General features: G+C 37.0%; 1 protein-coding gene across 1 annotated transcript; it reads left to right on the plus strand.

Annotated features, from left to right (window-relative positions):
- The first annotated feature begins 15635 nt into the window (after nucleotides 1-15635).
- LOC123747853 (short transient receptor potential channel 4-associated protein) lies at nucleotides 15636-60203 on the plus strand. Its single transcript, XM_045730056.2, has 16 exons — nucleotides 15636-15832; nucleotides 19960-20079; nucleotides 20355-20456; nucleotides 26190-26321; nucleotides 28422-28575; nucleotides 30166-30276; nucleotides 31162-31290; nucleotides 33766-33903; nucleotides 37053-37260; nucleotides 38323-38443; nucleotides 42326-42687; nucleotides 44282-44372; nucleotides 45862-46008; nucleotides 48738-48953; nucleotides 54936-55130; nucleotides 59154-60203. Exons 1-16 carry the CDS (start codon nucleotides 15731-15733, stop codon nucleotides 59280-59282), a joined length of 2457 nt encoding a protein of 818 aa, XP_045586012.1. The 5' UTR covers nucleotides 15636-15730; the 3' UTR covers nucleotides 59283-60203.
- The last annotated feature ends 11886 nt before the right edge of the window (nucleotides 60204-72089 follow it).

Raw genomic sequence — 72089 nt, forward strand, 5'->3', positions numbered from 1 at the left:
ATATATATATATATATATATATATATATGAGTCTGTGTGTGGAGTGAGAGTCTGGACATCCTTCCCTCCTACAGCATTCCCCTTATACGATGTGTCACGCTGGACACATTACTGTATGTGTATTTGGCTGATCTGGGCTTCCAGTTCCCTCCTATGTATCCCCCTCATCCTAATCCTTCCTATGTATCGAGCATTAGCTCCCTAACCCCGCCTTTCCACATGGGACTCTCATCTCCTCGTTCCTCTCTCTGGATTTGTGTTTTTCAATGTTAATGTATGTATGTAAAGTGAAAATAACAAAGCTTAGTAATGTATACATCACCGCCGGTGTCACAGAATAACCAAGAGCTCCCAGATATGGTTCAGGCGTAACAGCGTAAGTGTTTTACACTGTTCCAGGTTGTAATTGTGAGTTGTGAATAAATTCTCTAGTCTTCCCTCAACCTGCCCCGTTTTCTATCCATTCACACCCTTCTTCCCTCCTCCTCCGTTACTCTTTACTTTGTTTTAATTCTCGCTTACGAAGGTTGCAGAGAGGGTGGAATAGAAGGCCGCGTTACACAGGCAGCCAATACGACAGCAGAATCACACAAGCTACTCAGTGGGGGACAATATCTGAGAGCAACGCGCATTCAACGCCGAAAGAATTTTTGATCCTTCGTTTAGCTCACGCTGATGGCGTTGATTCAACGCCGAAGCAACGTCTGGTCCTGGGTACTGCGCCCACTGGGCATGAGTTAGTTGTAAGTCTGCGATTTGTTGAGTCGCCGTGAGTTAGTTGTGTGTGGTCAATATTGTCACGCAGTCGTCAGAGAGGTCACCACTCCCCGCCCCAGTGGCAACGGGCGAGACAACACATCACATTTCAGTAATACGTAATTTGTCATTCATAATAACCAGCCATCTTCTCTCTCTCATCAACCAAAAGGTTGATGATTGCGTTATGAGCGACAGGGGTAGGAATCCGCTTCTGGGAGATGGTCCAGGCACGAACGGACTCTTTGCCGACCTCGAAGTTCCATACGAGGTCCTCGAAGTCCAATACGAGGTCCTCGAAGTCCAATACGAGGTCCTCGAAGTCCAATACGAGGTCCTCGAAGTCCAATACGAGGTCTTCGAAGTCCAATACGAGGTCCTCGAACTCCAATACGAGGTCCTCGAACTCCAATACGAGGTCCTCGAACTCCAATACGAAGTCCTCGAACTCCAATAATCCCATCTGCTGAAGAGGAGATCAAGCAAATGCTGGATGTCGTTCCCTACAGCCCGAGAACTCTCCAGGTCCATGCGGGCACTGAGAGTCGACTAGAAGAACAAACGACAGTTGGTACAGGAAGAGTATCCGCCTCAGAGTATACAACAACACATACAGCACCACAGGAGTGACACCTCATCAATACATTATGGCACGAATGGCAAGACAGCGATAGCGCATCAACTGCAGTGAAAATGGTCAAGGAAAAGACATTTGATGATAGAGGGAAGAAGAGGTGGAATAAGGATCACCCCACAAGGACGGGTTATCAAAAAGATAACCCTTTCCATCACCGCCCACGGGATGGGTATGGGGTGCATAATAAAGATATATATTGAATTGTACTCTCCACAGGAGTAAGACAGGTATACAAGCAGACAATTCTCACAGTAAAAAGACTTCAAAGGAGAGCGAGGAGGGCTTGCAGTACACAGGGACACAGCACCGTTCCTGTCCCAGGTAAGTCCACTAGGGGCTCACCATAGCCCGTGCTACTTGGAACTTGTTCCGAGTAGCTGGATAACAACAGCTTTCAGTAGAGGCAGCGGTGAAGGTGAGGTACTAGCGTGAACGAGGACCTTGTAGCGTGGACGGAGAGTATCGAAGCCAGTACCATACACGGTGGTCTTGTTGTGATGAAACACCAGCTTCTACAAATAAGCTCTGGGCTGGGGAAGAACGAGAGGCCCGCGAGCTGAGGCGCAAGTCATGCAAAGTGTCAAGACGGTGAACATGTCCGACACCCACAGTGCTGCTGCAGGGGCCAGATTCATGAAGCACTTACGCAAGCACTTACGAACCTGTACATCTTTCCTCAATCTTTGGCGGCTTTGTTTCCAATTATTAAACAGTTAATGAGCTCCGAAGCACCAGGAGGCTGTTTATAACAATAACAACAGTTGATTGGGAAGTTTTCATGCTTGTAAACTGTTTAATAAATGTAACCAAAGCCGTCAAAGATTGAGGAAAGATGTACACGTTCGTAAGTGCTTGCGTAAGTGCTTTCGTGAATCTGGCCCCTGGCACACTGGAGCACTTCTCTATCCGCACCGTGGGAGTCATGCGTCATGACTCTGGGTCAGGTAAGGGCCTTGGATAATTCAGGTTAAAAGGGCTGGACATGTGATGAAGAAGACAGGCAGGTATCAATCATCAACCCCAAAAGTTGTTGTTGTTAAAGATTTAGCTACTCAGAACGGAATGTCCATGTAGCACGGGCTATGGTGAGCCCGTAAACCCCAAGAGTCTCGCATGATCCTTATATAGAACTGACCTACACAGAGGGTCAGGGACACTCGTGGATGCAACCCATCCTCCTGTTTAGATAGTAGTTTTTGTAACTGTGTGCACCATAGTACAAACATTGACGTACTAAGCCATTAGATAGTAGAGCTTGGTACTATTCACTTTGTAGACGCCGAAAAAAAATGATGCCTAAAACAAACTTAAATATTCCTAGTCCTCAGATAGCGTGTATTAGGCCCAGGAAGGTCAGGTTAGGCAAGTTTAGGTGGTTTTTGCAACATAAAACCTTTTCCGGTTTGTCTAAATTCAATAGTACAGATTTCTACTTTCCAACTGCGTTGTACGTCGGTATATATACTATGATCCTCATCGTTACTATAAGTACTACCAAAACAGGAGGATGGTCTGGTGGATGATATATTCCCTAACAAAAGTCAAAGCCCAAGTTTCGTAGCAGAGAAGTTAAAGCTGGTAACCGAGGACAAGACTCTGGACCACCAGATGGAACCGGAGATGAAGAGGACAAAATGATCACTACAACAGCTGTAGGTGAATCGTCAACATAGAGCACCCAGACCCCCAGCCACGAGGGAGTATTAGGGAAGGAAGTATTACGAAGTATTAGGGAGTATTAGGGACCCAGTTACCAGCACCCACGAGGGAGTAATGGTTAAGTAACTTCCTCAACTTTTCCTTCCGCAAAAAATTAAAATGAACAATAAAAAGGTTCCATAAAATAAACATGACTGAAATAAATCCAGAGCCCATAAGCCTCGACAACCGCTCAGCCCGACATATGAATGTAGGCAGAATCCTGAGGCTCTAGATTAGCAAAACAGAAATTAAAATTCATATCGATGACAGAGTAAACAAAGCAAACAAACAAAAAAGCCTTAAAACTTAGAAGATTCCGCAACCTTGGCACGGTCATATGATTGCACTTATTTACCTGAATTTACCTGAGGTAAAGTCTAGTGGCCTAGGGGGGGGGGGGGACAGAAAGCCGGCTGATGGATAAAGGTCCCACCCTTTACTCCTAAGGAATTTGTCACACCTGAATGCTGAATAATTCAGGAGGGAATTAAGTAAAAAATCAAATATAAACTAACGGAGGGAAAACTAAAATTAAATATAAACTGAAAAGCCTAATTTTTAGGCTAATTAATAAATTAAATTTAATGCTAAACAAATAAAATATTATTGTCTTGGCATTTACAGCTTCGCTTCACTATTCCCAGGACTTAGTTAATCACTTGTCGCAGCTCCTACTTGTTAATCAACTTTCAATGACTGGTGAATCATAGCTCCCATGTCATTTTCTTTATCAAAGTGCTCTATGGTAGTTTTGTTGATATTGTAGTTATGATATGTAGCGTTATTCCCTTCATACAAGGTCTTGCTTTTTTCAGTATTGAAAAAGCATTTGTCAGTCTTCTGACCTTTTTTAACGTCTTATAGATTGTACAAATTTCGAGTACCCTCCAGTATGACTACAAAAACCCTATAGCCAGTACTAAATATGGCGCTAATAACCGCTTCAAAACACCCCTACCATATGACCAAACATTCCAGGAGTGCCATGAATCACTGAACATACACATATTTAACTTCAAACTACAACGGCAAGCCACCGGTGTGGAATACTGTTAAAATATTAGAAGACCAAATGCAAGAACGATTGCGCCAGGAAGAGAAGCCTCGTCCCCACAGCAGGTGCCTCAAGAGCCTGGTAATTCGCGAGAACAACCAAGTCCCACACTACATAATTCCAAGATAAAACACAGACCAGGAGAAAACGGCTTGAAAAAAATGCTACTTAAAAATATGACCCTGCAAAGATGAGCAACAAAATGTGTACATAAACATTAGAGTGCATGTATAAATGCACAACCACATTCTTTTTTAAATACTGTACATGTGAAGGGCCTTTCAAGCACTCTCCAGTTCCCTGTAGGAAAGAGAGCAAGCTTAGCTTAGCCACTAAACACACACACACACACATTGTCTCAGCAAGGCGTACAGTCCGCCCGGTATCAAAACTCACTATATTCAACATTTCCACAATTTTTTCTTCATCAGTACCTCTCCATCGTCTTTTTCCCTTACATCTCCTCCCCCTTATATATATATATATATATATATATATATATATATATATATATATATATATATATACATATATAATGTGGTGAGGAAAGAGAAGAGACAAATGGAGAGAGGAGAATGAGCCTCTTTTTAAAGTTAATTATGGCATAGAAGTTTTGCGGAGAGGCTTAGCTTCTCCCCAAACATTCCTGCACCACAAGGTGCCAGCCTTGTGTTCTTGTTCTCTCTCTCTCTCTCAGGTATACTGAACATTTCCACCTTTTCAATTTTATTTTATTTTTATTTTTTATTGTTATTCATTTACATACAAGAAGGTACACTGGGTTTGTGAGAATATGTAGCATAGTATTTACAATCTTGTAAAGCCACTAGTACGTGCAGCGTTTCGGGCAGGTCCTTAATCTAACAGATAATTTTAAGTAGGTAAATTCTAGCAGAATTAATAAAACGATAACAGATACATTGCAAGAAAAAAAAATTCTTGAGGATCTTATGTGTCGTAATCATGTCTCATAGAATAAGTCTCTCTTCAAGTGTGATTAGTTTCAGCTCCCTTAGCTTTTATAATAATAATAATTGTTATTATTATTCCTTACAGTCTAATTATCACAGTTCTTGTATGAGCCTTATTGAAAAGCTAGCTTAATTTCTTGGGTTCCCGTCGCGGCACCAATCAGCTCATACACTAAGGGGTAGGAGGTCTGGTAGCTGAGTGAATTCGCGCGGGACTCGTAATCCTGTGGCCCAGGTTCGATTCCCGGACTAGGCAGAAACAAGTGGGCAGAATTTCTTTCACCCTGATACCTCTGTTACCTAGCAGTAAATAGGTACCTGGGAGTTAGACAGCTGTTACGGGCTGTTTCCTGTGTATGTGTGTAGAAAAAAAAATAGTTAGTAGTTAATAACAGATGATTGATTGACAGTTGAGAGGCGGGCCGAAAGAGCAGAGCTCAACCCCCGCAAGCACAACTAGGTGAATACACTGTTGATTCTGGGTTCCCTTTCTGAGCCGGACTAGATGTTTACAAAGATTTCCTTACATTTATTTATTTATATGTATTCAATAAATAGATAGGCCTACCTGAGAGTTAGTTATCTTACTATCACACTGAAGTGCATTCTTACTAGTGGTTATCTGAGTTATTAGTATCCTTCCGAGCCCTCTAGTACCGCCCCTGTAGGTGTGGGTGTGTGCATGTCAAAACTATTTCAGTGACTCATTAAGTTAAAAATTCTGTTATTTATGGAAGCTTCTTTGACTGAGAACGGCGTTTGTGTCACAGAAAACTGCGCGCTTTTTAAGGCTGACTAAAATATAATTCTCAACCATCTCTAACCCATAACAGACAAGCTTAGGTAAACAAGATTTTTATTAACAGGCTTAGATATACACAACAATGTATGGCTACTCTATGTTATATGAAGTTTTACAGCTTATAGATCAAGAGCTAACGACGAGTTCATCTAATATCCCCATGATATAGTATAGATAGTCATACAATGCAATCAGGAGTAAGCGGGTGATACAAGTCTAGTCTACTAGCCTGCACTAGCAAACTCTGTTGTTTAAGATTCAGCTACTCGGAACAAAAAGTTCCAAGTAGCACGGGCTATGGTGAGCCCGTTGTGAACTTACCCGGCACAGAAGCGGGACTGTAATTTAGCAAACTCTGGATAGAGCATAATTACATATTTCAACATTCGTCAGTGTGTGGAACTCAAAGCCAGTTGGTATAAAATCAATAAGTAATGGTAATGCTATTTCCCCAGTTTGCTAACTGTAGGTAGTAGATGTGGGTGACTCTATATCTGTGATTGGCCTGTTTTAAGTGACTTCAGACCTAATGGTATGAGGTACTTTGAACTCTGTAATTACTTCATACACTCAGGAATATTGGAAGATATTCTTGTGCTGTATCCAGATTTTGATAGTGGGGTCTAGTAGATTAGCCTTACCGTTTATGTCCTCGCCTGATTTTTTAGTCATAGTTAATTTGTTTTTGTTTTGAGGCTGGTATTTTCTCCCCTGATTCCATGTATGACTAACCATCCCGTGAGGTGGGAATATTGGGTGAACTTATAGCCAGCTGATTAGCCAGAGCTGGTTTGTGTTTTTGTATTAAGGCAGGTATTATCTCCCCTAATTCCATGTATGACTAACTATCCTATGAGATGGGAATAATAGTTGAACCTATAGCTAGTTCTTGATCTACACTGTGTAATATCTCATATAGAATAGGGAAGCAGCACATTGCTGTGTATACCTAATTTTGCTATTTAAAAAAACTGTAACCTATTTCAAGTTCAAGTATGTTTATTGAGACAAGAAAAAAATACATCTCAAAGGGATAGAGTAGCTTAGGCTATTCCTAACCCCCCCCCTATATGTAACCTAGTCACCGCTGCCCACTGGATGGTGGGGGGGGGCGGTGTGCAGGATAAACATATCAATTAGGACACAATCTCACCACATATCAGTTGCTTCGCTTGGAAACTGTACTAGTGGTCGATCTCGAACCCAATGTTGGTGTAACAATATACATTAAATCCTGTAACCAGCTTATCAAGACTGTAACTTGCTTAGCTAAATGAATTTTTGGGCTCAGTCCCTGAGCCTGTTATGTGCCTCTGTAACCATTGCCCTATACCGCCATGCCCATAGGATGGATATGGGTGTATAATAAATTCAAATTCAAGTATGTTTATTGAGATAAGAAAGAAATACATCTCAAAGGGATAGAGTAGCTTAGGCTATTTCAACCCCCCTCTACTTCAAGTCCCTCAAGGGGCGCACAAATTCACCGAGTACAAATAGACAAATAACATTACAAGAATCCCATTTAACATTGCAGGTTAATATAGTAAGCACAGCATATAATTGTTACACTCTTGGGGCAAAATTCTTGTAGCTCCTAAGTATACTGTCTATCATACCATTATCACACATCCAAACAATTTGATGAGGTACACTACTTATTTCCTTATTTCTATAGTTATCAATAAGTTGACACTCTAATACATAATGTTCTAAGGTGTGGGCGTGCGGCATACTACATAATTTACACTCCTTATCTTTTTCACTGACATCAACACCGTATTGCCAGATATATTTGTATCCTAATCTTAATCTCATGTAAATTGAATCCTTCCAAATAGACTTTCCTTTACCATAGGTGAAGGACGAATTTGTATTTATTATTGAATAATTCTTAAGTGTGTTACTACTGTCCACCATTGCCATTTTCTTTATCATTTCTTCACCCTCTTGGATCATCTTGATTCTTTTTTTTTTTTTTTTTTTTTTTTTTTTTTTTTTTTTTTTGAGATATATACAAGAGTTGTTACATTCTTGTACAGCCACTAGTACGCGTAGCGTTTCGGGCAAGTCCTTAATCCTATGGTCCCTGGAATACGATCCCCTGCCGCGAAGAATCGTTTTTTCATCCAAGTACACATTTTACTGTTGCGTTAAACAGAGGCTACAGTTAAGGAATTGCGCCCAGTAAATCCTCCCCGGTCAGGATACGAACCCATGACATAGCGCTCGCGGAACGCCAGGCGAGTGTCTTACCACTACACCACGGAGACTGTCAAGACTGTCAAGGAGACGGAGATTTGTTTCAAGGTTAACTGATATACAACATCAACAAGAGTTTTTTCCGTGGCTATCTTCGCTATGTCATCAACTACCTCATTCAACAGTATTCCCAAATGTGAAGGGATCCACATGAATCTTACTTTATACCCAGTTTTTTCTAATTTCTTAACATTCTCTCTACACTCTATCACAATATTCTGGTATACTGGGCGTCTGCTATTTAAAGACTCTAACGCTCCTCTGCTGTCAATAAAGAAGCAGGCATTTTTACCACATTTGACTACTTCCTGTAATCCTGCTAATACACCTTTGAGTTCAGCCTGCGTTGAAGAGACATTATCAGTTAAGCGGCGTCCAACAACAGTATCTACAGTGCCGATGTCAGTGTACTCCCTGATCAAGCAAGACTCCACATCCTGCCTTCCCATCCCTAGCTACTGACCCATCACAATATACATGTAGAGTGTTTTCTGTAGGCAGTTTTCTAATTATACAATCATATGTTGCCCTCAGCTCTCCTATTTCATACATCTTTTTTTTCTTTTGCAAGGGAGTGATTACTACATCTACATTACAATCCTCCCATGGTGGTGTGAATTTTCTCTAGAGCACAGCAATACACTCTGTAATAACATCATACTTTATAACATTAGAACATAAGCTATTCATATATACTCTCTTCTTCATCATACACTGTTCATTACTTCCCACCTTTTGAACCGAGAGGATTAATTCATTAGCTCCCCCACCTCTCATTAATCTAATGGTAGAGGCTACATTTATCTCTACAATTCTATCCCCAATACTCTGCAGATTCAACTCCATCCTCATTATCTCAATCATAGCATTTCTTGGGCATCCTAAGATAATTCTCATGGCTTCATTTTGTACTTTCTCCAACTTGCCCATCCTACCTTTACCAAAACAAGAAATGACATGTGTAGCATAATCAATAAGAGATCTTACAGTACTCAAGTATATCATTCATAGCACAGGGACTCCCACTCCCCTTTCCACAGCATGCCAAGGCCTTCAGAGGTTGTAATCTCTTCCGACATTGACCCAACAGTCTGTTCATCTCAGCTTCCAAACTCTCATGGGTATATCCAACATATATGCCTAAATATTTATATATATTACTTCTCTCTATATTTTTACCGTTTATTTTCAATATAATGGGCCTCCGACTTCTACATTCAAACTTAGTTTTGTTTTTATTAACCACCAGTCCCATATGGTGACACAGGTTTCCGAAATTGTCCAACACTGTTTGAACCTTTGAAATAGCTTTGCCCTGAAACAAAATATTATCTGCATATATGATCGGAGTTACCCCATTTGAGTATCTCTCAGATGCTATCTTATTCATTAGTACATTAAACAGGGTGGGACTCAACACTCCTCCCTGAGGTGTGCCGAGTTCAAAAGACCTCACACCTGACATACAACCTTGATACCACATCTGAGCCTTCCTTTCGTAAAGATAATCCCCTATCCAGCGCAATAATCTCCCTTTAACACCCAGACCAGCTAATTCATATAAAATAACCTCTTTGTTGGCTTTATCAAAAGTTCCTTGTAAATCAATAAAAAACCTATAATAATCATTTTCATTAGCTAGACATTTAATAATACAATCAGAGGTGCTTTTTCCTTTGAGGAACCCGAACAAATTACTAGACAGCTGATCACCTATTATATATAAAAGTCTATTTAAAATGATCCTCTCCATCATTTTACAAAAACACGAAGTTAAAGACACAGGTCTGTATTCTCCATTGACTTTAGGGATAGGGATGATCATAGCTTTTTTCCATTTACTGGGAATACTGCCCTCTTTATAACTAATATTAAAGAGGTCTAACAGTGGACTTTTCGTCATAATGGCAAGTTCATTAAGTATTTCATAAGTTACTCCATCCTTCCCAGGGGCGGTAGATTTCCCAACTTTAATCACCGTTATTAGTTCTTCTCTGGTAATACCTGTGCAAGTGACATCACCACTGTTACCTGCTGTAAGTATAAAATCCTTCCTTAGATCTTTCCAAGAATCTAATGACTCTCGTTACAGCGGGTAATGAACTAAGTTTAGCAGCTTCCGCCCATTTATTTACAAAAGCATTTGCAATTCCTTGCGGGTCAGGATGTGCAACAAAATTATGCTTTTTACCCCTTATTTTATTTACGTCTTGCCAGATTTCCTTCAAGTTTCTGTTACTCCCAACTTTCTCTGCAAACTCCTGCCAATACTTGCTCCTAATTTCCTTTCTCTTCTCCCCACACAGCCTAGCAACTGCCAGTAAAGCATTCTTCCCTTCCTCAGTTCTACCGCTCCTATTCCAATTCCTGTGAGCTCTCCTCATTGTTAATGTCCACCCCTTAAACATCCTATCATGTGTATAATTTTCTTTTCTGGGGGATGCTTTTTTATACTAGATGTTTTCCGGTTCAATGTTGCATTAAATACATCTACCTCCATAATTAAATCTTCATAAAATGCTTCTGCATAATAAATGAACTCAACTAAAAAATATAAACCACCGCAAATGTTACGGTGGTTACGATTGCGTAATAAATGTAGTGCATTAAGTGAGATGTCGGTCGGTCGTATTTTATTATCTAAATAAACTTACTAAACTTGAACTTAAGTGTCTCTCAGTTTCTAGAAGTTTCCATGTAACTTAAACATGTCTGAAGGTTTAGAGAGAGCTTATAGCCTCCTCTGTCTCTTCATGAAGCGAACACACATTCCAGCACTAATGTCAAGTACTCTGTCATACTACAAGTACTACAGAAATAAACGGTAAAAATATAGAGAGGTAATATATATAAATATTTAGGCACATATGTTGGATATACCCATGAGAGTTTGGAAGCTGAGATGAACAGACTGTTGGGTAAATGTCGGAAGAGATTACAACCTCTGAAGGCCTTGGCATGCTGTGGGAAAGGGAGCGGGAGTTCTTGTGCTACGAATGATATACTTGAGTACTGTAAGATCTCTTATTGATTATGCTGCACCTGTCATTTCTTGTTTTGGTATAGGTAGGCTGGGCAAGTTGGAGAAGGTACAAAATGAAGTCATGAGAATAATCTTAGGATGCCCAAGAAATGTTATGATTGAGATAATGAGGATGGAATTGAACATTAAGAGTATTGGGGATAGAATTTCAGAGATAAATGTAGCCTCTGCCATTAAACTTGGCCGAAACGCTGTGCGTATTAGTGGCTGTAGGTATTTGTATGTACTAGCTCTATCTATAAACCCAACATTATGTTTATAACTCTTCTTCTATGTATTTACTTTTACTTGAATAAACATTTTGATTTTGATTTTGATTAGATTAGTGAGAGATGGGGGAGCTAATGAATTAATCCTCTCAGTTCAAAAGGTGGGAAGTAATGATCAATGTATGATAAAGTATAATAAGAGAGCATATATGCTTATATATATATATAATAATAAGATAACCTTATGTTCTAATGCTATAAAGTATGATGTTATTCCAAAATGTATTGCTGTGCCTAAGAGACAAGTCACACTACCATGGGAGGACTGTAACGCAGATGTAGTAATTATTACCTTGCAAAAGAAAAGCAGTATGTATGAGATAGGAGAGCTGAGGGCAACATATGATTGTATAATTAGAAAATTACCTACAGAAAACACTCTACATGTATATTGTGATGGGTCAGTAGCTAAGGATGGGAAGGCAGGATGTGGAGTCTTGATCAGGGAGTACACTAACATCGGCACTATAGATACTGTTATTTGGACGCCGCTTAACTGACAATGTCTCTTCAACGCAGGCTGAACTCTAAGGTGTATTAGTAGGATTACAGGAAGTAGTCAAATGTGGTAAAAATGCCTGCTTCTTTATTGACAGTAGAAGAGTGTTGGAGTTTTTAAATAGCAGACGACCAATTTACCAGAATATTGTGAACGAGTGTAGAGAAAATGTTAAGACATTAGAAAAAGTGAGTATAAAGTAAGATTCATGTGGATCATTTCACATGTGAGAATATTGTTGAATGAGGCAGTTGATGAGATAGCGAAGAGAGCCACGGAAAAAACTTTCGTTGATGTTGTATGTCAGAAAACTTTGAAACAAATAAAAACAAGAATCAAGATGATTAAGAGGATGAAGAAAAGGTTAAGAGAATGGCAATGGTGGACAGTAGTAACACACTTAAGAATTATTCAACAATATATTCAAATTCGTCCTTCACCTATGGTAAAGGAAAGTCTACTTGGAAGGATTCAATTTACATGAGATTAAGATTAGGATACAAATATATCTGGCAATACGGTGTTGATGTCAGTGAACAAGATAAAGAGTGTAAATTATGTAATATGCCGCACGCCCACACCTTAGAACATTATGTATTAGAGTGCCAACTTATTGATAACTATAGAAATAAGGAATTAAATAGTGTACTACATCAAATTGTTTGGATGTGTGATAATGGTATGACATATAGAATACTTAGGAGCTACAGGCACTTTGCCCCAAGAGTGTAACACTTATATGCTGTGCTTACTTTATTAACCTGCAATGTTAAATGTGATTCTTGTACTGTATTAAGTGGATTTGTACTCACTGGATTTGTGCGCCCCTTGAGGGACTTGAAGTAGAGGAGGGTAGAAATAGCCTAAGCTACTCCAGCCCTTTGAGATGTATTTTACTGTCTCAATAAACGTACTTGAACTTGAACTCTGTCATACTCAATTTGCAATTTTAATTCCATTTTCGTTACTTCAATCATTGTATTTCGTCGACACCCCAAGAGTAGTACTCATAGCCCGCCAAACACGACGAAACTACGACGTTTCTACAACGTTCGAACAACTTTGGAAACACCTTCTAACAAGTAGTAACAAGTATATAGCAAGTTGTAACAACTGTCTAACACGTCATAAAAACTTTATAACAAGATGAAACAGCTTTGTTTCAGCTTTGTTTGTTTTGTTAATTTGGGTAAGTCCTTGGTCCAAGGGTGGGGATGCGAATCTGGGGTTCCTCGGGATCCCGGTTCGATCCCCGTTCTGCTCCAAGGATTTGCCCACCATATTTCATGCCCGAAACGCTTTGCGTAATAGTGGCTTTAGGCATTGTATGTACTAGCTCTATCTATAAGTCCACCAATCTTTGTAAAAATTTCTTGTATGTATGTACCTTACCTAAATAAACATTTATTTATTTATTTATATTATTTACTTTGTAACAAGTTGTAATAAGGTAACAATAGGAACCGTTACGTTGTGTGTTTACAGGGAGTTTCCTTCTGTTTCTTACCTCTCATTTCCAGTTTTTATACCACTTCCCGCTCTGTACAACAAAATGGCCGCTGCATAGTTCATCAGGGAGCCGACATTGTTTATTTTTTTTTTTAATTCGTTTTGTGAGGGACAAGAAACCTGCGTATATTTACCTGAGGGGCCATTAACCCTAATGGCCTTGACGAGGACAGGAAGCAGGCGGCTTGTCGAAGGTCCCCCCCTCCACATTTGCCTTGATTCTTCTTTACACTTTATAGTATATAATATAGTATATATTATTATTATTATCATATTATCTAGTTTATATATATATATATATATATATATATATATATATATATATATATATATATATATATATATATATATATATATATATATATATATAAACTTCAAGAATAATCAAGAAAATACGTGATTCAGCTAAAATGAAATGATACGAGTGCTTTCATGATTCAATATATTTTGAAGCAAAACGTGTTGAATCACGAGAGCGCTCGGATTAATATTTTTTTTCTATGTGAATAGTTTTGCATACTTTAGGGTTATATCGAGTACTACTAACCCTCCCCAGGATGCAGCCCCACAACAGCTGCCTAACTCCCGGGAATCTGTTTACTGCTAGGTGAACAGCAGCAGTAGGTTAAAAAAAACGTGGCCAACCATTGCTGTCCCGCTCGAGAATCGAACCCAAGATCCTCGATTGTGAATCGAGAACGAAGCCAACTACGCAACATACTACTAGATAATATGTATGTATAACAGCCGCAAGATAGAGACCTCCACACCTGCACCAGAAAATGTCATCATCTTTAGGGAGGATGCTGTCGAGCTTCACATAAGGTGCTTATATGATGTATTTCAGCGTTTTTACGCTCACATGTGTATCAAACACACACATGCCCTCCCCCCCCCCCCACTCCTCCAGGCACTTGTAGGGAAGTGGACACAGGCTCACTTCCCTACCATTTACAGTGTTATTTTACTTTTCGTCTCCTGCATTTATATATAACTTTATCTTCACTTATAATAATAATAATAATAATAATAATAATAATAATAATAATAATAATAATAATAATAATAATAATAATAATAATAATAATAATAAAGTTTATTCCAAAGAACGTGTATACAAAGAACATAGGAGGAATGCACAATAGTAGGGACCGGACCGGAGTTACACACACTAATGAAGGAACTATTATGCAAAGCATTTCAGGCAAAACTTAAAATAATATAGAAAAAAAATAACTTAAGATGTGAGGGATTAAGAATATTAAAAGAAAACTAAGCTAACAAATTGAATTAAAATGAGAACGCTCAAGGAAAATAACAGTAGTTTAATTACAATAATAACAGAATGGAATTACAAGGTGTAATTTAGAAAAGCAACTGGACCCTTGCTAATGCCATTTTCTTCAAACATGACAAAACATAGAGTAATATAGTATAATTAAGTTTAACTTGGCTAACATTAAAGGACACGAGTAAACACTTTATCAAAGAAATGTATACAATTCTTAGTAAATAAAATTTCAAAAGTAAACCTTTTGATTTTTTTTTAACTAAACCTTGTGACATCTTACTGCAAGAATGTTTAGGGCGGTTTGAATTTTGTTAGCCTAGATTCTTGAATAAAAATGTCATCTGCATACACGATCATCGCGAGCCCTTAATATTATTTTGAGGCAGGTGGGCAAAATATATGTTGATAAAACCGTCCTGTGATGCTTGTACAAGATTGTGTATTGTGAGATAATGGATGATTTCCTTTCTTGACTTTTGACATGAGTTTTAAAATGTGAATGTATAATAATAATAATAATAATAATAATAATAATAATAATAATAATAATAATAATAATAATAATAATAATAATAATAATAATAATAATAATAATAATAATAATAATAATTTGGCGAAAACTGAAGATCATCATTTATTTACTTCATTTTATAAAGCCACTATGTGCTAACTTGAAAGACAATTCCATAAACTATAAATAATATTTAAATATATCTCGAAAGAACTGTACAAGACCGAGCTACACACATCGAAGTAATTAACCCCCCAAAAAACCTGAAATTCGACTAGTTTAATTTTCCCGGGAAAGAGTGTGGGGGCAGGTGCGCGGCGCGGCTCACTTGTCACCTCGCCATCAGCTGTTTGTTTGGGCAGAGCTGGAGGAAGAAGGTCGCTCGGGGACACCCTCTCTCTCTCTCTCCTGCCTCATCTCTCACCATGTCCTCACGCTACCTGGTCAAGAAGAGATACAAGAACCTGTCGAGATATCGCCTCTACAAGAATGAGATCAGCGGCCATGACACGAACACTGTGTTTCTGGTGAGTGTGGGGGAGGTGATCTACCCTGGCCAACACTCACCTGGGGTATCTTGTGATATCTGGCTATCTTTGGTATCGGAGACCCAGGCTATCGTAGAAAAGCAAGCCAGATGGGTTTGTATATGATCGCTATTCCGGTTTGGTCGTTATCTGTAAACATATGTCTCTAAGGCCTATCCTATAGGCCAGTGAATTGCTTGGAGGCTTCGTCCTGCATAAGGACCTGCAATATAGATTGTATTTATTATGAATTAAGCAGACATGAATGTGTTTGAGTTATACCAAGTGAGTGTTTTTTATGCAGTGCTTTTGGGAAGGCTTTCATATCAACCATATTATATTGGGACTGCCCGTTACAGCAGTATGGTGAAGATTTCAGTATACGCTAATAGGTTTTTATAGATGTTGCTGCAGACAAGCTGGCGATATCACTGTGATTTTACACACCCCGCACACAGTTTATATGAAACACAAAAATGTATTTTGTTTTTGTTAGGGTAGAGAGATTAAAAAGAGTAGCGATGAAACATTTAATGTAATGTAACAATGTAACATTTTGCTTTTTTTTGAGCCCAACTTCAGTTAGATAACTGCAAGCTGTTGCATACTTAAAAGTTTGCCAATGGATTTTTTGTTGTATTGAAACCTCCTTAATCTAACTTGTCTAAACTAAGGCCACTGGAGAGGGTAGCCCACAGGGTATGTATCCAGTTTTAGCAATTAAACAAGCTATGTCAAATTCAAATTCAACATTTTTATTAAAGTAAAATTACATAGATGAGAAGTTACAAACATAATGTTGAATTTATAGATAGAGCTAGTACATACAATACCTAAAGCCACTAATACGAACAGCGTTTCCGGCAAACGCTACCTCACCAAACGCTATCTGCCTTCGGGCAAATGTATTCAACACTAATTTATAATTTGTATCATAGTTGTACTGCCTGTATTAAATATTTTAAGGAATATGTTAAGTCATTTACAATATGCAAACCAGAAACACCTTTACCTAATCTCTCTTGTTGGTACAGGACTATTGGGCACCATTATTTGAACACTAGAGAATGTGAAGTACAGTAACATAATGTATAATGCACTCAGCATGAAGATGGTGTAAACACTTGTTGGTAGGGAGTTTGATGTCGCTGATAACATTTAGTTTATTATATTACTGCATATAGGTTTGGTTTTCAACTCTATTGCCTTCTGGCACACTGACCAAGGATTAAAAATAGAAAATTGATTGAACATAGTTATTTTTTGGTATTTTGTAATTAAACGTAATTAACAGTAAAACTAAATTATGTATGGTAAGAAAAATGGGTTTGTGTACCATATTAATATAAGTGGTGAATTCGTTATGGTTGTCATATTGTGTATTTCATGCATAAGACCCATAATGCAACTATGGCAGCACCAGCTGTGGCAGACAATGTTTTGGTGCTATTTTTGGGTGATTGTGCAGCAAGAGGTTTGGTTAGAGCATATGAAGAGAAATTAGCAAAGTTTAACTTTTATCCAAGAGTTGACAGTAAATATGATCAGATATAAACAGTGTATTAATTTGTCCTCTTATGTTTTAGCTTCAGTTTCTGGGATAATTTACAGCACTGAGTCATTTTTTAATAGTTTTTAATTTAATTTCAGCCTAGTAATCACTGAATCACACACTATTTTGTTATGTAATCACTTGATCATTTATATTATCTTTTTTTTTAAGCTCTATATGTATTTAAAGATCTTGTTTAGTGAATGTGGTCACCCAGCAGATTTTCAACTGAGAGTGGGCAACGGGACATGATTCAAGTAACAAGGACTCAGAAAATGGACCCTTATCTTGTTTTGGTTCAACAACTGGTCCAACATAATGAGCTATGTCAAGTTTCAAAGATCTATTGGCAGTGGAAGGGATATATGAAAAACATGGTTAAATAATTGACTTGTCGATGAGTGTAACAAATTGCCAAGGAACAATTGAAGCAAATGCAGTATCTTGGTGAATTTGTTAGCCAAATCTTTAAGAGAAAGTTGTTTGCTATAAAATTGAACATTTCTCACATAGACCAGTAGGCCTTAATGCATTGTTCCTTCATATGTTCTTATTTACTTTTGCTGCTGCCCACTGTACAGTGTTTTGTTGTGCTTATTAGAGAGTAGGATAGGATTAATTACGTAACATTTTAAATACAATCTTTGGTGGTGCAGTGGTAACACCTGCCCCCACGCTTTGCGAGTGATTTAGCCTATGTTCGTATCTTGGTTAGGAAGGATTGACTAGGAGCCAATCCTTAATTGTTTGCCTCTATTCACCTAGAAGTGATTGGGTACCTGGTTATTAAATGTTTGGTGGGTCGTATTCCAGGGAAACTAGTGGGTAAGGCTTGCTATGGGATGGGAAAGCTCAGAGCTTGCTAACAGGAGTCTGTCCTATACTCACTTGTGAAGAGAAAAATACTTACCAGGTGGGTTTTGAATGAGTATTGATAGTACTATATTAACACTTTCGCTCACCCCGCGCGCCACCCCTCGACAGGGCGATATGGGCCCCAGCGTGTCACTGAAGCGCGCGTTAATTCCGAAAAGTGTATACTCTCTTCAACTTTGTCACCTCAATTCTCCTTCTACGAGAATAAATTTGGTATCATTGTGTTCGCAATAAAATTCTCTACAGCACTAAATGCATATAAACTCCAAAAGCCCGGCTAATTACCCGCAGCAAACAGAGAAAGTGCGAACGAGTTACCCGGGAGCGCGCAAACGGGATAAAATGTTTTCACTATTTTCACTCTGGTCACCTCAATTTTTGTCCTAGGTCTTTCATTTTGGTTTCAATGGGTTCGTAATAAAATTCTCTAGAGGAACATTAGCATATAAAAAAAAACACCTGGTCACGCTCCAACCGCCGACGAGTTGAAGACGGGCCACGCGTTAGCCGTGAGTGAGCGCTCAGAGGCCTTCCTACTACACTCCCAATTCCCACCCTTTTCAAGCCTTTCTTTCGCAATTTTCTTCCTGGAAGGGCCTTGTTCATGATTACTATCCATCGTGGAGTAAGCGTAGATAGTTTCTAAAGCCGCAGTAAGAAATATAGCCACGGAAAATAGCCGAAATGTTCACACGTTTGAGATGCGAGGGGAGACGACATTGGTCACAACAGTGGAGCAAAGACAATGGGCCCACGGCGTGTGCCAAGCCGCCTGAGGGCCACGAGGCTCAACAAAGGAAATGGGAAGACATCGGCGCACATTTTAAAACCAGTCCCCAAAAAATCGGATACAAACCTGATTTTTGGCGAATTTTTAAAGTGGATGACGCAATGCTGCGTCATCCCCGGCATTACCGCCAGTAAACGGATGACGCAATGCTGCGTCATCCCCGAGCGAAAGTGTTAAATTATGAATTTAAATAATGGTCATGGTTGAAAGATTAGACACTATTCCTTCACTGTTTTTCTTTGAATCCTGCAGTAATTAGGAGCCAGGATAAAACAATTGGCAGTTCTTGTTCAGGAAAAAACATGCAAAGTAAAGCTTTCATACTACGGTTGGCTTCGTTCTTGACCCCTAGTTGGGAATCCTGGGTTCTATTCCCAGGTGAGACCGAAGTGGTTGGGCACATTTCCTTTCACCTAAGGCCTCTGGTCACCTAGCAGTAAATAGGTATTGTACATTGAGGTTAGGCAGCTGTTGTTGGGGTTGCATTCTGGGAATGTCAGTACAGTAGTTTGACTTAGGTGTGGGAACCTGATACAAATCTAAAGTATATTGTGCACAGGCTTGCTGTCCCCCAACAAAGATAATTCAAATTATGATGAACTGTGTTATGGATAACTCTTTAGCCTGCAAACAAAATATCAGAAGACTTAAGCTATCTCTGAATTAAAAAAAAAAAAAGGGGATTTTAGAAGATGGACAATTTGAAGTTCAGTATTTTGAGACTTCATTGAATGCTCTAATCCCACACTAATCCTAATCTAATGACCTCTTCACACAATGAGGTCATAGATACTGTGGTGTGCTTGGAAGTAAAGGTAACAGCTAGCCTGTATTATGTTTTACAAACAGTATACACTCAACCTTTATGATAGTTAGAAATGTGTGAGAAGAGTACTTTTTCTTCGCCAGGTTCCTGAGGACGGGTTGGATCACATGCCACATAGTGAGATCATGAGGGCCCTAAGAATTCTCGAGGCAGCGCTGCAGCAATTTGACGTCACAAAATTTTCTCTCATGGCCCAACTCAAGGTATTGAACTACACTAAAACTTTGTAACTAATCCTCTTACTTAGGAATTTCCTATTGACTTAATTATATAATTTATTCATATTCTTCAGTGACTTGATCTTAATTATAAAATTTAGATGTTGAATCATAACATATTCTAAATGTCTGTGCTCAGTATGTATGGTATACAATATTCCAAAATATTACACTTGCATTTTGTCCTTTATGAAAAATTTATTTTACAGTACATTATGCTAAATAGCTAAACATTATTCAAATGATTCATCCACTTACAGGTTTTACTTAACAACCTTAATTCTGGCCAAGAGGAGAATCTTGGAGACAGTGCTGTGATGGGTGATATAATTTCCCTCATTAGCAAGCACAATGGTGTAAAGGTGAGTGCTTAATAGATGCTCTCAGCATTTGTTGTACAGTTGATAGGCAATTACTATCTTGGGATAGGGCAGGAGATATGTATATACCTTATTCTCTTGAGATTATAAGCTTCTATCAATTTTCTTTATTTTTCGGTTGCTTATTATTTTCCTCTCACTTAACTCATATCTGCTTTACAAGGGTATTAGTTGACTGTTCTCCCCGTCATGTTGATACAGTATCATTTTCAGCACCCTCTCATAAAATTAAAGAGGGAGTGTTTGGTGTCCTTGCTAAGTGTTCATATTTCAGAAAATTTTCTTTTTTCTTTTTCTTTTTTCTCTTTAAAATTTTCTTTTCAGTGATAACTGTTATTAGTTAGGATATTGTCCTATTTATTGATTCAATTTGTTTTTGCCCCCTGTAATTAAAGAGAAATTTGTTTACCATTTTTGTTTATGAGGGTTCTTCTTAGTAGAGTTGCATCAATTAAAAAGGTTAAACTTTGAGACAGGATACAAACAAACTTCACTGAACTCTGTATACATCTTGTATTTAATAATATGACAGGTAGTCTTTCTTAAATATTAAGACCCAAATTTTCATAACCAGTATTAAACATAGATTTTGATTTCAAGTCAATATCTCAGATTGGCATTGAGTAAATATGAAAACATTTATTTTGAGGAGTACACGTGGTTGCTTCCTAAGGCGAGCAGTGCCCAAGCTATCTACTGAATGGCATACTAGGTCAGTAATCCCACTATTACTTGGTGGCAGCTCTAGACACAACAGAACCCTCCACCAAATTTCTGTACATTCTGCCTTAACCCCAAGGCTAAGCAGAGGGGAGATAGAAAGGAAGGTAGTGAATGGAAGCAGCTGTGTGTGTGCTGCTCAGTAAAATGCTCTCCATGTATACTTGAAGCCTGATTTCTGAGCTATTCCATTCCAAAGAGTCTACATATGGGACATTGTGTAGTGTTGCCCTTAGTTGTGCTACATATTCTCCGAGGTCTCGCAGGGGACAAGATGGTTAAAGAATGACACGATAAAACCTGACAGTTCTAAGTCACCTAAGTTAAAATTTGAAACAAAAACAAAATTATTATTTATCCAAGAAGCCTAAAGCATGAATGGAAAGATGATAGTACATTGATTGGAAATATCATAATCTAGTCTGTAGATGCAAAATGTTCTGGAATATGTAAGTGGATAATCTTCTGGCCCTTACTAACTTCTCTATTATACCAACCATCCTCTAAGTACTAATTAGGCAACACTCATAATAATGTGGCCAAGTACAGTCATGGACATCAGCTTAACACCAGCATGGTGTCACTATTCTTTTTCACTATTGTGCAAATGTCTTGGTGATTATATACAATTCTTGTTTTTATGATCGTTGATGTACAGTATTGGGAATATTTAGTCTCAAACACTTTGGCTCCCTGATAATGAGTTATGTGGCATAAAACCAAAACACTCAGTGGGGTGATGACGCAAACAGTGTCATTAATTTAAAAAAAAATTAAATATTCAATTTATTGTCTGAATAATATGGGACTAGTTTCAAAATGTGCACCAATGTCTTTCCATTCCAAATTTGATACCAAATTGAGCAACGTAGCATGAAAATTGAGGTGAGAAAGCTGAAAAGTAGTATAAACATTGGAATGTGGTGGTGAGCTCACAGGCAACGCTCGGCCTACCTTGTGGTGCGCGATGGGCCAGTGAAAGTGTTAAGTTATATGGACATATTTTATCTATTAGAAAATGTACAAAAAAAGTTTTTATTTTGTATTGTTTTATTTATTTTTTGTACTATAAAGCAAAGCATTTAGAATTTATTTTCATGGTATACTGTATGAGCTTGCTTATCCAAATTATATGAGAAAAACTCCTTACTGGAAAACCCAGACATACAAATAAGCAGAATTCTTACAGGGAAGTCCAACGGTGAACATATTCAATTTTTTTTTTTTTTTTTTTATATATCATAACCGACATAATTTGAATTTCCACTCGCACTATCATTAAAAAATAAACCAGTACTGTACAGTACTGTAATTTAAAACAGAAACTTCATCTTGTTGTAGTTTGTCTTCATTGGTGCTGCATACAGTACTGTGCAGTACAGTACAGTATACCTTCAAATCAATAATTTTTGGAAAATTTACAAAACCTAACTAAGGACTAAAATTACTGTACAGTAAGTACATGAGCTTGGCAAGGCCAGTTTTGACTATCGGCTGCTGAAGCTACATTGTCTGAAGTCTCTTGGCTTTCTGGTGAAGCATCACTTGTTGAAGGTCTTTGGATTCATTGTGAGGCTTCAGTGGCTGAGGGGCCTTTGGGTGCCATTCTTACCAAATAAGACTCAAGGTTTAGCTGGCCTCCTGTATTGCCATCTTCCTCCTCCTCTTCATCGACCTCACCAGTAACAGACTGGAGAATCTCTTCTTTGCTCATCACACCATATCCTCGGTCGTCAGCATCTCTTTCTAGCCATTCAACCACATCCTGTTTTTCTAAATTTTCATCAGCATTACTGAATATTCCATGGATTTCATCTGTAAACCCTTCAAAATTCATACCTTCCTCTTCATTGTTGACTAGCTGTGAGGATTTTTCTTGCAGAAATTCTTCAAAGTCGATTTCTTTACTGCATTCAGTTATAAATTTGAAAATTTATAAAGTTATTAAGTTATAAATAAAAAAATAATGATGTTGTGAATTCAGTTTGAACACAGAGGCAAGAAAACAGGAATATAATGAATAAAAGGTTAGTTAAGCAGAAAAATAGTGAATGCTAATCTATTTTTTTAATTTTTTTTAGTAAAGATCAACATCAGAAAGTAATAAATCAGTGTAACAAGGAAACATTTAGTAAATGAGAATATTTAAGGGTAGGCAGAGAAGAATGTTAGTTGTTAGAGAAGAAATTAGAATTTTGAATGATAGTTGAAGATGCTAAAAAAATGCTAATGTGAATATGATTGGATTTCCTGGTGTAAGAAGAGTGCAAGATACAATACCATTAGACACTGTATATGGAAGAGTTTAGTTTAAGTATATCAGTGTAGATACTGAACTGTAGGAACATTGATGGTATTGATTAGGAGCATAGAAAAATTATGTGCAGTGGAAAAAGCATGGAGTAAGTGTGGAAAATTTCCCAGAAGCCATGGGGTAGATGTACCATGTTAGATGATTGGAAAAACACTTTTGATTGTACTATATCAAATCAAGTTAGAACAGTAAATGTAAGAATTATTAAACTTCAGTCTACTTGGCATATTGGGCAAAGTTGTGGCTGGGTAGCAGAGAACAGGGAATATCTGAATAATCGATCAGGGATGAAAGTTTCATGGAGGAAAATATCTGGATTACATAATGTTTATTAGACTATTTGTGGATAAGACATTTGAGAAAGATTCTAAGGGGCTTATAGACTTCAAGCAAGCACATGACAAATAGTAGTAAACGGCTCTTGCGTGTGATGAGTATGTATTGGCTTCACGTGTTGCACACAGACTTGCCTGCTTGCTCTGCTGTTTGTTGCTGGCCTTTTTCCTTCACTTGTGATTGGGCATATCAGATTTTTCTTTGGGCCTGGCTCTGAGGATGGTTGCCCGACATCACACACAGATGGTTGTTGTCTTTCTTCACCAGTGTGTTGCAAGTATCGGTTCTTCTTTCTGGTACATATTGATTTTTACAACTTCCTTGGGTGCCAGCCATTGTTTGTCTGTCCGTTTCTGGTTCTGATCAAGTCTTCAGTGTAGAGTTCTTTTTCAAACTTATGGGGTGGCTTTCCTGGCCATGTCTTAGCCATTGATGGTTTATTCTCCTGAGGTGTGTAGGTTTGGCTCATAGTTTTGAGTTTACAGCTTTTATGGATTTCCAGGGTGCCCGCTGGATTTCCTATCTCGGCAGTTATTCTCCGGCAAGGTTTTTTCCATTTCTCATGTGTTTCCAAGTCCTCTCTGCTAAATGTTGTAGGTGTCAGCCTTACACTCAGGATTGTGTTGACAGTTTTCTGTACTTATCTGGATTACTGACATATCTCCTCTGATCATCTCGGTTTCCTGTGTTTTGCATTCGAAATTCCTTTTTTGATCTTTGCTAGGCAGTTGATTTGTTTCCCCTCCAGCATGTTGCATTTTCCCTTTGGAATTTGGGTTTTCTTTCTTTGTTGTGGGATTGATCTGGGCTTTACCATTCAGGCTTTCTATGTTAACAGTGTTTTCTGTGTAGTTTTCTCCTTTGGCCATTGTCTTCATTTAGGAAGTGTCTGGCTGCTTTGTCTAGTTCTTTAAGTTGCTCAGGTTGCCTCTGCTCATCTCCTTTCATGTTGTTATCTTGAAGATAGTGGATTTTGCTAGTTATGAGGCTGCTCTCAGAGGACTTGCACTGCTGTTAGTGCACTCCCTGCTGTACACTCTGCTGTCATCAGTACTTATAATCTCCCACTTCCTTCATTTGGGATATAAGGGCTTTTCTGTGGGAGCCCCTTTGGCTCCCTGGGAGCTATCGGGCTAATATGCGAAACATTAGACTGGGGCATTAGTCTATGGAGCTCAGCCTACCAGGGACCATGAGCCAGAACCTGGCCCTCTCAGAGAGGCACAGGGAGCAGTGGCCCTGGACCCCCCCCCCCCCTGTGGTTGGGGTTTTTCCTTATCTGAGATTGACTGGGGTTAGGCACCCAGAAAGGTAGGCATAACAAAACAGACCCCACATGGTAAGAAAATTGCAACCAAAAGTCGAATACAGTATATAACTTTCTGCTAAAAATAATAATTTTAAACATTTAAAGCATTTAAATATTTATATCTATAAGGCATTACTGTGCTGTATAGTTGCACTGCCAAAAATTGAACCTAAATATGGTGGATGCGAAAAATCCTGATTAAATCCATCACTTATTGTAATACAGTATAATTTATAAATTATGTATTCTTATTTTTCCTAATCATGCACTTTTATTTATATTCATAATAATAATACATTTATATTTTAGAAATGTTTCATTTAGATTGTACTGTACTGTAAATTGAACGAGAGAGAGATTGTGACAATTATTCTGACGAGTTCATAGCTGAGCTATTATTTTTAGCAGAAAGTTATGTACAGTACTGTATACAGCTTAACACCATGCCACTGCAAATTCATTTATCTAAACATGTTACATTTTTTTCTGTGAGTGAACTATGTCCGGAATGAGAGACATTTTGTTCAACAATGATCATGAACCTTTTTTTTTTTTTTTTACTAAGCCCACAGTTTTCACTGCAAAGTGTGTTCAAATATGTTTTGTTTAAGTCTTTGTATATACATGCATTGAGAAGCTCTAGCATATAATACTCTATCACATACAGTACTGTACTTGGAAATCTTGTTATAAACCAGTTACATTCTTGTGTTTTGAAGAGCACTTGTTTTTTGTTAAAAAAAGCTGTTGCAAAATAAAATATACTGTGGTAGGGGATTGGAATACTTGGCAAGTCCTATAATTTTGATCAATAACCCATATCAAATTAAATTATGCACTTAAATAGATTTGGTTCGGTATTTATGGTATATGGAATGTGATAAATTATATAGGTTTGCAGAGTTTTTTAAGGCATGATTTTGCTTAATGTCAACATTTTAATAATTTTTTTTTTTAACTATTTCAAGAAAATAATTAACAAGAAAGAAAATATTTTTTTTTCCAATTGTTTACCATTTTGTTTTATTTTCGGTAGACTCTGGTATCTCTGTTGATGTTGCCGGATCTTGGAGGTCAGTGTTGTGATTTGGAGAGATGTGACCATTCCATTAGTGTTGGCAGCCTGCAAGCAACTACACTCAATATCCTCAAAAAACTCACCACATTGGTAAGTTCCAATTTGTAAGAGATGAGACTGTGTGCCAAGGAACATCAAGTTTGGCACTATGGTAATGTCATTATAGATCTTAGTTTAAGTAAAGGGATAATAGTAAGTGAGGTATAAGAGAGGTGAAATTAGATGAACGTTTGCAGTAATGTAAATCTCTCTTTTTAAAGGAAGTGTTGATCATAAAAGGATGAACCTTTGCCATTGCACAAGGGGTACAAAGGGCATTATCTGCATTTTCATAGAAAAATAGTATTCATACAATTTTTTTTTCCAATTCTGTATAGGAATCATGCCCTGAGCATAGAAAAATGTCCCAAAAATCATGCCACTTTTCATACAGATGTTTACTGGGGACCTGATATACCAATATCAGGTCCCAATGTACCTGTGTGAATTTCAGATGCTGAAAAGTATCTAAAGTATGTTAGGCTGTCATGTGCACTACCATGGGTCATACATCTTAACACTTTGGCGTACCCCGCGCGCCATCCCTCAACTGTGCAATTTGGGTCCCAGGGTTTCACGGGAGCGCGCGTAAATTCTGAAAAGTGTGTACTCTCTTCAACTTTGTCACCTTAATTCTCGTCCTACGAGATTAAATTTGGTATCATTGTGTTCGCAATAGAATTCTCTACAGCACTAAATGCATATAAACTCCAAAAGCCCGGCTAATTACCCGCAGCAAACAGAGAAAGTGCGAACGAGTTACCCAGGAGCGCGCAAACACGATAAATGTTTTCACTATTTTCACTCTGGTCACCTCAATTTTCGTCCTAGGTCTTTCATTTTGGTCTCAATGAGTTCGCAATAGAATTCTCTAGAGGAACATTAGCATATAAAATAAAAAACCTGGTCACGCTCCAACCGCCGACGAGTTGAAGACGAGCCACGCGTTAACCTCGAGTGAGCACTCAGACGCCTTCCAGCTACACTCCCAATTCCCGCCCTTTTCAAGCCTTTCTTTCGCAATTTTCTTCCTGGAAGGGCCTTGTTCATGATCACTATCCATCGTGGAGTAAGCGTAGATAGTTTCTAAAGCCGCAGTAAGAAATATAGCCACGGAAAATAGCCGAAATGTTCACACGTTTGAGATGCGAGGGGAGGCGACATCGGTCACAACAGTGGAGCTAAAACAATGGGCCGATGGCGTGTGCCGAGCCGCCTGCGGGCCACGAAGCGCAACAAAGAAAATGGGAAGACATCGGCGCGCATTTTAAAACCAGTCCCCCAAAAATTGGATAAAAACCTGATTTTTGGCGATTATTTAAAGTGGATGACGCAATGCTGCGTCATCCCCGGCATTACCGACAGTAAACGGATGACGCAATGCTGCGTTATGCCCGGGCGAAAGTGTTAAGATTAGTATCTGCATTTCAAGGGTTAAGCTAATATATCTAAGCTACACAGGAAATCTACTGGGATTTCCTCAGTGTAATACTTTGTTGAACATAGATGAGGGAAATATAATTTGTGCATGCAAAATATTTTATGAAGTTCCTGATCTGCACACCAAAATACATCCTACTGGAATGAGAATGAAGATTTATGAAAAGCCCTCTGAAAGTTGGGAGGCCACTAGTACAATTAGAGAAGACTGCAACATCATGTATTCAAAACTATTAAACTTTTCAGGTTGGAGACAGTAGACATGTTTCTGGAACAAAAGAGCCTTTGCTAAGGAATTATTCATGTTGCAGTAGGCAATATAATTTCAGACATGTGCTTGCACTGCTGGATAACAATTATGGGCCACATTTAGCAAGTCTGACCGAGTGGTGGCCAGAAAAAACAAGTTTTAGGTTAGGCTACAATAGCCAGTGAAATAAAACCAAGCTTAGCTTTAAAATACAACTGAAAAACTGACAAACAATGATACTTATTACCTAGTGCAGTACTGTAAAAAACTTCTTTTCCCCCAACAAGATTGTAATAAGCATCAGGTAAACAGGTAGAATACTTGTAAGTTATGTATTGCATAAACATCTAACCTTTATCTGTATAAAGAATAAAAATGTCAAGGAGTGTTTGAGCAGATTTGCTGAACCACTTTCTTTAACCTGTATTAATTGTTTAATTCAATACTCTATGTATTGCCAGGACACGAGCATTGGGAACCAGCTGAGTGACAGTGACGAAGTACTCCAGATTCTTTTTTCTCTGATGCTGGACTCTGAAACATACACCAAGGCCATCACCCTCATCGAACATCTCCTTATACTTAGAAAAAGCACACTTCAGCTCAATACAATACGTAGGTGAAAGGGGAAAATGAAGCAAAAATGTTGTTTAATAGTGATAGTTTCAAGTTTGTCATGCAATCAATGTAATGTGATTGTGTGGCTATGCTGGTTTAATGGATTACTGTATAAATAATAGTGAAGAAAGTACTAGAATATGAGTGAATTTGAGGGGAAGGTCAAGAAGGTCGGCAGGAAGTACATTAGCATGAGAAATAATTATGTACATTAGTGACACTGAACATGATGACTGGAGGCATTTTATTATGAGTAAAGTATAGTGTGTGTGTGTGTGTGTGTGTGTGTGTGTGTGTGTGTGTGTGTGTGTGTGTGTGTGTGTGTGTGTGTGGATTTATATTTAATGAGAATTGAAGTTCGGGTTACCTATGTATTGCCGCTGATTGTACAGAAAGCTGTATGAAAGGTCTGATGTCATAATGTTTCACTCTATACAGTTGTTTCATTGTTTTCCAAACATTTTATAATTTGGGCATGTTCAAAAGAGAGGAGTGCAGAAATGCTTTTTAGTTAATTATGCAATTAAAATCTTTGACATGAATTAAGGATGGATTTGAAAAACTGTGTGTGCACTAATATCTGGTTATCTTGGTGCTTTAGGTCACTAACAGGGTAAATTTAAGTGGTGAATTTACTACACATAGTGTTTGTATGTGAAAAGAATCCATTTTTATGTTAAGAATTTATGAACAGAAAGATTTGAAAATAAAATAGGAATCTTTTTGACTTGAATGCTTTCAAAGATATGAACATTGAAACAATAACCAAATGAATACACAGAGATCACTTTGATGTGATATATCAGTGAACAAATCCAACAGGAGCCTTAATGAGGGTTTGAACCTATGCGCTGGGTGTTCCCAAGTGCATTCTAATCAACTGCACCACGGCATGGTAAAAGAAATGGTTCTATTACCTTGTCGTAGTTCAGTTGGCTAGAGCTCGCCTGGGAACACCCAGTGCATAGGTTCGAACCCTCATCAAGGCTCCTGTTGTATTTGTTAGCCAAATGAATGCTGCAAGATTGTGCCAATTAAGTTTCTGACTATTGTAAAGTGGTATTACAGTAAAAAATAAAATATAAAATCAATCTTGTTAACATTAAGATGTGATCTTTACACTAATGTTTGTTTGTGTGATTGTTGTTATTTGCAGTGTGATGGAAAAGGAAAATGTTGAGATTAGTTTTGATTGCTAAAATAGCAACTACTGTACATGGTAGATGCATGGTGCTCCTAACAATGAGGTACTTGAATAAACTGGATATGCGAGATGCACTCATCTGGTTACAGTAGTACAGTATAATATAGGAAAATACATATCCTTATTTGTTAATCTTGTGTGAAATAAAAAAATCCTTTGCTTTATTTGAGACTGAGAATAGTTCAGTAAAACATCTAATAATTAATTAATATTTCAGAGATAAATCAGTATTAGATGAGATCATGTTAATTCTCTCATACTTTTATAAGAATAGATCTTCAGTAATATTGACACAGTTTGCATCTATGCATAGCCATAATTTTAAAGATCTAGAGAAAAAATTTGATACAATTTTAATGTGCTATCTTTGCTTTATTTTCCAGCTGGACTTGAACGGCTCATTAGTAAACTGGACGGAGAGTACCTGGCTAATTTCTGCAGTATCCTTGCAGTCACAATTTCAGATCTAGATGTTTATGAAAACAAAACTCTGTGTAAGTGCCAAGGAATTGTTGTTTTATATGTAAATTAAGTTATTGAAGTGTGTCTCAAGTGTTTCATCTTGTAGAAGTACTGTAGAGAATAAAAGTCATGTTTATATTTGTTAATACTGTACATTGCAGTAGCCTGTATTGTTGCACCAGTACAGATTGCTTATTGTTATTTACCTTACCTGGGGTATATTGGCAAGATTCACATTATCAGTTTCTGAACACAGTTCCAGTAGGTCATCACTTGTACATGTACAGGTCACATATTTTTTTTTCCTTGGCTGCTGCCCTTGCACAATCCCAGAAATAGACTGCCAATCTTCTTCTCTTTTGGACTCGCTGATAACCCAAGTTTACACATTATTCTTTTTCATTCTACTTTGTCCACCTCAGTGTCTTTGAACGTGGAGTGATAGCTGACAAACTGAGGTCAGTAGGAATAAATTTGAATATACTAATATTGTTAATTATTAAATTCCAATTTCAGTCAACTAATAATAATGATCTTGGGTGCAACATCATTATTCCAATGAAACTTTTAAGTGTTGACCTTAGCTCGTTGTTAGGATTGGTATTAGGCTGTCTTGGCATTTCTCTTTGAGAGATTTTTACTGCTAGCTAATACACAGACGTTTATTGCAGACCTGCTCCTGAGTACATTTTGTCTTACGCCTTTTCTATTCAGATATGTTATATAGGTCTCTGTGTAAGGTACAACTTGTATGTGTTTTTTTTTTTTTTTTTATATATATATATATATAAATTTTGCTGGTTCAAAAATGTGAATTACACACAATACACTGTACAATGTAAGCTTTTGGAAAAAATAAATAAATTGGTTAAGGAAAAGTTTCCTATATTTAGTAATATAAAATTGTCTACTTGCAGTATATGAACAGAGTAAACTTCGCAGCAATATTAAGAGCCTCTCGCCTCTTCGTGATATCAACCAAGAGTACATTCTTAGCATCCCACAATTCCTTCCACGGCTAGTTAAATTTGCAACAAAACTGCCATGTAAGTCCTCAAAATCAGAATTGTTCTTGATCTGAAAACCTTACTTGTGATTAGCAGCATTTTGGACATGTTAATTTTTTGGCCTATGTTAATTGTTTGGCCTGTTTGTGTGTGTAACTTGTGCTCCTTAATATTTTATTGAGCACTTCTGTAATAGTGATATTTAGTGAATGAAGATTTTGCTTACATTCCTTGTTAATCTATTATATCAAGGTTCTGGTAATATTTGCAAGTAGTGGATGATATGATGAGTGCGTTTGTTTGTAATATTATCTGTTATTTTCACTATATTTACTTCCTCTTTATTGGGCTGTTGCCTCACGACTCTGTGAAAGTAGAAAATGGGGTACTGATGATTTAAGGCCTAAGGACAGAATATGAAATGAATGTGTCATGTATTTACCAACTAGCTATAATCTTGAGTGCTACTGCAGGGGTAGGAAGCCCGTGTCATAGCGATCATCTTTCTGTTCCTTCTAATTATATTTTTTCCTGGTGTATCTTCAACTGTAACACTCCCTAGCTTCTATAGTGCCTCGATGCTTGCTTTTTCACCCCTGTGCTTCCTCAGGATGTTGGTCTTCAGCAGCTGCACATGCAGGTTCCCTCCCTTACGGATACTTTGGCTGCGGGGCATTTGACCTCGGTCTTGCGCTTCTTTTTCCTTCTTGAGTTGTTTTTGGACTGGCTTGGGGAGGACGTAGAGGCACTGAGTGCTGGGCCTCCATGGCCAGGGCGTCGACTGCGTTGTTAAAGCTGTTTGCGCTGATACTCTGGGAGGCGGTGTCTGTTCTTTGCCTTGCATGTTGCCAAGCCGTCCTCGCTCTCTCCTTGTAATCTGCCTACGCCCTGGCTCTTAGATTTTCTTCGCCCTTTTGTCCGTTGTTGTTTGCAGACAGTGTTGTGACTCAGTTTCTGCAGGCGGCCACATATAGTTGCCGTCCTCTTTCGGATTTGTTGGTTCTGCAGGGGTGGCCATTCTCGGGCCTTTCAGAGGGGTCGTGCTAGGGCTTAGGGTTCTTCTGGTCAAGGTGGGCCCTTGGTACCAGTTTCTGAGCCGCCCTCGTCTGGTCAGCACGATGCTCGCTCTGCTCGTCATCATGCTTATCGCTTTTGTTGCCTTCCTTTTGACTTGAATCTGGCACCTCACATTTTTACGTATCTTACCCGGGTCTTGGTGACCCGTCTGCATCTGCTAAGGGGTACCTTAATCCTGGCTTTGTTGCTGTTGACACTTAACTTTCACAATACATACTTAAATGCTCATATGTTCTTAACAAATAAGATCTGACTTGAGCTTTGTCCCCTCTTACTTCTCTTTCCAATGTCTCGTACGTTACTGGGTTTTTTATCTTCATTTGACTTCCTGCAGTTTTTCATTACTTACTGGTACTTATTTTTCGTTCATTTTTTCAAATTTTTTTCTTACACCTTTTCCTATTCTATTCCCTTCTTTCCTTATTTCTTACCTTTCCTTTACCAGATTCTCTTATTCTTTCCTTTCCTCTTATTCTTACCTTTCATCTTATTCTTACCTTCTTCTTTCTCTTACATGCTTATCATCTTTCATCTCACTTTTCTACCTTATTTACTTGTCTCTTCCACTCTTTCTATTTCATGACTTGATATAGGTCCACTTCCTGCCTGTTGAAGATTCTGGCGGTTAATGTCCCCGCAGCCCAGTCTCTTACCATACCTCCTGGTTGCTGGTCTGATCCACCAGGCTGTTTGATGTGGCTGCTTGCAGCCTTATGAGAGTCACAGCCTGGTTGATCGGGTATCCTTGGAAGGTGCTGGTTGAGTTTTCTTTTGAACACTGGGAGAGGTCAGCCAGTTATGCCTCGTGTGTGTGGGGGAAGTGTATTGAAAGTATTGATGCTGATCAAGTTCTCTCTTAGTGTGTATGCTGCACCTCTGCTCTTCATTGGGGCTATTTTGCACATCCTGCCATGGTCTTATTTCTGGTGCAGGTTTGGAACCAGTCCTAACATTTTCAGGGCGAACTGAAACATCGTTTTTTAATTATCTGATGTGTGGTTTGGTAGTTATATCTTCAGCCATGTTATTGTAACTCATCCTCTGTATCTAGCATCATTTGTGCAAAACCCAAACAATAATAGTTTGTCAACATATGATAACTGCATTACCCCGTGAATTAACGTATAACGATAACTGCACTTTAAGGGTTAAATGGTGCAACCTTTTGGGGTCGATCTGGGTACCTGCAGGCACAACATTTAGATTAAATATATATACAAGTATTTATGTGGATATTTTTTAAAGGGTGAATGCTTTATCAAACAATATGGATTATTCAGGATGTCTCATTCCCAGTGTCGGATACAAGGTAAATTACTTGGGTCAGTGTTATTTACTTCAGATTGACTAGGGTGTAAGGAGCAAAGGAAAGTGACAACTATTTTCTTTGTGAATTAAGTATTTATTACTGTTTTATAAATTCTGTTTATCACTCAGACGAGCCTCGGTACGAGGGGCAGACCATGGAAGTCGATCACTGGATGCGTCTGATTGAAGTCTCCATGTCTGAGGTGCTCTGCCAGCACGAGTCACAGATGATGCCCTTCAACTCGAATTCTTCTTTGTATGTAACAGGTATTGGTATTTCACATTTAAGTCCATCCATTGAATAAGTTATATAGAAAAGTGAGTTACAACTTCATTCTAATGTTATTTAATATATCTGATAAACTTAATGAAACAAAGCAGATTGACTGATAAATTGGCAATAAATACCACAATTATTCAACTGCTGTCATAAATTTGACTAACAATGCTTCACTACTACACTCTTCTACATCTTTGTCACCAGCACTGAGAAAAACTAAAAACTATGGGATTGTTCATATTACTTTCAGTATTCATAATAGCAGATCCTCTTATTCCTATAGAGCTTTCACTCGAAGTTTTTTCTATATACCTAACTTGGGCATCCCAAACTAACAATATTAACATTTTTCTCATCGACTTTGTTTCCTGCACTTTTTGTAACACTAAGAAAGAGTTTGAAATAATTTTTGAAGAGCCAGCTGTTCCTTACAACTTACTAGTATCAGCCATTGTCCTTGCTACCAGTCTTCTCTTGTAAGGATGCATGTAATCTCAAGGGCCTAACTTCCTTTTTGGATGCATGTGTTCTCATGAGCACATGCATCTCACTTCAGCCCTCGGAACATAATGCAGCTGCTCCAAATCACATATTGTACTGCACTTATCTCCACCATGCATTATCAACAAAGTTTCTCCTAAGTTCACTAATGCTGAGTAATGTATCCACCTCGTGCCTCCTAGAAGCTTGTAATATGCTGTGGGCATTGTTATAGGAACAAGAATCCAAGAGGAGGATGAGGAGAAAAAAAAAGAAATATAATTTGAAAACAAAATGGCTGTAAAGTTTGTGAATCGATGCCAGTATGCATAATTTTATATGGAACGTGTTTAATAGCATGTTTTGATGCTTCAAAAATTGTTTTAATGTTTGGAGCAACATAATGTTTGAAGCATCAAACACCTATATTAAAGATTTTTTGTTTAAATTCTATAATCATTTAAGTGAAATATTCTGCTGAGAATTGAGTGGTGGAATGAGAGCAACAGTGATGAGTGCTCTTGGTGCTGTCCTCAACAAATGGCAGCAAGTACCAGGATGTTTAAAAAAAAAATCAATGTAATGTGATAATTGTCTTCCCCTATATGTACTTTCCTAGTTGTACTTACCTAGTTGTGCTTGCGGGGGTTGAGCTCTGGCTCTTTGGTCCCGCCTCTGAACTGTCAGTCGACTAATGTACAGGTTCCTGAGCCTCTGTGTGTAATTACCTAAGTGTAGTTACAGGATGAGAGCTACACTCGTGGTGTCCTGTCTTCCCAGCACTCTTCGTCATATAACGCTTTGAAACTACTGACGGTTTTGGCCTCCACCACCTTCTCTCTTAACTTGTTCCAACCGTCTACCACTCTGTTTGCGAAAATGAATTTTCTTGTAAACAAATCCACAAAGGCTGTGACGAGAATTCGAATCCTCGTCACGGCCCTTGTGGATTTGTTTATTTGATGCATCACGTTAGTGTGATCTCTGTGTGTGAATTTTCTTGTATTTCTTCTGCATCTTTGTTTAATTAGTTTAAATCTATGACCTCTTGTTCTTGAAGTTCCAGGTCTCGGGAAATCTTCCCTGTCGATTTTATCAATTCCTGTTACTATTTTGTACATAGTGATCATATCGCCTCTTTTTCTTCTGTCTTCTAGTTTTTGCATATTTAATGCCTCTATCCTCTCCTCGTAGCTCTTGCCCTTCAGTTCTGGGAGCCACTTAGTAGCATGTCTTTGCACCTTTTCCAGTTTGTTGATGTGCTTCTTAAGATACGAGCACCATACAACCACTGCATATTCTAGCTTTGGCCTAACAAAAGTTGTGAACAATTTCTTCAGTATTTTGCCATCCATGTACAATATTTAAAAGCAATTCTGAAGTTATTTGTGTGTGTGTGTGTGTGTGTGTGTGTGTGTGTGTGTGTGTGTGTGTGTGTGTGTGTGTGTGTGTGTGTGTGTGTGTGTGTGTGTAATTACCTAAGTGTAGTTACAGGATGAGAGCTACGCTCGTGGTGTCCCGTCTTCCCAGCACTCTGTCATATAACGCTTTGAAACTACTGACAATCTTGGCCTCCACCACCTTCTCACTTAACTTATAAAGACTGATAAAGGCTAATCAAGTGGCTACATGTGAAGAAGGCTTTAAACAAAGCCTTCGTAAACAATCGACTTGAGACTGATCCAGGACGGACCGAAACGTCGTCGTCGTCCCTTCACCCTCTAGTGGGTGGTCCGGTCAACAAAAGCCTTCGTAGCATCTAGGAAATATAGTGTGTCTGAGGAGCAGATCTTGCTATCAGAATCTAGAACTTCGTATAACGACGCGATCAACAAACCGAGAAGGGTTTATGTAGTACTGATGATCCCCAGAATGCAAGCACGATTTAGACACTGTTGGATCCATTATGTATATATTATACATTATGTGTGTGTGTGTGTGTGTGTGTGTGTGTGTGTGTGTGCGCGCGTGCGTGCGTGTGCACTTAGAGAAATTTTTTCTATGAAAGTGAAGAAATTCCACTTCACTGAAGGATAATTTTTTGGTTTGGCGATACTGGCAAATTTTGTGCCCCCCAAAATTAAGCAATTGGCTAATTCTTCTGCCTTAGCATTACTGTATTTGTTTATCCAGCTCCTTGTCTTCGTATTCTTTCCAAGTGCTAAATTTTCATATTGGCTAAGTGCTTTTTGATAATTGCTTTTGCCTCTCAGTGGTGAATTGGTAGGCTTGCCCACTGTTTCCCATCACTGGATATGTGACAGGACCACTTACAAATAACCATGTCATGGAGCTATGGAGGAGTATCCAAGGGGCCATGCTCAGAAACGTGTTTTTTACAACAGTATGCTGAAACCCCATTTTTTTCTTATTTTCTCCTCCACATATTTCTATTTCTTGGTGAAAGCAAGTGCTGATTGCCTTCTCTGAAGGCCACACCTGGGTGTGTAATTTTGCGGCTAATTTTGAAGTGCTCTTTTTACAAGTGTTAATATATACGAAGCTATTTATCTGAAGTGGCCTTTTCAAGATAACGAGCTTCCTTTAGAGGAGGAGGTTTGGAAAATATGGAAAGTAGTTATGTATTCCATGTCTCTTTTTAACAAGTGAATTGACTATACTGTACACTAAAGTCTAATATACATTGTTTTGACAGAGTTGATGGATAGAATACAACCCCAAGCCATTGCAAGCCAACTAGAAGCCTTAACCAGTCCAATGTTGCAGCGTGTTGAAAGTGTTTATGTCTTAGGACTACTACTGCTTGGTAAACAGCGAAAAGATGTCCAGACACAACTTGCAAAATTGCGGCTTATTCCTCGCCTGTCTCAGCTTTTCGATCTTTTTATTTGGAAATGTGAAACGTAAGTAAGAATACTCGTGTACCCGCTGTATTGTTTAGCATACTTTATTACATTAGTGTCTAGATTTATTGTACTCTACAAATGTTTAACACAGTATAAATATGTATATTCTAGTACTGCATATACAGTACTGTATTTCAATGCTCTATAGAGTACACATGAATTGTTTCACCTATTGTATTCTCTTCACTCCCCAGTTTTATATATGGTACTTAACATACAGTACCTTTTTACTCATTTGTCTAACTTTTACTTTAATAGAACAAAGTGTAATTGATATTTTTTGGGGGGGGGGTCTGCATAAATTCTAGATGTTAAGATTAGGAATCTTCTTATTAGATATTGAAAGGGTCTCTGGCTGTGACTAGGTTAGTCTGTCTCTTTCCCCCCACCCCACCCCTCTTCCCTCCCCCTCTTCCCCCATCTTTTCTCCCCCCTTCCCCCATCTTTTCTCCCCCCTTCCCCCATCTTTTCTCCCCCCTTCCCCCATCTTCTCTCCCCCCTCCCCCCTCTCCCCTCATGCTAGCTAAATGCATCTGTGTAGAGTATAATATAGTCAAGTCCTGAACATTTTCATATGTAGTAGTACTGTAAATGTACATTTTATAAATGTAATACAAAACATATATAGTGGAACCTCAATTCAGTGAACCTTGATTTGGTAAATCTCTGGTTGAAACACACTTTCCATGCCAGATTTACTCGCCCTATTTGACGAACAAGAAGTTGGGATGAGGGGATTTGCTTAGGATGTTGGGACCGAGTTCACAGATGGAGGCAACATTACAAGTAATAGTTAGGGGCCTTGGGAAAGATGCCAAGGATATTTAAAGCCAAATTCAAAGATTCTCTTTAGTAAGTAATATTTAACAATCACTCGGAGAAGAGAGGGCAGGGGTAAGGGAGGTATTCTAAACGCCCACAAAATCCCTATTTTGTAAGGAACTTGGGTCCCAAACATTTTGGATGATACTACTGTACTATAATATTTCACACAATGTTAAGTATTTGAGAGAATTAAATATCACTAATTTTTGTAAATGCCTTTGGTAATACACACAGATATCAAGAGCGAATAAGAGTACCTGGTCACTTGAGCTCGTGTGAATGCAGTCCAGAAGTGGCACTCAAGATACAGTTCTTGAGACTGGTTCACAGTTTCTGTGACCAGTCAGAATACAGAGTAAGTTTTGATTTTCAAAACAGCATTTTTATCTTTAACTGCTAAAGGAGGGTGCCAAAAAAATACATAAAATTGAACCATAATTCCAACAAATTCTTGGTAAAAGCAAGTGCATTATCATTTTCCACATTTTAAGGACCAGGTTTTTAACTTTTTCATCCAAAAGTAATATAAAGGATTCTTCACCCTGTATTTCTTCATGGAGAAACTAGATTTGTCTGGAGTATTCTTGATCTTTAGTCATCTTCATTAATCCCATTAGCATTTATTTTCCAAATTTGTCCTTAATATTATTATTTTGCCATTTTAGATATATAGAAATTGATATACAGTAAAGTGTTCTAATTTAAGTTTTTTGTTTACACCAACTTCAAGAAACTCCTTCATTAAGCAATTTCAAAGGCACATAAATTTTGTTTAAATTATTAATGCTTAGTTTGTGTTTCCATTAGAGATAACCCACATCAGCATCCCCTTAGATTCATTTGATCTTAATATCCTAGCCTTAAAATACCATTATGATGACCTTTGGCTCTGGCTAGCCTTGGAGAAAAGTACAGTATAACCTTTTCATTATACTGCATACAGTGTACATCTATCTTAATCTTGCTTACTACATAATTGATAACATAACCCTAGCTAGTTCATAATATTTTATTACTCCTAGTTGTACAGCTTTCATAAACTAATATAGCCTTAGTATAATATATATCTCTTGAACAAAAAACTGTTGTTCCTTGTCCCAAATTATTACAACTATAGAGAATACTACGTAATAGAGAAGCAGGAGCTTCAAGATGGTTGGACATATGAGAGTGCTGCTAGAGGGTTGCAAACCCTCTTACCATCCATCTACTCTTCTCATACTTTGTCCAAAGTTTATAATTAACATGTCATATTCAGAGCTTGGCTAGCACACTAGAGCATTAGCAGTATTCCATGTAATCAATTTCATCATTAATGTAAAGCATAAACTGATAACTCCTAAGGTGTCAACCTGAATTTGGTTTCTTCCATGTAACTGACCTATAGTGTCCTCACAAATAACTCATCACTCCAGCACTAATTATCGCTCTCTCAGGTTACTAGTGTGATCGTTTATTGGGTAATACAAAAGGCATTGGGTCGTAAGAAACCCATAGTGTTTCCCTCTGATGTTTGGGGTTAATGGCTCTAGCTTGTATTTATACATTTTTTTTGTGTTTTTGAAGTTGCTGATATATAGCATAAAATGTGGCTGAATGTTGATGTATTTATAGTCAAATAAAAATATTGTGTTGTTGCATTGAAGGCATTGCAACATTGTGATGGTCCCACCAAATGTTCTCCTTTATTATCATTTACGAGTTATAGGGGTTTAATTTTTCAATTTGAATAGTTTGAGTGTAAATATCTTACTCTCAATACTCGGTGGTTTTATCTTACTGTCTCATATTTTATTGTAAATAGGACCCTTAGTGGTTTTATCTTACTATACGGTGAGAGTGGTTCTTGGCAAGTCTCCCTTTCAAACTACCTTTTTCTTGGGCACCAAGTATTAAATGGTGCCCAGTTAATCAGGTTTATTTATATTGTACATTTACAGAGCTTTCTACTTTGCCTCAGTAGGGCTTTCTTATCCTTGGGAATATGATTTTAGTGGAATGTTTACCACAAGAAGTTGTAAAACATTACTTAGAGATTCTATCCAGGGAAAACACCTTAATCAAAATTAAAAGTACTGTATGCAAGAAAAACAAGGTTGCATTCCAGAGATTTCCTGAAGTGTATTTTTGTCCACTCTCTTCTAAATAACATTTAACAAATTTTATTACACTGCTCGATACTGACTCTCCATTAAAAAAAAAATCCTGTTCAGTACATAATAAAGTATGTGACACTTGGGAGAAACAATGATGCAAGAGTATAATAAGGATTTTTTTTTTAAACGCACAAAGTGCATGAGGAGTCACAGGTTCAGATGTGTTGGAGAACCCACATGAAAACGACACAACATAGGTCCTTTGGATCAGCGGTTGCCAACAGGAGGTTCGTGGACCATCAGTGGTCCGCGAGATAATTTTATTTGTGTATTATATGTAACTATTTTTTTTAACTGTTATATTGAATGACAACAAATAGTTTAACTTTTGTAACGGGGGGTGGGGGAAATAGCTCTATCTTGTCCATTATTCCACCCCCCAGTTAACTAACGAGGCCGGGGGAAACAGCTCTCTCTAGTCCGTTATCCCGTCCCCAGTTAGCTAACTATTCTAGAGCACCTCCAGAGTTCCTAAGGCAGCCTCTCTCGTTCAACACCTTGTAACCTAGGTATTTGACTACCTAGGTGCTAAGACTACAAGGCGCCGTAACTTTGATCAGCTACCCGAAACTCTAGAGAACTCTAGAATACATTTCACTGCCACAAACGTATAAGAGAAAACGAAAGGAAAGAAATGAATAGTGAAGTAATTAGTGAGGGTTTGGGGTGAGAGGTAGGGAGGTGGGAGGAGCGAGGAGGGTCATTAGTTGAAAGTGAGAGTTTAGAGAGGGGTGGAGGGAGAGGTGTAGATAGGTAGAAGTAGAAGAGTAGATAGTAGAAGTAGAAGAGTAGATAGTAGAAGACGAAATGCTGCCACCATCCATTCATGATCATTACATACAAGACAAGGAATGGAACTTGTCTGTATTACAATATTCACAAAAGATGTTATCAAGAGGTCATTATTAGTATGTCCCATCTTTATCATGTACTCATTAAATCAGGAAACCGCAGAGGCTTTCTCATCTCAACTCAAAACTCTAGGGAACAAAGACAATTTAAATAATAAATTCATAATTATATTTCATATGAAGTATCATACTTTAAGCAATTCAGACGTTCAAGATTTATATGCAAAGTGAGTCATCAGCCAAGAATTTGAGAACACTACAACTGACTGCCCCTGATCATCACACAACACTTGTAAAACACGACCAAGTCACCTTAATGTTCAACTCACCAAGTGTCTGCCTGTAGCTGGATAGAGGGGGGGGGGGTCTATAGTTGACAGAGACTGTCCCGCCTTGCCGGCCGACAGCCTCCCTGCTAGGGCCGTCTTCTCTGCTCTGCTGACTGCCGTACTGTTAATGCTGTCTTGTTAATCCACTTGAATCGATAGCTCTCCGAGTATATATTGGGGAACCTAGTAGCTAATTCCGCCCACAAGTAGATAGCCTCCGGCTCTCTACCAAGCCACTCCTTAAACGTCGGCATGTTTGAAGGCTACCAGGCTCCAATTATAAGATTAGTAGAAGTAAGGTGAAATTCGCATGATCTGACCTCAGGTCACTTGAGGTCATTAACTCTTAGAGGTGTGAAACTCCGGCCGACAACTTGGCGCCTTCTCAAATCCCTGTCTGTGACTCATGTACTCTATGTATGTATTAAATACAACTAAACCAAACACTTTTACAGTGTTACACTTTAATAACTTATCATTTCTTGTTTGGTGGACTGCAGGATTTAAAATTACGATTTTGGTGATCCGTGAACTCTGAAAGGATGGCGACTGCTGCTTTCGGCCATCCACTAAACCATATTAAACTCAGTGTATCATGAGTATTGCCTAGCTTAAACATTTGGATAGAGGCTGTCCATTGTCAGGGGACAGGAAACATGTTAGTCTTATTGAGGATTCCCTAGCCAAGGTGGAGATGGTCTGGACAGTCACCCATCCAGTTATTAGCTAAACTCAATGATACTTAAATCAACTTCACTATAATTTTGGCTTTTAAAACACCTAATAAATTGGTTATTATTACTTTTGAAGCTTGACAAATTTACATTTATTATAATTTACTTTTAAAATTGAGATTTTTTGTTCTCATGAAAGATATGATCGACTGATTTTTAATTTACAGTACTTGATGTTGACGCCTGTGGAATACCGTGAAGTATGTAGCATCAGTGCAGCCAAGGTACTACTAGAAGACACCCCAAGCCCAACCTCAACCACCTGTATGGACCTGACCTTGACCCAAGGCTCAAATAGTAATGAATGTGGGTCACAAGAGAGCAGTTCTCCATCAAGTGTTCTTCAAGAAGACAGTATTGTCAGTAGAGAGTCTTCAAGTATTATGAAATTAGAGCCCTTAGGTGGGCCAGGTCTGTCAACTCAGATACCAGTGGAGTATCCTACAGAACAGATGTGCTCTGGTCCTCAAGGGCTTCTCTCAAAAATTGTTGAAGCATTGAAGAAAGAAACAACTGGCTCCACATTTAGGTATTGTGGGCATTTTGAAATATTCTCCATTAATATTTTGTGTAAAATTATGTATGTATATAATTGGCCCATCCTCCTGTTTAGATAGTACTTTTATATAGTTATTATATAGTTATTTTATATAGTAGATATAGTTTGCAGAAATATACACGCCCCCCCCCCCCCAACACCAAAAAGAAAGGGATACTACCCTCCTTCCTTATCTACGCTCCTTATACACTGCCTGCTAACATTTTATACCTTGTAAATGTTTGTAATTTCTTGATAATTAAGATCTGAAGTACTTTATCTGCCGTTGAAATTGTGACTGAAAGTGGCTGCTGTGTCCTCATTCAGTGCATGCCTTTTCTTGACCATCCATATAGGGTACAAGTACAGTACTTTATCTTTCTATGACTAAATTGCACTTCTAGCTTCCACTAGTGAACTGTTTTCCTATTTTCTTTCCATTTAAAGAGGCTGCCCTTGACTATTCCCCTTGGTATTTTGTATGTAGTTATTTATCATACAAAAGTTATGATAAATAACTGTGCCTTCTGTTATTTAGGTTTGTGAAACTGGGTTCCTTTATTGTCTTCATAATGCAGCCCCCTAAGCTGCTCTGGTGAAGCAGCCCATTTGATTAATCTTTTGGTAAAAACAGATTCTTGACCACCCTTCTGGTACTAAAAATAGATGGAGAGTGAAACCAGTTTTGTTGGGTATAATATGCTTTGATATTCCTGCTGCTTTTGTTTAGGTCTATTTCTCATTGGTTAGAATTTCCCAAGAGACATATTTTGATTATATTGTCTTGATTGGTATTGTATCTAAAGACTTAATTTTGATGTCTTTTTATAAGATTGACATTTCTTTTAGTTCATTCCATAGAGTTTACCAAGAAGTTATTAAATGTGCTTTGTAATTCATTTGGAAAATACAAAAATAAGTTTGGTGGCAGCAACTTTAATTAACTGTGAACTGTGCCGAGTTCATTGTTGCTCTGATGTAAAAGGATAGTCATCATCAGTGTTGGATTTATTCATATAACTGATCATTTGGAATTGGTGGTATAACAGTGTTGTTGAGGCATTAGTCACATTGTTCAGATAAAACAGGTGTTCGCATGATATCAGAGCAAGAATCTTTCCACAGTTTGAGTAAAAATTTGAGATACCTCGCTGTATTGCTGAGATAAAATGTTTAAGGTATGAATACCTTTTACACAAATTTGAGAGCATTCTGTTGTCAGTTTGAAATTTTTTTTTTTCTTGATGGCGGTCCTATCAATAATTTGAATATGTTGAGAGAAATTAATGTATGTATTGCTACAAATATGTAATGATGTATAATGAAACTACTTGGCTCAAGGCAGTAGGGTGTGTTATCCTAAAATTTTGGAGAATGCTCTTAAAAGTTTGAGAAGGTTAATTACAAAGTAACCACTGTGTAATCAAAACCAGTTGCTGAGAAAATAAGTCTGCAACAATGTTATTCTGCTGTTGAGTATTTGATAGTATTTAGTTTCAAGTTTAAATTGTTTCATGTGGACAAGTATGTATCAGTTTTTCTCTTAACTACGCGAGTTTGAATTTTGGTTACAATTTGTTTGCAGGTTTTGGTTTTCAAGAGCTATTGAGAGTTACCTTAGAAGTGCTAATCCATATGCTGACCAAGTGTTCCTGCTCAGGAGAGGGCTCTTGAAGGTAGGTTTGTTACTTAGTGTGATTTGATTCCAGTACTCCCTCAGTTCATTACAGAGGGAGCCGGTCGGCTGAGCGGACAGCACACCGGACTTGTGATCCTGTGGTCTTGGGTTCGATCCTGTGGTCCTGGGTTCGATCCCAGGCGCCGGCGAGAAACAATGGGCAGAGTTTCTTTCACCCTATGCCCCTGTTACCTAACAGTAAAATAGGTACCTGGGTGTTAGCCAGCTGTCACGGGCTGCTTCCTGGGAGTGGAGGCCTGGTCGAGGACCGGGCCGCGGGGACACTAAAAGCCCTGAAATCATCTCAAGATAACCTCAAGAAGAAGATATCCAGTAACAACTCGGCCCCGTTGGTAAGGGATCCCCAGTATCTTGCTTCATTTGTTAGCACTGATTGTTCTATGAGGCTGTGGCTGAATGACAAGAAACATAGTTCACTGCAGTACGTGTGCAAGTTGTGCAACCTGCAGCGACAAGATAGTTTCAACATCCTGAAACATTTGTCCAAACATTTAGCCTTCAGAAAAGGAGTTTGGGCCTGGACCCTGCATCCATTTTTGTATTATTAGGAATGCAAAAAAAATTAATTGGAAAAATATTTGATATTAGAAAATGAAGACTCCAAAAATGGCTATTTATTTTTGATTCAGTTTATTTTTGCTATCTTAAAAACTTTTAATGTTTTTTCATAGTATAAATTGGAAGGGAATGGAACTATCAGGAGGAGAAAGTGCCTAGCCATTATGACTATATCACTTGGAAAGGGTATCATCATGGTAAATCATGGGCGTCAATCATGGTAAAGACTGTATCACTTTCGTCCGGAGAAAAATGAACATTATATGGCATTCTGAGCCAATAATGAATAAAAATAAAAATTGATGAAATATTAAATTAGTTTTAGGAATTTTAAATTGTGAAATTTTCAATTTTGTTGTAAATGTTTTTTTTTCTATCCTGTTCATGTTATGATATTGATGCATTAGGAAAAGTTGGAGCATTTACCATCTAGATTATGAACCAAATTTGAGTGTTTGAGGATGGTTGATAAATTGTGCACCCGGCCCCTTAAGTACCTGCCAAGCACACACCGAAACTACAACATTGGTACAACGTTCAAACAAGTTTTAACACCTAACCACTTATAACAACCTATATAGCAAGTTGTAACAACGTTCTAATACGTCATAAACACGTTAAGCCAAGACGTAACAACTTTATTACAAGTTGTAACAAGCGGAAAATAGACACAGTTACGGTTTGTGTTTCCAGGGTACACGTAGTAAGGCAAGACATGAAGTGTCTAGGAACACAAACCCACAAGCAACGAGGAGTAACTGTACAAGTGTTATGTTGTTCGTGTTATGAGATACATTTACTTACTAGTTGAAGTTTATGTTTAAAGGAAAGAAGTAGCATGTAAAAAAAAGTTACCTGAATCTTGAAAAGACATTGTATAGGTTTCTTATAATCTTTTCATTTTGCAGCATCTAGCAGGTTCTTTACTGCAATGTGATCCTGGCCCAAGTCAAAAAGAAGTGTTGCAGTCTACCTTTGATCTGCTTGGAGAACTGCTCAAGTTTAATGTAGAAGCTTATCGTAGACTAGACAGCATCATTTCTACAGAAATTAAGGCAAGTTGTATATTTAGTTTGTGGAGGTTATTATAGTAATTTTTGATAAGATTTATTTGCCCTAAATATCATAGGAGGAAATTCTATATGGAATGTTTTTTCTTTGCATACATTTTTGTGTTTATTTATTAGGTACTTAAGTACCTGGAATATCATGTTATTTTCTGATGCCCAGTTGAAAAGTTTATTAATATCTGCTTGTAGTATTTCAAGGTCTTCAACAGAAGTAATTTTCATGCTGATTTTTGTGTCATCTGTAAAAGTTGAAATGAGAAAAAGAAAGAATAAATATACATAGTTAAGAAAGTACCCAAGTTAATCCAGAATTGTCTGGGATGCTGTGTATGCAAACATGGCATATGGTCAAACCTATTCAATAAAGTGTGGGCACTTAAGTAAGTAGTAACTGTTTAACTAACCCTAGAGCATAACCATTGAGTATGGAACTTGGATGCAGAGCAAATGAAGCCATACTCTATTACACTCCGTGTGTGTAATTACCTAAGTGTAGTTACGTAATTACTACACTTTAGAGAGGTACACTCGTAGTGTCCCGTCTTCCCAGTACTTTGTCGTATAACGCTTTGAAACTACTAATGGTTTTGGCCTCCACCACCACCTCGCTTATCTTGTTCCAACCATCTACCATTCTGTTTGCAAAAGAAAACTTTCAAATATTTTTTTGGCATCTTTGTTTCCTTAGCTTGACTCTGTGTCCTCTTGTTCGGGAAGTTGCTAGTTTCAGGAATTCCTCTGTCAATTTGGTTGATTCCTATTAGTATTTTGTAAGTGGTGATCATATCACCTCTTTTTCTTCTATCTTCTAGCTTTGGCATTTTTAATACCTCTAGTCTCTCTTTGTAACTTTCTTTTTCAGTTCTAGGAGCCATTTTGTAGCATGCCTATGCACCGTTTCCAGTTTTTTTATGTGCTTGAGAAATTTGGGCACCATACATATTGCATATTCCAATTTTGGTCTTGCAAAAATCATGAACAGTTTAATTATCATTTCACCATTCATATAATTAAAAGCAAGTCTGAAGTTGGAAAGCGACGCATGCGCGCGTGTGTGTGCGCGCGCGTATACATGATAATGCAAAATGTTTGGAGTAGAATGCCAGAGAGCACGATGGAACAAAGCCAAGCACCGTAAGCAGTGATAGCCAACATTGAAGTAGATGATTCAGTACACATAAATGCTCTGAAGGTATAGCAGAAAGCAAATGGGTCATTATATTTATGTACCCATTGGACATATTGAACTCTGAAAATTGGGAATTGAGTGGAAACAGTTTATTGGCCACTCAAGGATACTTTGAGCACACGGTTAAGCTCCATGGGCAGTATTCTAAAGTTTTTGTGAATACTGTGCATAGTTTTCCTATAATAGGTATATACCTGTTATGAAGGGGATGAAAGTCACGAGAGCCTGGCGGGTGTTAAGGCCTGGATGGACCATAAAGGTTTGGCTGTGGAAACATTTGAGGGAGGTCTTGACTCAGAAAAGTTTTGAAAATAAATTTATATATGGTACACAGAAAAATCACATCACATTAACGTGATGTATCAATGAGAAATTCAGTAGGACCCACGATGAGGATTCGAACCTGTGCTCTGAGTACTCAGAAGCATCGAATCCTCCTCATGGCTCTTACTGATTTCCTCATTGATACATCATGTTAATGTGATTCCTCGGTGCATTGAAGGGGAAGTATTAGAGGTAGAATTCCTGGACAACAAAGCCAGAGTGCATGGGGAAGGGGGGGAAGGAGTGTGTGAAACCCTGGTTTGGCTTAAGTGGAAACCTCGGGACCCCTAGAGGATTCAGTTGAATCCCAGGTTGCAGTCCTTTTTGACCATGTTGTGGCCTACTTGTCTAAGGTTTGCTTGGGAGTACCCAGACCATAGGTTCGAATCCTCATCACAGCTCCTACTGATGTTCTCATTATACTAGTACCAGTATATGGTGTTATTTCAAGACACGATGACATTTTTTGGCTACTGTTTACTGTCACATAGGCCAGGTCCCAAATCTACACAGTAAAATAGCAGCATACTGGAGTGAACGATATGGAAGAAAATGCAGAATAGAACCAGTGAAGAGCAGGGGTGCCATAGGCACAATCAGAGAACACTGTATAAACATCAGAGGTCCACGGTTGTTCAACATTCTCCCAGCGAGTATGAAAAATATTGCCAGAACAACTGTGGACATCTTCGAGAGAAAACTAGATAGTTTTCTTCAAGGAGTGCTGGACCAAGCGGGCTGTGGTGGGTATGTGGGCCGCTTCAAGTAACAGCCTGTTGGACTAAGCTCTCACAAGTCAGGCCTGACCCTGGGCAGGGCTTGGGGAGTAGAAATCCCAGAATCCTATCCAAGTACAATCCAAGTATATTCACAGCTAAACATTTGGTAACAAAATTTCATTTGGCCATTGTCACCCACAAGCGCATAACAAAAAAAAACAACTTTTAAACCTGTTAATTTGTGTTCCCTGATCGCAGGAAAAATAATAAATTGTAAGTGGCATATTTTGCCTGCTATAGGGCATGAAAGTCTGGCAAAAAAGAGGCGCTGACTCGGCATGCGTCGGAGGCAGTCTGCTCAGCCCCAGCTGTCAGGCAGGGGTGGCCACAAAGAGATAATTACCTAATTATTCAATATCATTCATTTATATGGCAATTCATTAAGACACTAAATGATAATTTATTTAACTTCTTTTCCTCAGGAAAAGAAACTCTTCCGGCTTGTAACCAAAAATTTGGTGGATTCCAACATGTTAGTTCGATCATTAGTTTTGTCCAATGATCTCTTCACAAGAGAAGGCAAGGCTATTGAGTTTGCAGCTCGATCAAGGACACTAAAACATGTTGCAACGTTCAAGCAAAGACTAGACTTCTTGGTACAGTTAATCAAGACAATCAGTGTGGACACTTTAACACAGGTCAGTATTAAGAATAAGAAATATGATAAAAATACACATGAATATTCATTATGTTAAATGTACATGTCTACCTGGAGGCAGCCTCATGTAAATGTTTTTGATGTGAAATTTCTCAAAGTGCTGAAAACGTTTCAAGAAACACAACATATACCAATGCCACATACTGCTACATAACACCATATACTGCCACCACCAGCACTATACACCAGTAGTTTTTGGAGGCAGACTCCATACACCGTTTAAAATGTAGATATGATAGATCCCAGTAGGCTCGGGAATCTGTACATCAGTTGTTTGACAGTTGAGAGGCAGGACCAGAGTTAGAGCTCAACCCCCCGCAAGCACAACTAGGCGAGTACAACAACTAGATGAGTACATTATGGTCCAACAAATGGTTGAATGATTCCAACACCACCACCACATGCTTCCATCACTACGACATACCTCCACCACAACATGCCTCCAACACCTCCACATGCCTCCACCACCACCATCACATGCTACCCTATATTAATGGCCAACATTTGGAATATACTGAATGAAGTTATAGAAGCCACCTCAGTCCACATTTTCAACAGCAGGTACAACAAAGAATGTGAACATCAAGAAAGTTAGTACAAAAAGTACTCCAGATATGAAAGGAATAAATTGGAGGGCATAAAGAGGTGGACCTCACTCCTGCATAGTCACTAACTTAAACCCATGGGTTTCATATGCTCACATACACCTCCTATATCCAAATTCAGCCAATTTTCAGTTGTACTAATACTCACCAGAGGTTAATTCATTTAAAACTCGAAAACCATTTTGAACCATCTCCTGGCATGATAAATTCCCACCAATGCCCGTTTTACTAATTGCCGCTTAACCTAACTGGACCTAGATTCACGAAGCTCCATGTATTTCTTCGTAAGTAGGTGTGCTACGAAGGTTCCTAAGTACGCGTAAAGATGGTGGTTATGTGCGATTCAGGTAGGTGTTCTTACAAATATATTTGGGTTTTGGGTCTGGTTCACCTACGTGCCGACAGAGGTCACTACTGTGTTTTGTTTGGCCAATCAGAGAGCAGGCAACATTCATCATCATGAAGATTTAGCCAATCACGACGCTGGTTTATTGGAGCTCACCTGCCCCCTATTTACGTCGAATTTTCTAATAAAATTAGTATATTTCAAAGTAAAACTATGTTTTTTTTAACTTCTACAGCCAGCACCGACATTGTAGTAAACATATGTTACATTTTTTGTTTACTTACGTAATTCTAAGAGATACTTTGTGTAGCTTTCCTTGTCGTTCGGAGATGCGCTGACACTTATTGTATGTATTTACCTGAATTTACCCAAGGGTCACTAACTATTTAGTGGCCTCGATGAGGACAGAAAGCCGGCGGCTTGTTAAAGGGCCCTCCAATTGTCTCGATATTTTTTAGCTGGATTTTGGTATTTACGGCTTCAGCGGGTAGGCGGTTCCATGGGTTTATAACCCTCTTGGTGAAATAAACATGTTTTCAGTCCTACTTGAGAGGACATACTCTCCAACACTATATCTGTGAATGCCCTGTTTTCAGTGACTTCATACCAAATGGTATGAGGTACTTTGAGCTCTGTAATTACTTCATACACTCAGGAATATTGGAAGATATTCTTGTGCTGCACTCAGATTTTGCCAGTGGGGGCTAATAGATCAGCCTTACATATTTTGTTCTCTCCTGATTCCATGTAAGACTAGCCATCCTGTGAGATAGGGATGTTGGATGAGCTTGTAGCTGGTTTTTGATCTACACTGTGTGGGCCTTCATACAGAATAGGGAAGCAGCACATTGCTGTGTATACCTAAGCATGTTAAAAAAAATACATTGTTTGAGAGGAGTCTTGTAGAAACTGGTAAGAGTAATTATAATGTTTCCATGATTCATTGCTTACCTCTTGTGAAAATTGTGAAGTTGTTGTTTAGTCAGAGTAGATTTGCTTTTTGTATTGAGGCTGGTATTTTCTCCCTTGATTCCATGTATGCCTAACCATCCTGTGAGATGGGAGTATTAGATGAACTTATAGCTAGTTTTTTTATCTACACTGTAATCTTCCATATAGAATAGGGTAGCAGCACATTGCTGTGTATACCCAAGCATCTTAATAAAAAAAAATCAGTAATAAGGGTTTTAATATTTAATTAAAATTTAAATTAAATTAAATTTAATTTATTACTGATTTTTTTTTATTAAGAAGCTTGGGTATACACAGCAATGTGCTGCTTCCCTATTCTATATGGAAGATTACAGTGTAGATAAAAAACTAGCTATAAGTTCATCTTATATTATAGTTTGTATTATTACCAATATTATCCTTATTAAATCATGTTAACCATGGATCATTAAGGTCTCATGTTGATATGTAATAGTAATATTTCTTTTGAATTATTCATTAAATTGTGCATTGTCTCAAGTTTTCACTTCTTTGGATATACTGTACAGTACATAAAGGTAGGATAAAAATAAACCAGTAATATTTCTTTCTTTATATTTTTTATTTAAATAACTGCATCAATATTTTTACAGCTGACAGTATTTGTTTTACATACAAGTACATTATTTATTAAAAAAACCATTTTGTTTATTATTACACACAATGGTGCTACATAGCCTTCCCAGCTTGGTGCCTTCTTTTGATAATTACTTACTGATTGTTACACAGCCAAATTGTGTAACAGGAAGAGGTCTTGGACACAAATTTGTTCCATGCTAAATGTAGAGGAATCAGCTGAGCATTCCTCAAATAAAATAAGCTGCCTCAACTTATAAGATAAATAAATAAAATAAGTATTCCTCAAATAAGTAGCTGCCTCACCTTACCGCGTTACTGCTATATAGCCTTCCTGGCATGGTGCCTTCTTTTGATAATTACTTGTTACACACACCCAAATTGTGTAACAGGAAGAGGTCTTGGACCCCTACTTCCCCATCTCTTTTTTAATAGTCCATATAGTCATAATTATAGGTTTGAGTATTCAATGAGAAAAGTTTTTGAAGTTTTTACCCTAATCTAACATCATTTGTGCAGCATATTTTTATTTTGTCTCGCCCAGATTTAATTTCAAAATTAAACCAAACAAAATAAATTAAAATTGGGTATGTATAGCTAAGGTGCACCCCTATCTATACTTATTGCTAGGTGAACAGGGGCATTTGGTGGTAGTAAATGCTCCCATCAGCCCAGGTTCATCACCTTGTGACGGGAAAGTGTTGGAGTGTTTATGTTCGGCAGTCCTCCAATGGCTGGTGTCAAAGCCTGGTCATACTTTAAACAAAAATATAGACTGCTTGCCTGTTGTCTGTGGTAAGTTAGAGGGAGGAACACGTAAAACTCAAAATATGAACAATGAAACTTTAATATATTTACTTTAAACATAAATGAAAATAAAGACAAATCTCGGGAAGTTAAGTTAGTTAAATAATAAAGAAAAATGCAAGGACAATGTGAAATACAAAATTACAATGTTAAAATGGTGCTGAGAATATCGGCTATGGCTGAAACCTCCCTTCGTATACGAGCTAATGAGCTAGTATGCCAGAGAGAGATGTCAACCGTAAGAGCACAAGGAATATTCTGAAGTGGATAGCTGGTCAGGCTCAGACGTCGATTCGTGTAGAGAGCGCTGAGGTGCTGTGTGCATGTGCGCGGCTGGCGAGTCGCCAATCAGGGGCAGGCAAGCTGGTGAAGGGTAGTTAGCTGGTTTGATGACGAGCTGGCGCGTGGAGGGTGTGTGGAGTAGGGGGGTCTTGGATACGTTTTGCCTCCTGGTCAAAACGTTTTGTGCTACTGGTGACGTATCTTGAATGTAGCATCTTATACTTGTGTCTTTGGCGTAACTTAAAGTAGGGAAGAGCAGGCTCAATCTCTCTTGAAAGAGATTATCGTCACAACCTTCTCTCATATTTCATGTTCACCAGTATTTATTTACTTAATAACTACTGGTATAATATCTTGCAATTTTAAAACTAATTCTAATATCATAAGACATATTTCCTACAAGTTTCAAGCAGAGAATGCATATATAGTTAACAGGAAGGACTACTACTTGATGAAACTCTCCAGCTAGTGTTTGTTTATAATAAAATCGATCATCCGTGTTGTGTAGTAGAGAAAAATAGTTATGTCCAGTTTATGTAAAGCTGCAAGGTGGTCGACAGCAACCTTAGTGCTGTTACCTATCGTTCGTTACGGCTTGTGACCCTACAACAGCCAACTTTAAAAAAGGTCTAGGGTTACGAAAAACTGCTGTTCACAAGAGCGGGTCACCAGTGTAACCCCTTAATAAGTAATGAGCACTTGGTTAAAACTTTCCTTTAGGACTGAAGAATTATACATATAACTTATAATATATATATTGAATTCAGTATAATATAAAAACACAGATGGTCAAGTTAACTTATACAACCAACAAAAAGTATTGTCATCACACATAATAAAATAAAATAAAAATATGGCACAACATGAATGTTACAGACTTTACAAAGATGTGATCTCTCCAGCCCCGTATCAGCCACTGACCTACATATCTGCGGGAGTCAAAATCATTGCTTCTGCCCCGCGAAAATTTGCCAAAGTTACAATATTTATTAATTCTACAATGGAGCAATATATTGTGATAAGAGTAATCTTAAACTAACTTAATGAATGGTCAATACATATTGGTATAACAAAAAATAAGGTAATTATTGCTTTACATAGTAATTAAAATACACATACAAAGGGGAATGATGGCATGCTCATCCAGCAACGGACTATCCCACAACAATTTGCCAGATACAGTTCACACAATTATTATTCACCTATGTTACCCACATATGATCACATATAAATCATTAGTTCCCAAGGGAAACTGAGCACACAAAGAAATAAAACAATCATTCCCACGATACGTTGGGCCTAACGCCAACAATGTAACATGAAATTATTTTACATAGAACATATAAGTATATCAATATACATACATGTAATTTATACACAATTATAAATGTACATATTAATTTATTTAATTACGTATCTAATAGAGGTACGTAACAAGTGCGATGGAACATACAAAGATTTTCCTTCTTAGTATGCCTACCTGAATACCAACGTAGCCGCTACTAAGGCGCTAAGAAGAAAAACATTTGTAAGCTGCTTCGTGAATCTGGGCCCTGACCACCAACACTACCACCAAGTGGTAGCTGTGCACACCTTTAGGTCCATATACCGAAACCACTTCAAATTCTCCCTGTACATGGTCTTATGAGCAGTTGGCAGGGTGGGACCAGATTTTCAATAAAGTGGGTCACACTATCATTCATAAAACAGTTTTTTATTCAAGGAGCTCATGCTTTTACAGTACATTTTGTACAGTTATGTGGAGCACCTAACTTAAGGTAACAAAACAAGATTTGAATATATTTCTTGCAAATAATGTTTGGACCTAGATTCTAAACCATGCCTTACTTCGATGTTCCTTTTTCTATCAACCTCACTTGTGAGAAATATCACAACTTGTTTAAGATATTGGATGATGCAAGTTCATATCCATTGTTACGGTAGCTATCATGGGAAAGGAAATTTGTCAGAGTAGGTTTGTAGTCATTTTAGCCTAAAGGCAGTTGCATGCTAGATGCAATTAACTATATTTCTCAATTGCAAATTTTAGGCCTGGCCATGCAAAATCTACCTAGTTGAGAAGGTTTCATTGACTGAGTTCTGCATCAAATTTATAGTTATGATTGGCTAGATTATTTTAGCAGCAAATGACTGAATTATGCAAATGAGAGATTTGCAGGAAACCCTTCAACTATGCACATCAACCATAGTTTTCCATTTTCCTGGGTTCCACACGAGTGGGGTGCTTCTGTACATAGCTGTAATTTGCCTAAGAAGGCATTTTAGATCTTTGTATTATAAAAAAATTTGCACTTCATATTAATTGTATGACTAAATGCTTGTCACTATCCTCCAGGAAAATGTAAGCTGTCTTAATACATCATTGGTAATTCTGATGCTGGCGCACCGACATTCTGAGTTGCCACTTTATCTCGAGGGTCTACGTAGTCACGTTGAGCCGCACCTCCTAACAAATCTCCGCTCCCTTCTCCGGTTCTGGCAGACGCATTACCTTCATAACAAGGATAAAGATTGCAACACACTTCAGAGGGTAAGCATCTGACTCATTGTGAGGCATTATTATTTTTCTTATCTGCAAAATAGTTTGCTTATAGCTAGTACAAGATTTGTGTGTCCCAGTCAAAGGTGTAGGTGCTAGTGAATTTTCTTACATTTCTTTGGCAGCTTTGTTGCTTTGTTTAGTTTAAATCTATGACTTCTTGTTCTTGAGGTTCCAGGTCTCAGGAATTCTTAACTTCAATTTTATCAATTCCTGTTACTATTTTGTACATAGTGATCATATCGCCTCTTTTTCTTCTATCTTCTAGTTTTGGCATATTTATTGGTAAACTATGCAACACAATTACAGTATATATATATATTTATAAAGATATTACAGAACTGGCAAAGAAAGAGATTTATGGATTGTTATGAATTAGCACACTGTCACCAGACGACCACATAAAGGACACTGCGAGGAGCATATGCTATGCTCTCCAACTTCAGAATCGCTTTTAAATACATGGCCGGTAAAATAAATTATTTAAGATAGCATTCACTACTTTTGTGAGACCAAAATTGGAATGTGCAGTGGTTGTATGGTGCCCGTCCCTCAGGAAGCACATCAGTTAACTGCATAAAATACAGACACATACAGAGGTACAGATACATAACAACTGTTATGTTATGCTATGATTGTTATGGTACGGAGACATAACAACGTACTGGAGTTAACGATATGGAAGAAAATGCAGAACAGAACCAGTGAGGAGCAGGAGTGCCATAGTCACAATCAGAGAACACTGTATAAACATCAGAGGTCCCCAGTTGTTCAACACCCTCCCAACGAGCATAAGAAATATTGCCGGAACAACCGTGGACATCTTCAAGATGAAACTAGACTGTTTCCTCCAAGGAGTGCCGAACCAACTGGGCTGTGGTGGATATGTGGGCCTGCGGGTTGCTCCAAGCAACAGCCTAGTGGACCAAACTTTCACAAGTCAAGCCTGGCCTCGGGCCGGGCTTGGGGAGTAGAACTCCTCCCAGAACCCCATCAATTGGGTATCAACCAGGTATACAACTAAATGACTTCCAGAACCGGGAAACAAGAGCTACGAGGACAGGGGTAGAGACATTAAATGTGCCAAAGCATAAAGATAGAAGAAGAGAGATGATATGATCATACGAAATAACAGAAATCAACGAACTTCACAGATAGAAATTCATAAGCCTGCTACTTAAAAAATAAGTGATCATAGATTCAAGCTAAGGGAACAAAGGTGCCAAAAAATATTAGAAAGTTCTCATTTGCTGGCAGAGTGGTATACAGTTGGAACAAGTTACGTGAGCGGGTGGTGGATGCCAAAATTCTCAGTACAGGGGTACCTCGGTTTAAGAATTTAATCCGTTCCTGAAGACGATACGTAACCCGAAAATTCGTAATCCGAAGCGAATTTCCCCATAAGAAATAATCGGAAATTAATTAATCCGTTCCTGACTCCCCAAAAACTTCACTTCAAACTAAATTTTATACCAAATTCACCCAAATCTTTACTACAAAAGTATGTTCAAGTTATTACCCTTGCTGATGACTCCTGTTGGCGTATGGAAAATGGTGAGGAGTGGGGAGGAGGAGAGGTGGTGGTGTTTGGAAGGGGAGTCCCCTTCCATTATAACATCAGGTAGTGAAGATTTCTGTGGAGTGCACACACTGGCACATTTTGCCTGCATACCACTAGGTCCTGGTTGTGGCTCACTGCTTGATTTTCTCACAAGGAAACGTTTGATGGAAGATTGTTTTTCCCTTCTTTGCAGCACTTGTCTGTAGTGAGGCATCCCATTGTCATTGAAAAGATTAATGCAACAGCCTACTACAGCTTTCTCTGGGTGAGTCGTTTCAATAAGTTTCCATTTTTCTCCCCACATCTTACACCACTTTCTAATTGTTGAGGAAGGGACTTTCTCTACTGCCTCATCCTCCTCTGGAGAAATATCCTTAGCTTCCTCTTGTTGCTGCTCCTTTTGAAGGGGTTGAGTTCTTCAGTGGTCAGTTCTTCGTTGTGTTCTTCTACCAACTCCTCCTCATCAGCACCATTCAATTCCAAGCCCATTTTCCAGCCCAGAGTAACAATTTCCTCAACAATAGGCACTCCATTTACAGGCTCAAACCCCCTCAAAGTCTAGTTCTGACACACATTCAGGCCACAATATTCTCCAGCCAGAGATCAGGGTTCTTTGAGTCACTTCTTACCAGGCTTTGTCAACGAGTTTTAAAGCACCACAAATGTCAAAATGGTGTTTCCAGAACTCTTTGAGGGTGAGTTTTGTGGCATCAGTCACTTCCAAACATTTCCGGAAAATTGCCTTTTCATAAAGTTTCTTAAAATTCGCTGATGATTTTCTGGTCAATAGGCTGAATTAGTGGAGTGGTGTTAGGAGGAAGGAACTTTGTGAGAAAATTTGATCTGTTCAAGAATGCATCTTCCAAGCTTGGAGGATGAGCAGGAGCATTGTCAAGGAGAAGCAGGGCCTTGAGTGGCAAACTTTTCTCTTGCAGATATTTTTGTATGGCAGGGCACACTACCTCATTCACCCACTCTGTAAAAAAAAAATCCTAGTCACCTATGCCTTAGCATTAGCCCTCCACATCACACACATTTGTTTTTTCTGCACACTATATTTTTTGAAACCCTTGGATTTTCAGAATGATACACAAGCAAGGGTTTAATTTTCAAATCGCCACTCGCATTTCCACACAGCCCAAGCGTAAACCTATCGTTCATAGGCTTGTGTCCGGGCAATGATTTCTCCTTGGTAATGTATGTCCTCTTGGGCAATCTTTTTCCAGAACAGTCCTGTCTCATTGCAATTAAACACGTGTTGCTGTAGGTATCCCTCAGCCTCTACAAAATCTTTAAATTTTTCAATAAATCTTTCAGCCACTGGTTTGTCTTAGCTGGCAGCCTCCCCATGCCTTACAACACTATGATTACCACTTTTTTTTTTTAATTTTTCAAACCATTCCCTACTTGCCTTAGTCTTTTGTATCTGGACTTGTTCCAGGGGTTTTCTTTACAAGATCTTCATGCAATACCCTGACTTTCTCTCAAATGATGGCCTCTGAAACACTATCACTTGCTAACTCCTTGTTGTGTATCCAAATTAATAACAACTATTACACATCCTCAAGTATTTGTGGTCTTTGTTTCGTGATTGTTGATACGCCTTTTGCCACTTTAGCACTCAAAATGTCCTTTTTCTTGGCAAATACAGTGCTTATTGTTGACATGGATTTGTTGTACTGCCTAGCTAGTTCAACAACATGAGTACCATTTTCATGCTTATGAATGATCTCTTGTTTTTCCTCTATGGTCATTCTTACATGTGATTTCTTGCCTTGAATCTTACCACTGGCTTTCTTGGGACCTATGGTGAGATATATAATAACAACTTTTATGGTTATATAGCCAAAAATCCGAAAAGAAACGACAAATCCTTGCGAAGAATTCAGGTGGGATAGTCACTGGGCACGAGGCATTGGTAAACTGAGGTGCGATCGCCGTGCCACCATGCGCTAGCTTGGTCGTACGTGTATCAACAAACTCGTATCCTGAGGTAAAGTTTGTTTCCCGATTAACATTTTCCAAACAAATCGGGCTCATAACTCGAAAAGTTTGTAACCCGAAAAGTTCGTAAGCCGAGGTACCACTGTAGTTTCAAAGTCTCACATGACATAGTACAGTACTGGGAAAACGGGACACCACGAGGATAGCTGTCATCATGTAACTACACTTAAGTAATAATGGATTACCTTAGTTTTTTGCTAAGCCAATAACTTGTTCATTTAACAGTTTTTTCTTTTCCATTACATTATTCATTAGTCCTTTCCATTGTTTAATATAATGAAAAAATTAATATGGTATGACTAAGCAATGTTTTATGCAAAAACCTAAGCTGGTAACTAAGCAAAGGAATATAATAATTACTAAGCTCTCAGAGGTAATAAGACTGGAGAATTTTAGTGTATTTTGGTAGTCCTGGTATTTGAGTTAATTTTATGAACTCCTCCCTACAGAGTTCCGGAATATCGTTTGACTTCTGGCGGGAAACGGTGTCAACGCTGGTGGCCGAGAATAAGCTCTCGCCAGACTGCATCTTCCACTACCTCTCCCCTGAGGATCTAAACCTCTCCCGCACCAGCTAGTTGATGATACAGTTAGCTGCCGTAGAGGAAAGAATGCAAATATGGATGATAAGTTACACCATATAAAAATAATGTATTATATTTTCATCATAACTGTTTATATGCAAACAGCATGAAACAAAATGACAGTAGCTTGCCTGTTATGCAAATTTTTTGCATTTTTAGTACAAAATTGTAGCTTTATGTCCTTTTTGCCTTGATATATAGGTGATACTTGTACCAAGGCATGGGAACATTGTGCATAGCATACTGTCAGCTACATTGTTTTGCTATTGCTCATAGCAATGCAGTATTTTCACTATCAGCAGAGATGATGATAACGTACACAACATATAGGGAGTAAATATGTATCCATGATATCTAGTCATGATATTTAATAAAGGACTAGATTATATGGTGATTAGAATTCTGACTTGAATACGTTTGGCACGGGTCAAAAGCTGTACCAATTTAATTCTTTGCCACTTGTTACGGATTTGAATATTAATTTCAGATATTACACAAGACATGTTTGGCACGGGTCAAAAGCTGTACCAATTTAATTCTTTGCCACTTGTTACGGATTTGAATATTAATTTCAGATATTACACAAGACATAACATTGATCTAGTTCATTTATAATCTTGGGCAAGAGTAAGTTATTCTGTGTGAATTATAATAAAGTATTAAGTTTATACCATTAAGAAAATCTATATTCCTCCTCTGCAGTTTGCAAACTATTTTTTTCCTCCATTCCTATAAAGCCCAAGTGACTGGTGTGTGCCATTGTGTGGACGTCAGTGCACGCTCAGCTCGCTGAATGGTGTTTGCATGCAAGTGAAGTAAGAAAGATGGCCACTGGTGCACACTGACCTATTTTACAAACTATCCTATAGTTTTTTAAATTAAATATTTGTTTTTAATTAAATGCTGGCATGCAAATTTCTTCTGTTTCCTTTGCTCCTAACAGCAAGTATCTTGCAATTGAATATGTTTTGTTTAATTACTAATCATTTGTATTTGTGCTGCTAAATAGTCTTCCATGCTTTGCACCTTCTTTTGGTAATTATTTGAATTCATACTTTGTGTTCATACACACCTCTCTCTGTCTCTTGATCAGAAGTGCATTGTTATAAATTAGTCACGGGTAACAAAAAGTTGAACATACTTTTTACAAAGTAAACATACAAAGTTGACTTTGTAGAAAGTGTGTATTTTCCAGTGTTTGTTGCTAAATTGTGTTCCCTCTGCATGTTTGTGTATATTGGTACTCAGGAATATCTTATAACTGCATTGAGGGATGGCAAGGCCAAGTGGCAATAGAAAGAAAGAATATTAGTTGTCTGATCCATTGCTTGAACTCATAGCTCCCACATTTCACAGTTCTTGTCATGCAATATAAAACTAGTACTTTTTCAGTCATTTAATTTTGATTTGCACATTGAGCAGCAGTATAATATTTGATTATTTTTGTACTTATTGAAGCAAGAAAACTGCCCGACTTCCAAGTACAAGTAGTTTTTGCCAACTCTTGCACTGGAAATGTTCTAATGTAACAGGTGTCTGGGATGTTTAAAACAATGTGTTTACATTTAAAAACTTCTCATTACAATCTTAACACTTTAAGTTCTGATGGCACAAAATGCATCATAAAAACTTACGCTTTATATTTTGATGATGAAATATGCATTATCAGCCTGTAAATTTTCCTTAAACATAAATTTTGCATCATGACACAACACACATGCACCTCACGAGTGGGTAGTGCTCGGCAGCCCATGTGGCAAGTAGGTCACACTTTTCATTATCGTTCCTTCAATGTGACCAAGTCATCTCGATGCACATTTCAATATTATAATGTGTTGACTTGCACTCTACATCCTACCTGTGACACATTCATTATCTTCTCATTATCCTAAAAATGGCACTTGTTCATTTCTGCTGATTTAACTTAGACTTTGTTCATGTTCATGCCATACCAGCTTCTCACATGTCAACATCTCTCTCATATTTTTCAGACAAGGGCTTCCATAACCCCAGCCAATTTTCCTCCTTAATTTACTGCACTCTCCAATACATGTTCCTGTATAAATTACTTGATTTTTTTTTTGAGTTACAGACCTCAAGTATTTGAACACACGTGGCCTAATTTAAACACTTCCATGACCTCACTACTTATGTTACCTCTATTTTGTACATTTGTTTAGATCTCTCCTCTTCACCATTAACTTTCATACACATTCACCTTTAGCAGTGTTCTCTTAAACCAGTCAACAGAACTGCCATCTAATCTACTGCACATATATACAGTATATTTCTTATTTCTGCTAATAGAACTGTCCTTTGAATACATCAACTTTTTCATGTAGTACTGTATTCTATGTACATGTTTATATCATATACAGTGACACCTCTGAAATTTGTACCTCCCTATAATGAATCCCTCTAATTAATGAACCAAATTCAACCACTGGATCTTCCCCTCCAAAATTTAAATAAAAACAAATAAAAAATTCCAGTTTTTGGTATTGTTCAATGGATGTCAGAAATGTTGTTCCGAAAATAGTACGAAACAATTTCTTTTTAATTATTTATTAGAACAATATCCCAAGATATTTCATACAAAATCTGAGTTAAGAGTTTTGGGTGTAGGAAGTTAATGAGTGGTTCATTGGTGTCCTGGTCCTGCCTTTGATAATAAGCTTTAAGGGGCTGGATCCTGAGATACACTGACAATGAGGAAGACAAATCTTTATAAACAGGTTCTGGTAGTTTTTTTCATTATATAAGAGAAAATTCTAATTTTGTTTGGTTAAATTTACCCTCAAAGAGCAATGGTTGATGCCTTGGGAAAGTCTTTAAGCATATTAAAAGCAAAAGTCTATGATTCATTCTCATTTTGAGTTTTATATGAAAAATATAGAACATTTTATTTTTTTTATACAAGGCCATCAATATATATAGTGATGGCCAAAAAAGGCAAAATTTCCTGAAATGATAGGGATTTCAAACAAATCGTGATTGGGTCTAGTTTTATAACCTCATCTATATATATGCATTAAACATCCCTGGGAACATTACTCAGCCTGGCATACTTCTCCATTAATTCCAAGCCACTCACTCATTACACCATTAACTTTACACATGCGAAACTATCTGAATAACAGCTCTTCATAGCTTGCAATTACATTCCTTTAACTTCATAAATGCTCATTGCTCTTCAGACTCCCTCTCTTTATGTTGACCAGACTACACACTAGAAAGTGAAGGGACGACGACATTTTGGTCCATCCTGGACCATTCTCAAGTCGATTGAGAATATAAAGTCCCTCTCTTACATTGTCATGCTGTGTCGGTAAATTCATATATTAGGTATAACCTTTTTCACATAAATTTACTAAACTAGTTTTCTCCTTTGCTTTATGGTAGCTATTTCTGCTTGTGCTATACCTCATTGTTACTGTACTAGTGGCTCTCCACTATTTCAAGAGTTCATTAATTCATTAACTTCTCATCTGTGGATATGTCTGGCATTCTTCTTTCATCAGCAAAAATGCACTTTTTCACATTTTCAATTCAAAATACTCATTCCTTCACCTTCAAATTTCTTCTTCTCCATTTAACCATAATATTTAGGTATTGCCAATAAGGATGCTGTATGGATTTCAAAAGATAATCATTTGATTATTATTTGTTGTGTCTTGACTACATAGTCTTCCTGGCCTGGTGCCTTTTATCAATAATTACATCCTTGCTTTGTCTATGTATTATCTGGAGAGCATCTTTACATATTGACTTAGAGTTTTAAAGTCATAGATGTGGTGGTGCAAGGAAAGTACCTTTTATTGGGTCATGTAGCCCTCTTGGTTGCAGATTTTAAAATAATCTAAACCAATTTGATGGGGATATTCCTAGAGGTGTACACCTCTTAAAACAAATTAGAGTTGTGTTTCTTCAAAATTATTTTGGATTTTATTTAGTTGTGTATAATTAACTGCTGTACCATATATTTATTTTCAGCCTTCTAGAGAAATTATAATTGGCTTTAATTATATATATACAACATGCATATACAGTACAGTATATATGTTGTACCTAATAGCCAGAACTGCACTATTTAGCCAAGTATGCAAGGCCCAATTTACCTAACAGGCAGAGTGATATTATTTATTTTCAATTATTTCTTTCAGATTTCTTTATTCCAATTAATAATATATTCACATTTAAGAACACAAATTACTGACTTGGGTAGGGTTGGGTTAGGTTTGATCAAATTTGTTTTAGTTTTAACTCAAATTAAAAAAAAAAAAGATACTGTAATTCAAAGCTTTTTCAGTCCATAAGAAAACATTGTGAAAATTATTTACTTTCAGGAAACTTTTGCTTGTTGGCTAACTTTGTGTGCGCACGCGTTTTACTTAATAGACAGTGTGTGTGTGTATGTGTGTGTGTGTGTATGTATGTATGTATGTATGTATGTATATATTATATATATATATATATATATATATATATATATATATATATATATATATATATATATATATATATATATATATATATATATATATATATATATATATATATATATATATATATATATATATATATGTTTTTTTTTTTTTTTTTTACTTAATACAAATTCCGAAGGATTGCTTTTCTTCTGAAGATGTGTTGATTAATACGAAAGTACTTAAGGAATTTCCCGTCTCATTTTCCTTCGTGGTCAGACAATCTCACATTAATCATGATGTGTAAATTTAGTACCAGAATTGAGAGGCTTCAGTTATGAGGACACGTTGAGAAAACTCACCCTTACAACTTTGGAGTACAGTAGAGAGAAAATAAAAGGGATATGATAACTACATACAAGATCTTGAGGGGAAATAGACAAAGTAGGACAAAGGAAGCCTAGATAAATTAAAATGATATAAGACAAGGGGACATCAGTGGAAGCTGAACATTAGATTCAGTCAGAGAGAGAGAGAAGTAATTAGTGCATCATGTATAAGTGGCTAGGAGGTGGGGCATAAAGAGCTAGATCACTATTCCCCCATAGTCAATGATAGGTAAGTACTATAACCATAACAACAATTATCACAAGCACAACTGACAAAAACTGCCATTTTGATTACTCCCTGCACTCATTGCAGTTTTCTGTTCCTATTCTAAGATGTCTTTCCAAGAATATATATACTGTACTCTATCTCAATTACCTCTACCATTGCTTTTATACCTTCTAAAACAGCTTCCTATTTTCTGACATGTTGACTCAATTTTCTTCTGAGCTCCTCATTCACTTTCCAATTTAGGTTCGAGAAATTTTCCACATTTATTTGTTTCTTGTGTGTCTCCGTTCACCCCCTTCACCCAACTTTTTTTTTTTTTTTAACCAAGAGTAGGGTTTATTATAAATGACATCATCATAGCTGAGCCTGCCCTTAGAAACTCATATTTTTTGATCTTATAGTTTAATTAAAAATAAAATATTTAATGTTTTTACATTAAATATTTAATGTAATATTTAGTGTGTTTACAATCATGTATTGTGCAGGATGAATCGGGCCAACTGTATGCCACTATTCATATGGTCAGTTGACCTGACTTCATGTGTGTGTCTACATGTTAAGAGAATATGTTCCAAATGCTAGCCAGCCTAGGAATGAATGACTGCTGATAGTGAAGTTCTCTCCCCTTCTATTTCTCCTCTTCTCATTCACTTTACACTTCCTGGTCCCACAAAACATTCTTCTACCAGTTTGCTATACACCACACACCAGCTTAGCTTTCCTAACTAAACAGCTCCTGTATACCTCTCATATTGACTTAGATTCATCTGGCTACGGTCTCTTGTTACAAGATCATTAATAATGCTCTTTTTGTACCAAATAGTTATTTTTGTTTGCAATATCTTGAGAAAGCCTCATTGCATTGAGTTGAAATTGACAGCACTTTTGTATCACAACAAAACTAAGATTATATTAATTATTGGGCAATACAGCTGACAACTCATTTCAAATGTAAATGAATGTCTGTGCAATAGTTGATATACTATGTAAAGGTGAAATATGGTAGCTGGAAGAATTTTTCAGTGGAAAATGCTTAATTTTATAAAATTTGACTTAATTATCATCAGTAGGTATTTGTCTATATTTTTTCACTAACCATTATTTATAGTTGAACTTACCTGTGCACCATAATGAAATATGACAAAAAAATTTATTGTTTGATATGAATTTTTTGCAAACAATACAGTGTAGTCACGCTGAAATGGAGCGATTCATTTTGGACCCATCTGCTATTAAAGAACTTCAGTGGCATTCATGCTCTGTTATATTTATGAATATTTTATTCACAAAAGTATTATTTTATTAATGCAAATAATAAACATTTTATGCATACAGTATTTTGATATAAAAATCACTTTAAAGTATAAAAGTTTTCATACAAAAATATTATTGTACTGTACAAGTTTTGGCTCCACAATCCATGCCAGAAGAAGGGGTATTTGACCCAACGAAAGTCTTCCATTATTTTTCATTACAACTCCTGGCTTGGTGCTACTTTTGATAAATTGATAATTTTTAGTGCAATTGATCGTAACATCCTTATGACTTGAGGAATTCTTGACCATTTTGCTGCGAAAAGCATTTTCGAGCCCCCGAGCAGAACTCCATTTGCAAAAAACAACCCAAGTCTAGGTACTCGGAAGAAAAATGTCAATTATCTATGATGATCAGCTAGATGCTCTGTAAGTGAAAACAGGTTTGCAGAAAATAACCAGCTGTTTAACCAGAAGAGAATGTGGCCACATTCCATAGGTCAGAAAATGCTAGAGTGCCTCTCTAAAACCCCACTCACACCATGTTGTTCTGTACATTGTAAAGGGTTATTTAATTACGCTTCCTTTTTGCGTGCATATTCTTTTAAATGTGCAAGACTTATTCCCATTATGGATGCTATATTGATTAATGGTAAATATATAATGAACATTCGTATTTATTTATTAATACTAGAAAACAACTGATAAATGTAATTTTTTATTTTATTTTTTCTACTAAAATTGATCAAATTACTTTGTTTATTGGTTATAAAGTATTTATTATACGTATACAGTATTATTTATTAGAGATTCAAAGACAATTTTTTATTGATGTGATCATTTACACAAAAAAAAAACATTTGTGAAAATAGCATTTGTTTTTCACATTTAATAAAAATGATGAAAACCCAAAACAAAATTTTTTGTCAGAAACAATAGGATGAACACCCCATTGCCAATTTTGAATATATTCATTGCCTTTAACATGGTATTCTGTGACTAGGGAACACACATGGCCTAGTACTGAGTTTCTTAGACATATTTTCCATCATGGTACTGTATCATAATGTTGGATTTTAAGCAGTGTTCTTTTTATTTCATTTCATTCTTAACAAATTTTTCCCATTTCTAGAGGTATAAATGGACAAAGCAGGTCTTTTCTTACTAGAAATATAATAAAAAAGATAACATATATTTAAACCTCATTTTTACCCTTAGTGGGAACAGAGGGAGTCGCAGCAGAAGAGTTGTCTAATTTGAAACTCTGACAGACTTGGATGTATTCAAGTGAAACTGTGTTATAATTTGTTTGATTCATAAATATTCAAATTACTTAAGGTTTCTATTCAGATAAATGATTAAATTCCTACTAAACTTTGCAAGTGCACAAGTGAATAAAAGCTGCTTAAACACTCCAAAAGTGTCATTCTTGAATATAACTACTGTAGTGGAATTGTTCGAGTACTGGTATTTGTCATTAATTTTAGCTTTATAGTATAGTAAAAAGTGATGATTTGTAAAGACATCTACTTCTTTGGTTCATTTGTACTGTATTGTACTGCACTACTATAATGCATAAGTTTTCCACTGAGCTTAAGTAATTTGAACGGTTTTGATATTCCTTTATTTTGTTACAAGACTGGAAATTTCTTTTTGGAACCCTTTTGATACATTATGGAAATGATTAAATCATGAATTATGCCAATTTTCCTGAAATTTAAGGGACAGAGACTGAACAAAAACTTGTGTACGGATAAGTGCTTTGCTATCCTAGAAATCTAAGGGGGAAAAATCGGGAACTTTCTTTGTACTCACCAATATGAGAAGTTCAGATATGATCATGAAGCTGAAGGTAATTATTTATGGGGCATAGTTATTTAGATGGTAGAGGTGGCATGTATTAATAATATTTAGGTGACTGAAGTGGAGATTGTGATGAGATACCACTCAGATGTTGAATTGCGTGTACCACTCCAACACTGCTTTATCAGCGCTTTGCACCTGAGATCTACATGCTGCCTTTATTAAGTATTGCTTTATCACTTAAACTTATAGAAAATTAGTCAAAGATGGTAGATTTAGCTTTAATGTCTGAAAGTGTAGTCTTGCATACTTGATATTGAGCACAAACAACACCTCTAGATCACACACTCCACCTTAATTAAACTTCCATCTCAAATATCACTAACCACCACCACTTAGTCTTTTTATTTCAACTTGTTGACACTTTCACTGACAAAAGGCAATTTGGAGCAAGGATTTTCTTAAATTTGACATACATACATACATACATACATACATATATATATATATATATATATATATATATATATATATATATATATATATATATATATATATATATATATATATATATATATATATATACATATATATATATATATATATATATATATATATATATATATATATATATATATATATATATATATATATATATATATATATTATATTTATATTATTAAATATGACCGAAAAAGTAAGATTAATAATTCTAACACGAATTTTCTCAATCTTTCGTACATTTCGTTTCACTGTTGGAGGTAAATAAAAAATCAATTCTCCAAAATTCATTTTTATTTCTAGTCTGACGCGACACGAGCGCGTTTCGTAAAACTTATTACATTTTCAAAGACTTTAGTTCACAAATACACAACTGAATAGAACTTACGCATCTCCGATTTTATATCTACATTTGAGTGAGGTGGAAGGGGTGATGTGGCATTAACACAAGACAGAACAAGATGTGGTATTAATAGGGTATTAATTTCATCAACACAAGACAGAACAAGAGTATTAATAGGGTATTAATTTCATCAACACAAGACAGAAAACGAAACAATGGATATTGAATAGAAGTGTTTGTAGAAAGCCTATTGGTCCATATTTCTTGATGCTTCTATATTGGAGCGGAGTCTTGAGGTGGGTAGAATATAGTTGTGCAATAATTGGCTGTTGATTGCTGGTGTTGACTTCTTGATGTGTAGTGCCTCGCAAACGTCAAGCCGCCTGCTATCGCTGTACCTATCGATGATTTCTGTGCTGTTTACTAGGATTTCTCTGGCGATGGTTTGGTTGTGGGAAAAGATTATATGTTCCTTAATGGAGCCCTGTTGCTTATGCATCGTTAAACGCCTAGAAAGAGATGTTGTTGTCTTGCCTATATACTGGGTTTTTTGGAGCTTACAGTCCCCAAGAGGGCTTTTGAAGGCATAGACGACGTTAGTCTCTTTTAAAGCGTTCTGTTTTGTGTCTGGAGAGTTTCTCATGAGTAGACTGGCCGTTTTTCTGGTTTTATAGTAAATCGTCAGTTGTATCCTCTGATTTTTGTCTGTAGGGATATATATATATATATATATATATAGGGATATATATATATATATATATAGGGATATATATATATATATATATATATATATATATATATATATATATATATATATATATATATATATATATATATATATATATATATATATATATATATATATATATATATATATGTCGTACCTAGTAGCCAGAACGCACTTTTTGGCCTACTATGCAAGGCCCGATTTGCCTAGTAAGCCAAGTTTTCCTGAATTAATATATTTTCTCTAATTTTTTTCTTATGAAATGATAAATTTACCCATTTCATTATGTATGAGGTAATTTTTTTTTATTGGAGTTAAAATTAACGTAGATATATGACCGAACCTAACCAACCCTACCTAACCTAACCTAACCTATCTTTATAGGTTAGGTTTGGTTAGGTAGTCGAAAAAGTTAGGTTAGGTTAGGTTAGGTAGGTTAGGTAGTCGAAAAACAATTAATTCATGAAAACTTGGCTTATTAGGCAAATCGGGCCTTGCATAGTAGGCTGACAAGTGCGTTCTGGCTACTAGGTACGACATATATATATATATATATATATATATATATATATATATATATATATATATATATATATATATATATATATATGTCGTACATATGTCGTATATATGTCATATATATATATATATATATATATATATATATATATATATATATATATATATATATATATATATATATATATATTATATATATATATATATATATATATATATATATATATATATTAATATATTATATATTATATATATATATAATATATATATAATATATTATATATTATATATATATATATATATATATATATATATATATATATATATATATATATATATATATATATATATATATATTCACATTCACTTTATCGCACATTTTTATTCAGACTCTGCTCACCTTGCTATTTTATTGCTAATTATATTCAAACAAACCCAAAATGTATAAGTGATATATCCGGGTAAGTAGTGCTTGGAAAGCATGTGGTCATTTGAGACAAACGCATACACACATTACTGCATTCAGTCCAACAGTAAGCAATACAGGGACTAAGGAGGAGCTTGATGACAAAATAGAGGGCCTTACAATAATCATAAGAGAAATTAATGTAAAAGCAGACAAAGATACTGTAATCAAGATTGTTTTGATACTTAGTGACTAAACTTTTAATCGATAGGCTGGGAAGACTATGAAGCATGAACAGATTTTGGACTGTCTAATTTGTAAACCTTATCTGGAATCTTTCATGACTCAACATGTAAAACATCCCACACAAATGACAGAAGGTGATGCTCTATCATTGCTGGATTTGACATTTACCAGGAAAGAAGAGATTTTTGACAGTACATTCCTCCCTTGGGAAAGAGTGACCATGTCCAGTTGGAAATTAGATATACTTTGCAATATACAGTAATTTAGAAGAGAATGGGGAAATTGAAATAGTTGACAAACTTGATTTTAAGAGAGGATACTATGGGGAACTTGGCAAATTCTTTAATTACATGTATTTTAATTGGAAAGACGTGTTGCTAGGCAAGGAAATAAAGGAGATGTATGCCAAATGCTGTGAATTATACAATAAGATAGAAAAAATACATACTGAAACTAAGGGATGCAGAGCCAAAAACAGGATCAGTTCAATAGAAATTGTGAGGAAATGGGTACAATATAGGAAAAGACATAATCCTCAAATATAATAAGAGAACTTTCTCTTAGTCTGGTGTTGACAACGGCCTTGATCGGCCGAAACGTTCATCTACCTTTCCCATTTCTCTGTGGATTTTCTGCATACAAATGATCAGTGTTGCATGTTCATCAATTGCATATACAGTACTATATATATGTTGTACCCAATAGCCAGAATGCACTACTTGACCTACTATGCAAGGTTTAGTTTCCCTAATAAGCCAAGTTTTCCTGGTTATATATTACAAAAAATTCATATGAAATGATAATGCTCTCCATTATATTATATATACTGTATATAAGATGATTAAATACTTTTAATTTGAGTTAAAACTAACATAGAAATATGACCAAACCTAACTAAACATACCTAACCTATCATAACCTTTCCTAAACTAAAATAACTTCAAAAATTAAGTCAATAATTCATGTTCTTAATATGTTGTATAATAATGTATGTATAATATATTATAATGTAATAATATTAATGTATAGTAATATTAATTCAAATAAACCAATTGGAATAGTTTTTTAAATTACAAAAATCACTGTCTATTAGGCAAAGTGGGCCTTGCATACTAGGCCAAATAGTGCATTCTGGCTATTAGGTAGCACACATTATATATTCACCTGCTCAAAATGGAGCCATGCAGTTAAACAACTTGATTAATGGTACATTTTTATCACAATGGTGCATTTTTATTTTCTAATACTGTATATCCAAAGTGTTGAAATTTGAAATTTTACAATTGAGTGGTTACTAATGTGAAATACAGTTTCAAAGAAATAGTATGTATTTACAAGGCTGTGAAACCTTATGTTTGATTATACTGTAGTTAAATTCATTTGGTTATTGCAGTTGGGAAATCTTTTTTTGTAGCTCATATAATCTTTAAAACCATCAAAATTGTCCCTGAGCTAGGTTAAATATTCTCTTATGCCAAGTACTGGTATGTGCCACATTTTTCATTAAAATTGCTTTTAGAAACTCAATGCATCTCTAAAGGTATTGGCTTCCATCAAGTTAACCAGGTTGAAAAAAAAGAGAGGCTAGCAACAGTGGCTTTTTTGTTTGAATTTAATTTATACAAAGTAATGGCATTAGAAGTTATTTATTTTATATATACAGAGGAATCTCGGTACTCGAACAGCTCCCAACTTGAACAATTTAGTACTCGAATGCTGTGTTTGTGCTCAGTAGTTGACCCTTTGCTCTGCACTCCAACATAAACACTCATAATGGACGAGTCAGTTTCCCAGTTGCTGTCATTCAGTGCATATGAACTTCTATGTAAATTTTCTTGTGTTTTCTTGGAGATTTTTTATATTCTTAGCATAATTAAGTCACAATGGCACCTAAGAAAGTTTGTGATAAGAGCCAAATGAAAAGAAAATTAGATAGAACCACAATATAGATGAAAAACAGA

This window comes from Procambarus clarkii, chromosome 5 (genome assembly GCF_040958095.1).
Source record: "Procambarus clarkii isolate CNS0578487 chromosome 5, FALCON_Pclarkii_2.0, whole genome shotgun sequence".
Taxonomy (NCBI): Eukaryota; Metazoa; Arthropoda; class Malacostraca; order Decapoda; family Cambaridae; genus Procambarus; species Procambarus clarkii.

Coding starts and splice junctions, on each gene's coding strand:
- LOC123747853 (XM_045730056.2), top strand. CDS start 15,731: ATGTCCTCACGCTACCTGGTCAAGAAGAGATACAAGAACCTGTCGAGA. Junction 38,444..42,325: donor GTGACCAGTCAGAATACAGA/GTAAGTTTTGAT, acceptor TTTAATTTACAG/TACTTGATGTTGACGCCTGT. Junction 42,688..44,281: donor ACAACTGGCTCCACATTTAG/GTATTGTGGGCA, acceptor ATTTGTTTGCAG/GTTTTGGTTTTCAAGAGCTA.